The sequence below is a fragment of the Lepus europaeus genome, chromosome X, assembly GCF_033115175.1.
Source record: "Lepus europaeus isolate LE1 chromosome X, mLepTim1.pri, whole genome shotgun sequence".
Taxonomy (NCBI): Eukaryota; Metazoa; Chordata; class Mammalia; order Lagomorpha; family Leporidae; genus Lepus; species Lepus europaeus.
The window spans coordinates 134,917,380-134,978,327 of NC_084850.1; the positions used below are offsets into that span (position 1 = coordinate 134,917,380).

Genomic DNA, 60,948 nt, shown 5'->3' on the forward strand with positions numbered 1-60,948 from the left:
ACAGAGAATTAATGAAACGCAATTATGAACCTGGCTCTGATGGTCATCGGAACAACGTACGGTGGAGGGGGCTCATGTCTCAGAGTTGTACATGGCCTGACCTTGTACCCTAATTTTCCAGCAGAGATGATGGAAGGATTGTTATTATCAACCCTGTGCGGCTTCACTTCTTCTCAAATGTAAATATGGGTCTCCATTATTCATAACAGACTAGTAGGGCTTAGGTTTCACTCCTCACGCCGGTACCGCAGCGCCAGCCAGAAGCCCATGCAGAATGCATAATGGCTAAACTGGAACATGATTTGCAAGGACTGGAGACTTTTTATTTTTGATGGCGTCTGGCCAAATGTCATAAAATTTTTAACGGTTCAGAATGTTTCGAGGGCTTCCTTCTGTTATGACCTCAACCTCGTGCTTGGCCCACACAGATGGGCAGCCAAAAAATCAAGTTAATTCAGGTCAGCCAATGAAGCTAACATTTATGCTATGGGAGAAACGAAAGGGCAACATAACCCAACCCCATGGTTCGCCACGATCGTCAGTTGTTAGATATAAAAAAATCCAGGAGAAAACATACTCAGATGTTCAACTCACGTCTCAAGCTGGCCAACCTCCTGCTTCCTGCCTAGTGACCTCTCCTACAGGGCTCGCTACTGCTGCCGTTAGCCAGAGAGTAGACTGGGTGACGGAATAGAGTGAGTTATGTTTCATAATCCTAAAACGGTGTAATCTAAATTCCTAAAAATATAGGAAATGAGAAATTATAAAATAAAAAAAATTCACAGCAGAAAAAAAAATCTCAGTGTCATTCAGTCCAACTTATTCATCATTTTACAGATAAGAAAAGTAAAGTCAATGGGAGAAGAGTCACTTGCCAAAAACTAATGTTATTGCACAATAAAAAAGGAGGTAACAATTATTCCCTACCACGGTGTGCGTGGATTTCCAGGGAATTATGTTGATTCAAAGAAGCCAATCCCGAGGCCGGCGCCGCGGCTCAACAGGCTAATCCTCCGCCTTGCGGCGCCGGCACACCGGGTTCTAGTCCCGGTCGGGGCACCGATCCTGTCCCGGTTGCCCCTCTTCCAGGCCAGCTCTCTGCTGTGGCCAGGGAGTGCAGTGGAGGATGGCCCAAGTGCTTGGGCCCTGCACCCCATGGGAGACCAGGAGAAGCACCTCGCTCCTGCCATCGGAACAGCGCGGTGCGCCGGCCGCAGCGCGCTACCGCGGCGGCCATTGGAGGGTGAACCAACAGCAAAAGGAAGACCTTTCTCTCTGTCTCTCTCTCTCACTGTCTATCTCTGCTGTGTCCCGGGAGGCGGCCATCTTGGGAGTGAGATGGCGGCCATCTTGGGAGTGAGACGGAGGCCATCTTGGGAGTGAGGTGGTGGCCATCTTGGGAGTGAGGTGGAGGCCATCTTGGGAGTGAGATGGCGGCCGTCTTGGAGGGTGAACCAACGGCAAAGGAAGACCTTTCTCTCTGTCTCTCTCTCTCTCACTGTCCACTCTGCCTGTCAAAAAAAAAAAAAAAAAGAAGCCAATCCCGAAAGTTTACTTAGTGTATGATTTCATTAATGCGGTCTTCGTGAAATGACAGAATTATAGAAATGGAGAACAGGAGTGGAGGTAGGTAGGTAAGTTGTCTGTGAAAATGCAAGAGAGGGGATTTTTGTGAGAATGGAAATGATCTGTGCCTTGACTGCATCCATGTCAACATCCTAGATATCACTAGCGGGAGCAACTGAAGAATAGATAGGTAGGTAGTAGGTGAGATTTCTGTTACTTGCTAAAACGGAATGTGAGTATATAATTATTTCAAACCAAACGTTTATTTTTTTTTTTTGTCACAAAGGAGAATATAAGTGATTACTCTGTATTTTTGCTCTTGGGGCTTGAAAATTATTTCATTTGTTTTATTTTTATTTTAATTTTTTTTTAATTTTTTTTTATTTTTGACAGGCAGAGTGGACAGTGAGAGACAGAGACAGAGAGAAAGGTCTTCCTTTTGCCATTGGTTCACCCTCCAATGGCCGCCGCGGTAGCGCGCTGCGGCCGGCGCACCACGCTGATCCGATGGCAGGAGCCAGGTGCTTCTCCTGGTCTCCCATGGGGTGCAGGGCCCAAGGGCTTGGGCCATCCTCCTCTGCACTCCCTGGCCACACCTCATGTATTTCATATACAGAGATTTAGGAGCTTAGTAATTCCTCCCACCATACCCTCCCCCCACCCAGGCTCCCACCTTCTCTCATCATTCCTTTCTTATTTTTTCTTTTAACCTTTAAAATGATCTACTTTCAGTTGATTTTAGACCCATAAGATTAACCTTACACTTAGCAAACAATTCAACAAATTGTCCAAAAAAAAAAAAAAAAAGCAATGTACCTCAACAGTAGAGACAAGGACATTAAACAATCATCAAATCTCAAAATGTCAATTTCAATCATTTACATTACAATTTTTTGATACTCTATTAGTTACCACAGATCAAGGAAAACCTATGATATTTGTCTTTGGAGGACTGGCTTATTTCACTAAGTATAATAATTTCCAGTTGTGGGTCTTATGGTGTATCTATCTTCAGATTTCTGAGTTATCTCTGTGCTGTCTTCCACCATGGCTGTACCAGTTTACATTCACACCGGCAGTGGATCAGGGTACCTTTTCCCCACATCCTCTCCAGCATTTGTTGTTTGTTGATTTCTGTGTGAGAGCCATCCTCACGGAGGTGAAGTGAAACCTCCTTGTGGTTTTAATTTGAATTTCCATGATGGCTAGTGATCTGAGCATTTTTTTCATGTGTCCATTGGCCATTTGGATTTCCTCTTTTGAATAATGCCTGTTCAAGTCCTTCGCCCGTTCTTTTATTATTTTTTAAGGATTTATTTCTTTATTTGAAAGTCAGAGTTACACAGAAAGATAAGGAAAGGCAGAGAGAGAGAGAGAGAGAGAGAGTGAGCGAGCAAGCGTCTATCTGCTGGTTCACTCCCCGATTGGCCACACTGGCTGGAGCTGTGCCGATCTGAAGCCAGGAGCTTCCTCCGGGTCTTCCCACGTGGGTGCAGGGGCCCAAGGACTTGGGCCATCTTCTGCTTTCCCAGGCTATGGCAGAGAGCTGGATCCGAAGTGAAGCAACTGGGACCTGATTTGGCACCCATATGTGATGCCAACACTGCAGGCAGCGGCTTTACCTGCTATGCCACAGCACAGCCCCCCCCTTTGCCCGTTTAACTGGATTGTTTATCATTGTTGAGTTTCTTTTTTTTTTTTTTTTTTTTTGACAGGCAGAGTGGACAGTGAGAGAGAGAGAGAGACAGAGAGAAAGGTCTTCCTTTTGCCGTTGGTTCACCCTCCAATGGCCGCCGCGGTAGCACGCTGCGGCCGGCGCATCACGCTGATCCGATGGCAGGAGCCAGGTGCTTCTCCTGGTCTCCCATGGGGTGCAGGGCCCAAGCACTTGGGCCATCCTCCACTGCACTCCCTGGCCACAGCAGAGAGCTGGCCTGGAAGAGGGGCAACCGGGACAGGATCGGTGCCCCGACCGGGACTAGAACCCGGTGTGCCGGCGCCGCAAGGCGGAGGATTAGCCTAGTGAGCCACGGCGCCGGCCATTGTTGAGTTTCTTGAATTCTTTATAGAGTCTGAATATTAATCTTTTATCAGCTGCATAGTCTGAAAATATTTTGTTCCATTCAGTCAGTTGCCTCTTACTTTGCTGAGTGTTTCCTATGTGGTCCAGAATCTTATCTTGATGTCATCTCATTTGTCTGTTTTTGCTCTGATTGTGTGTGCTTCTGGGGTCTTCCCTCAGACGTCTTTTATTTCACCAGTGTCTTGCGGAATTTCCCTGATGTTCTCCTCTGATAATCTGATGGTATCAGATCATAAATTTAAATCCCTTGATTCATTTTGAGTTGATTTTTATACAAGGTGTGAGGTAGGGATCTTGTTTCGTGCTTCTGCACATGGAGATCCAATTTTCCTAGTAACCATTTGGTGAAAAGACTGTCCTTCCCCAGGGATTGATTTTAGCACTATTGTCAAAGATGAGTTGGTCGTAGATTCATGCATTGATTTCTGGAGTTACTATTATTTTCCATTGGTCTACATGTCTATTTTTTCTGCCAGGACTAAGCTGTTTCGATTATAACTTCCATGCAATATGTCTTCAAATCTGGCATTGTGATTTCTCCAGCTTTGTTTTTTTTTTGTTTAATGTTTCTTTAGTTATTCGGGGGTCTCTTGTGATTCCACATGAATTGTAGCATCTTTTTTTTCTAGTTCTGACAAGAATGTCATTGGTATTTTGGTTGGAATTGCATTGAATCTATAAATTCCTTTCAGTAGTATGAACATTTGATGATATCATTTCTTCCAAACCATGAACATGGAAGATTTTTCCATTTTTTTGTCTTCTATTTTCTTCAATGTTTTATAATTTTTACCGTATATATCTTTGACCTCCTTGTTTAATTTTTTTTTGACAGGCAGAGTGGACAGTGAGAGAGAGACAGAGAGAAAGGTCTTCCTTTTTGCCGTTGGTTCACCCTCCAATGGCCACCACAGCCTGCGCTGCAGCCGGCCCACCACGCTGATCTGAAGCCAGGAGCCAGGTGCTTCTCCTGGTCTCCCATGCGGGTGCAGGGCCCAAGCACTTGGGCCATCCTCCACTGCACTCCCTGGCCACAGCAGAGAGCTGGCCTGGAAGAGGGGCAACCGGGACAGAATCCAGTGCCCCGACCGGGACTAGAACCCAGTGTGCCGGCGCCGCAAGGTGGAGGATTAGCCTAGTGAGCCGCGGCACCGGCCCCCTTGTTTAAATTTATTCCAAGCTATTTAAAATTTTTTGTAGCTATTATGAATGGGACTGATCTAACAAGTTATTTCTCGGCCATGGTATTGTCTGTGTATACAAGGCTATTGGTTTTCATGTTTCATTTTATGTCCTGCAGCTTTACCACCAAATTCTTATGGGTTCCAATAGTCTCTTAGCGGAGTCTTTTGGTTCTCCTATATATATAGACTCATGCCATCTGCAAATAGGGATAATTTGGCATGCCCCTTTCCGATTTGTATCCCTTCGATTTATTTTTCTTGCCTAATGGCTCTGGCTAAAACTTCCAGGACTATATTGAATATCAATGGTGGAAGTGTGCAACCTTGTCTGGTTCTGGATCTCAGTGGAAACGCTTCCAACTTTTCCCCATTCAATATGATGCTGGCTGTGGGTTTGTCATATATTGCCTTGATCGTGTTGAGGGATGTTCCTTCTATACTCGATTTGCTTATGGTTTTTATCATGAAACGATGTATCTTATCCAATGCTTTCTCTGCATCTATTGAGATAATCGTGATTTTTATTCTTGAATTTGTTAATGTTATATATACAGAACTGATTGTTATATGTATGACCAGCCATGAAAATGTCTTCTATCTTGACTATCTCTTGAGTCGTTGTTATTTATAAGTTTGCATACATTTTTTCAGTCATCAGATGATATAGAGCACTTAGGATATACACATTTTTTTCTCAATGTAAAATTATCTTTGAATAATTTTGCCTGTGAAACAACTGTCTGCAGCAAATTGTTACTATACCACTTGGGCTTGAAAGGAAGCAGACATAAACATTTATTTGTTAAAAGAAATTTCCCTCTGACTTAACTTTGAATCATGATCAATGACTATCTTGCTTGTAGCCATCACTACCACCACCCAAAAAGTGGATTAGAGACAGAGAAGGATCTACAACCTATACAATGAGATTCTTAGTGGAGAGCTTGCTCCAGGGTTACAATGAGCTCTCTCACAACGGCCTCAACCCATGAGTAAAAGGACGACCAAGTAGCCCTGGAATAAAACTATAAAAGGGTGAAACAACCTACGCATACCACCGAATGAGAGTACCCTTTGGCAGTGGCTACAGAAATCGATTTCTGGTGGCCCTGAAGGTTGAGATTACTAAGGGGACCATTGGGTCATGAAACTGACTTGGAGATTGACCATGAATTCTTGTAGACCTGCCACAGCCTCAGTATGTTGAGTTGCATTACCAATTCTTTGCATCGATGCTTAGGCAGATACGTTATTAGCGGCTCAATTGATTGATCTTCTTGGGAATCTGTAGGGCACAGGAACTCGCTCCTTTGCCCGTGCAGCTGCTAGTGACCGTGTTCTGTGTGCCTATCTGTGTAAATAAGGGTTTCCTTTCCCCTTACGCCCTTCACATCACTACCCCTTTGTGATCCTTGTGTCAGAATCCCTGCTGAAGCTCAAGTGTAGACATCCTGCGGGGTGAACAGTTCATCCGGGTTTTGCCCGAGACTGTCTTGGTGTTATTACCGAGTACCTTGTGTTTTAGGAACCGCTCTAAGTCGCAGTCCTATCTGGGCTAGTTGATCATCGTAGGTGCTGGCCAAGGTCAGAAGTCATCAGAGAAGACCGTGGGTCACTACAAGGTTCCCTACAGCGTCACTGAAGCCGACGAGTTCACCTCTGTCCAAGGGTTAGAAGGGGGGTTTTTATTCTCTATACTGAAATCAGATCCATCTCAAGGGAAGACTCACATCACCCCTGTGTATTGAAACGGACACATAAAGCCAAATACCACTGTCAGTAATTTCCACATAAAGCCAAATCCCACTGGAGGGCTGGCTCGGGCAGATTAGGGAATTCTGTCCTCACAGGGAAGCTTCATGCCAAAAACAAACAATTGGCAGGAATTTGGCAAGTGAGCATGGAATCGGAACAAATTGCTTAAATTTGATGATCTGCGACAGAGTCAACCGAAGCAGAGAAAAAAAGTGCTGGAGTCCAGTAGTGTGCATGTATATATACACACACACTTATACACACACACACAGTAGATTTTTTCTCACCTCACCTTGAAAGATTTCCCAGGCAGTTCTTATCTTTGCAAAGTAGGATGCCCTTGGATTTTTTTTTTTATTATATTCTGTTTTATTTTTTTTTTAAAAAATGATCATTTAAAAATGTTTGAGATGTTTTGGAAACGCTATGGTCAAGCGTAACAATCATGTGTTGAAAGACTTTCTCCAAATAGGTTCAGTGCTAACAAGTTTCTGTTACCTAAATCGCACTCACTTCCCTGCTCAGTCTCCCTGTATAGCAAGGTTCCTGTGATTGCACTGGCATGTGGGAACTCTGAAAGTTCACATTTCTGATGCACGTCTACACCTGGCTTTTTTTTTTTTTTTGGTCTAAATATCAAAGTTTATTGAAATAAAATATAATCTATAATAAAAAATACTACAGGTGTTATTCACTGGTTAACAGTTTTTTTTTTTTGACAGGCAGAGTGGACAGTAGAGGGAGACAGAGAGAAAGGTCTTCCTTTTTGACGTTGGTTCACCCTCCAATGGCCGCCGCGGTAGCGCGCTGCGGCCTGCGCACCGTGCTGTTCCGATGGCAGGAGCCAGGTGCTTCTCCTGGTCTCCCATGGGGTGCAGGGCCCAAACACTTGGGCCATCCTCCACTGCACTCCCTGGCCACAGCAGAGAGCTGGCCTGGAAGAGGGGCAACCGGGACAGGATCGGTGCCCCGACCGGGACTAGAACCCGGTGTGCCGGCGCCGCAAGGCGGAGGATTAGCCTGTTGAGCCACGGCGCCGGCTGGTTAACAGTTTTAAGTGTATTAACAAACATCCAACAATTTAATCCAACAATGACACTATCCTTGTGGTACAATAACAAACATGAAATTAAATGTTGAGTAATACTGAGTAACTGTTACAAATATTTTATACATTCCCATCTATGTTCAAAATGCCTTTTTAGGAACATCCTCCAAAAATGATGCTTTTAAACTCGCTTAAGATACAGTTTTTAATTACTTTTAGCATGATTAGCATTTAAAGCAATACATTTATTTCATAGAAATTCAGTTCAACCCTAAGCTGGGTAGGTGCTTTCAGGTGTCTTTGTTAATTAAAAAAAAAAGGGGGGGGGGTCAATGCAAAAGAGATGCATTACTTCATAGGTAGACAGGATATTAAGAAGAAAAGAGTAGAAAAAATGTAGGCGCTCACACACACAATCTATATATCTAAATTCTTTGAAAACTCAGTTGACCAATCTCGGTCTGGCACAGAGATCTGTAACATATCGTAGCACATTCTTGACCCAATTAGTTCGGATAGTAAAGTGGAGGAAGAAAATGTGTCTTTTTCTTGCTATGTTTCAGTTACTTCTTGCAGCCATATACCACCCTACTTGTGAAAAATTCAAGGAAAAAGATTTACATGCATTAGCTTTAGACAATGACTTTCAGGGTGCTTTCGAAGTGTCACGGGTAGAGCTTATACATCGAGCTTTATTACATTGTCCTATTGTGACTTTACACCTGGCTTTAACTTTGCATGTCCCCTGAGTGTGATGGTGCATCTGTGTGTGGTTTTTTCCCTAGATAAATGTCAATAAGAGACACATTCATTTCATGTTCTCAGGACCATGTCAATCTTGTCCCCAAGCAACATCCTACCATCTTTAATGAATTACTCACTCTCTAGAACGGACAGATAGCCAAGGACTCATGTATCATCTCAGTCTATTTGTGCTGCTGTAACAAAATATCATAGATTGGATAACTTACAAATTATAGATACTTACTTCTCACAGCTCGGAAGGTTGGAACGTCTAAGATCAAGGTGCTGATGGATGTGGTATCTGGTAAGGGGATGCTCTCTGCTTTCAAGATGGTGTCTTCCAAAGAGGTTGAGTGCTGTATCCTGACAAGGCAGGAAAGAGAGAACAGTCAGGTGGCTCTCTGAATCCTCTTTTATAAAGGGATTCATCCCATTCACAAAGGAGGAGCCCTCATGACATAGTCACTTCCCCAAGGGCTCCACATCTTACCGTCACTGTAATGGGGCGTGAGTTCCAACATGAATATTGGAGGGACACACACACATTCAAACCATAGAGCCATGAAACAGACCAAGCAAGTAATACCGTCTTCAAATTTTATGGATCTAAAAACTAAGGATCCTGAAGCTTAAATGATTTACCCAAATCGCGTATCAAATGCTGATGGCAGACATTCTGTCTAATTATACAATCAGGACCGAGGTAGCAGCCGAAGAATTATCTACCTCAGGATCTCTCTGGTCTGCTTTCCTCACCTTTCTCTAAAGAATGCGTCCAAGCCGGCACCACAGCTCACTAGGCTAATCCTCCGCCTTGTGGCGCTGGCACACCTGGTTCTAGTCCCGGTCAGGGCTCCGGATTCTGTCCTGGTTGCCTCTCTTCCAGGCCAGCTCTCTGCTGTGGCCAGGGAGTGCATTGAGGATGGCCCAAGTCCTTGGGTCCTGCACCCCATGGGAGACCAGGAGAAGCACCTGGCTCCTGCCATCAGAACAGCGCGGTGCGCCGGCCGCAGCGCGTCTACCATGGCGGCCATTGGAGGGTGAACCAACGGCAAAAAGGAAGACCTTTCTCTCTGTCTCTCTCTCTCACTGTCTATCTCTGCTGTGTCCCTGGAGGTGGCCATCTTGGGAGTGAGAGGGTGGCCATCTTGGGAGTGAGGTGGCGGCCATCTTGCGATTGAGACGGTGGCCATCTTGGAGGGTGAACCAACAGCAAAGGAAGACCTTTCTCTCTGTCTCTCTCTCACTGTCTACTCTGCCTGTCAAAAAAAAAAATGTTTCCTTTTTCATCAACATCTTGTTCTGAAGAACAGGAGTATTATACACGAATTCTCTCCCTTTACTCTCTCATCTATCTCTTCCTTTCCACTTTCTGATTCTGTTCTCATCAGCCTGCTTTATTTCCAGTGTCATGGTTGAGGACAAAACTTTCTAGTGCCGAAGCTGGTTCAAATTCGCTGACAACCATCATTGGCTTATAATTGAAGAATCGGAGGCCTCTTGGAATTTTCCAGATGTCCCAAAAGTAAGAAGTGCTATATATTCTGTTGGATTGGTTCATTAAAAGGCCAGACAAGATAGCGGGGACCCATTGAATATATTATCCCAAGCCACCCTTTTCCCAGTCCCCTGTTCATGTCTGTGATACCTGGTCATGCTTACTGCTTCCCAACATAGCTCAGCTATGAGTTCAAATTTCCAGTTTTCTCCATAAGAAGGGCTTTATACTGGGGAGAGTTTATTAATGTCATCTCATCTTTACCTCCAGGACAAAGGCTGATGTTCAACTCCATGCAATTACTCTTGTTTACTTTTTTTCTTTCTGTCTCCAAGTCATAGTTTCTCAGTATTTATAATAGAGGTGATTTCACTCACAGAGATCTTTGATTTAGGTCATTTTTTTAACCACAGTGTCTTGGCGTTCCATGCCTATGAAACACTCATGGGCTTTTCAGCCAGGTCCAAATGCCTTAAGGGCTGATTCTGAGGCCAGAGTGCTGTTGAGGACATTTGCCATTCTATGAGTCTGCTGTATATCCTGCTTCCCATGTAGCATCATTCTCTCCTTTTAATTCTATCAATTATTATTTGCAGACATTGGTCTTATTTATGTGATCCCTTTGACACTTAATCCTATTTTTTGATCAATTATGAACTTAAACTGATCACTTTAACTTTTATTTAATAAATATAAATTTCCAAAGTACAGCTTTTGGATTCAGTGGCTTTTTCCCCCCCCATAACCTCCCTCCCACCCACAACCATCCCATCTACTGCTCCCTCTCCCATCCTATTCCCATCATGATTCATTTTCAATTATCTTTATATACAGAAGATCAATATAGTATATACTAAGTAAAGATTTCAACAGTTTGCACCCACACAGAAACACAAAGTATAAAGTACTGTTTGAGTACTAGTTATACCGTTAATTCACATAATACAACACATTAAGGACAGAGATCCTACATGGGGAGTAAGTGCACAGTGACTCCTGTTGTTGATTTAACAATTCACACTCTTGTTTATGACCTCAGTAATCACCCAAGGCTCTTGCCATGAGTTGCCAAAGCTATGGAAGCCTTTTGAGGTCACCAACTCCAATCTTACTTAGACAAGGCCATAGTCAAAAACAAGTTCAGATTTGGTGAACTCAAGGGGCTTCCATAGCCTAGACAGCTCATAGCAAGAGTCTCGGGTGATTGCTGATGTCATAAATAAGAGTGCCAATTGTTAAATCAACAACGGGAGTCACTGGGCGCATGCTCCCCACGTAGGACCTCTGTCCTTAATGTGTTTTACTATGAAACTTAAAGACAACACTACTAGTCGTACAATACCCTATACCTTGTGCGGTTGTGTGAGTGCAGCCTGTTGAAATCCTTGCTTAGTATATACTAAGTTGATCTTCTGTATATGAAGGTAATTGAAAATGAAACTGGATGAAGGACCGTGATGGGAGAGAGAGTGGGAGAGGGGAGGGCCGTGGGAGGGAGGGAGGTTGTGGGGGGGGGGGAAGCCACAACAATACAAAAGTTGCACTTTGTAAATTCACATTTATTAAATAAAAAAAGGCCATAGTCAAAGTGGAAGTTCTCTCCTCCCTTCAGAGAAAGGTACCTCCTCCTTTGATGGCCCATTCTTTCTGCTGGGATCTCACTCGCAGAGATCTTTCATTTTGGTCTTTTTTTTTTTTTTTTTGGCAGAGTGTCTTGGCTTTCCATGCCTACAATACTCTCATGGGCTCTTCAGCCGGATCTGAATGCCTTAAGGGCTGATTCTGAGGACAGAGTGCTGTTTAGGACATCTGCCATTCTATGAGTCTGCTGTGTATCCCGCTTCCCATGTTGGATCATTCTCTCATTTTTAATTCTATCAGTTAGTATTAGCAGACACTAGTCTTGTTAATGTGATCCCTTTGACTCTTAATCCTATCATTATGATCAATTGTGAACAGAAATTGATCTGGCATTGGTACATGCCACCTTATGGGATTGAATTGGAATCCCCTGGCATGTTTCTAGCTCTACCATTTGGGGCAAGTCCGAGTGAGCATGTGCTGAACTGTACATCTCCCCCCCCTCTCTTATTCCCACTCTTATATTTAACAGGGATCATTTTTCAGTTAATTTTAAACACCTAAGAATAATTGTGTGTTTAATTGAAGAGTTCAGCCAATGGTATTAAGTAGAACAAAAACATACTAAAAGGAATAAAATAGTAAGTTGTTCTTCAACAGGACAAGGGCTGATCAGGTCATTGGTTCTCACAGTGTCCATTTCACTTCAACAGGTTTCCTTTTTAGTTGCTCAGTGAGTTGTCACCGATCAGGGAGAACATATGATATTTGTCCCTTTGGGACTGGCTTATTTCACTCAGCATGATGTTTTCCAGATTCCTCCATTTTGTTGCAAATGACTGGATTTCATTGTTTTTTTTTTTACTGCTGTATAGTATTCTATAGAGTATATATCCCATAATTTCTTTATCCAGTCTTCTGTTGATGGGCATTTAGGTTGATTCCATGCCTTAGCTATTGTGAATTGAGCTTCAATAAACATTGAGGTGCAGACAGCTCTTTTATTTGCCAATTTAATTTCCTTTGGGTAAATTCCAAGGAGTGGGATGGCTGGGTTGTATGGTAGGGTTATGTTCAGGTTTCTGAGGAATCTCCAGACTGACTTCCATAGTGGCTTTACCAGTTTGCATTCCCACCAACAGTGGGTGAGTGTCCCTTTTTCCCCACATCCTCGCCAGCATCTGCTGTTGGTAGATTTCTGAATGTGAGCCATTCTCACCGGGGTGAGGTGGAACCTCATTGTGGTTTTGATCTGCATTTCCCTGATGGCTAGGGATCCTGAACATTTTTCCATGTGTCAGTTGGCCATTTGGATTTCCTCTTTCGAAAAATGTCTATTGAGGTCCTTGGCCCATCTCTTAAGTGGGTTATCTGTTTTGTTATTGTGGAGTTTCTTGATCTCTTTGTAGATTCTGATTATTAAACCTTTATCCGTTGCATAGTTTGCAAATATGTTTCCCATTCTGTCGGTTGCCTCTTCACTTTCCTGACGGTTTCTTTTGCTGTACAGAATCTTCTCAATGATGCTGAAATTCATATGGAGCCACAGGAGACCTTGAATAGGCAAAGCAATCTTGTACAACAAAAACAAAGCCGGAGGCATCACAATACCTGATTTCAAAACATATTACAGTGCAGTTATAATCAAAACAGCATGGTACTGGTACAGAAACAGGTGGCTAGACCAATGGAACAGAATAGAAACACCAGAAATCAATCCAAACATCTACAGCCAACTTATATTTGATCAAGGATCTAAAACCAATTCCTGGAGCAAGGACAGTCTATTCAACAAATGGTGCTGGGAAAACTGGATTTCCACGTGCAGAAGCATGAAGTGAGATCCCTACCTCACACCTTACACAAAAATCCACTCAACATGGCTTAAAGATCTAAATCTACAACCCGGCACCATCAAATTATTAGAGAACATCCAAGAAACGCTGCAAGATATAGGCACAGGCAAAGACTTCTTGGAAAAAAAAAAAAAAACCCAGAGGCAAAGGCGGTCAAAGCCAAAATTAACAATTGGGATTACGTCAAATTGAACACAACCTTAATTCATGTGTGCTAACACTAGAATGTATCAGTCATCCTGCATTCTATAATGTTAGGTTTTTTCTTTAGTTCTCTCCAGACAAGACATGTTTGGTTCCTTTCGTCTTTCCCATACAGTTTACATCCTTTTTTAATTCTTTTAGGTATACTTATTCCTGATCCTGGTATGTGGAAACTTTGTAGTTTACGGAAGTTCCATCCTGGATTCCTCATCAGAGGCTTTAGGCAAGTGTCTCTCTAACTCTTGCTACGCTTTCACCGTGTGTCCCAAAGTTCACATGCTGGGAGCTTAATTGCCAGAGCTAAAATATTGGGTGGTGGGCCCTTTAACAGAGTGATTATGTCATGAGGATTCAGTCCTAAGGAGTTGAGAGTTGGGTTAGTTACCTTGAGAGTGGCTCCTGATTAAAAGATTTGTTTAGTCCCCTTCTTCTCTGTCCTGCTCGTTTTCACTTTCTTGCCTTTCTGGCTTCTGTCATGGGATGATGCAGTGCAAAGGCCATCGACAGATGTGAACCCCTCAGTCTCGAACGTCCCAGCCTTTAGAAAAATAAGAAATTTCTGTTCATTCTAAATTTACCCAGTCTCAGATATTGTGTTATAGGAGCACAAAACATAGTAAGATCTCTAACCTTTTTTTTCTTGTCTATAAAAAACATGAGTAATTGTAGAGGAAAATAAAATGGGAAGGCATATAAAAGTGATTTGTTTACCAACAAATGGTTCTTTAATTATTGGTAGAGATTGATGGTGTATAGTAACTGATTTAGGAGAATTTTCAACTCTAGGAATATATTATATATATATATAATATATATATATATAATATGTATATAATAATGCTTTCTTGAAACCGTTTGCAATCTTACTTGTAAGCCTTTTTCAGAAAAAAAAGTAATAATTGAGAATTGTGCAAACTTTTGTGGGAAATTTTTTTGTAGGACTTTTTTTAAATCATAAGTTTTTCCTGGTAGGGGTAAAGAACTTGTTTTAAGAAAAAAATATGCACGTATGCTTTATTTAATATCGTTATACTGTTAAATAATTTAACAAAATTTAAGATATAATTCATAAAGACAAATTTTACTTTTTGCCATTGAAGCGCAATCTAGGCATTTGATTTTATTTAAATTAATCATTTAAGAAACGTTTGTGATTTATCAATAAATGAGATTCAGAAGTTAAATAAATATTCTATTTGGTGATTGAATAGACAAACTATGAATTAAAATTGAATAATAATATATTATGGTGTTTAAAATTGGTAAGAACTGGGGCTGGTGTTACGGTGCCGTGCGTTAAGCCGCTACCTGCAACGCTGGCATCCCATACCCCAGTGCCAGTTCAAGTCCTGGCTGCTCTGCTTCCAATCCTGTTACCTGCTGATGCACCTGGGAACACAGTAGATGGTGGCCCGTGTACTTGGACCCTTGCCACCCACGTGGGCACCCAGGTGGAGCTCCTGCCTTCTGGGTTTGTACTGCCTCAGCCCCCGGTCATGGGTCCATTTGGGGAGTGAACCAGCAGATGGAAGATATGTCTCTGTCTCTCTCTCTCTGTAGCTCTGACTTTGAAATAAATAAATAAATAAATCTTTTTTTAAAAAAAACCTCATTTGCTTATTTGTAGAATTTGGAGATTTGTTGCTAAGTGCTGTTCTTTGCAACTGTGGGTATGCGAACAGCAACGCGCAGGTGTCGTCGGTCCTCATTGTCAATGAATGAAAACTCATATTTATGTAATTTTCACCACTTCATTTGTTCCCACTGTCTTTCAGAATCCTAGAATAATATAAATTGAGAAATTTGGACCAAATGGATGCAATCCGTGGCTCTGATGAGGTTTTGAACTATTTTCATTTCTACGCTTCTAGCCAACTGAAGTTTCAACAACTGTGCGCTTTACCCATTAGTACACTGTAAAACACAATATTTGCCTCAAAGAGAAATAAGCTGGGCCGGCGCCGCGGCTCAACAGGCTAATCCTCCGCCTTGCGGCGCCGGCACACCGGGTTCTAGTCCTGGTCGGGGCACCGATCCTGTCCCGGTTGCCCCTCTTCCAGGCCAGCTCTCTGCTGTGGCCAGGGAGTGCAGTGGAGGATGGCCCAAGTGCTTGGGCTCTGCACCCCATGGGAGACCAGGAGAAACACCTGGCTCCTGCCATCGGATCAGCGCGGTGCGCCGGCCGCAGAGCGCCTACCACGGCGGCCATTGGAGGGTGAACCAACGGCAAAAGGAAGACCTTTCTCTCTGTCTCTCTCTCACTGTCCACTCTGCCTGTCAAAAAAATAAATAAATAAAATAAAAAAAAAAATAAAAAAAAGAAATAAGCTTGAACTTTGTAATACTGAAGAATTATCGAAGATTTGATGGATAAGCGATCATTTGGGTGAATAGAACGTGTTCATGGTTTTTCAATACTTGTTATAAATATCACGCATATAAATATTGTGAACACAGGTAATCCTAAGAGCTTCTCTTACAAAGGAAAAGCAGTTTTATAATGATTTCATCTTTGAATCATCTCAAAGAAGATGTGGAAACGAACGCTCGTTGGTAAGGCTGAGCTAGGTTCTGCTGCTGTGACAAACAGCCTCCAACTCCCAGCGATGTAATGCCCATAAAAATTATTCTCAACTCACACTGTATGAGCAACACAGATTAGCAGAATAATCACTACAGCAGAGGGATAAGAGTATGGAAAATCACTCACTGGCTTTTAATTTTTTTTTGAGAGGCAAAGAGATAGAAACAGAGATAGAGACAGAAAGGAAGGGAGAGAGATCACATCTACTTCACTCCCTAAATTCCTGCGACAGCCAAGATGAGCTGGATCTAGAGCCATGAGCCAGAAACATAATTCAGTCTCCAACATGAGTGGCACCGAACCCAATTACTTCATCGATCACCTGCTGCCTCCCAGGGCCTGGGGTCAGGAGCCAGAGCCATGACCGCAACCCAGGTACTCAGATGTGGGATCCGGTCATCATAAGTACCAGGCTAAACACCCTTATCCCAGTCCCTGGCTTTTAAAACTGGTAACTGGCCGGCGCCGTGGCTCAACAGGCTAATCCTCCGCCTAGCGGCGCCGGCACACCGGGTTCTAGTCCCGGTCGGGGCACCGATCCTGTCCCGGTTGCCCCTCTTCCAGGCCAGCTCTCTGCTGTGACCCGGGAAGGCAGTGGAGGATGGCCCAAGTGCTTGGGCCCTGCACCCCATGGGAGACCAGGCTCACCTACTGAGCCATATTGGATAGCCACCATATTGGATAGCTCAGTAGCCACATGTAGTAGGTGGCCACCATACTGGATAGCTCAGTAGCCACATGTAGTAGGTGGCCACCATACTGGATAGCTCAGTAGCCACATGTAGTAGGTGGCCACCATACTGGATAGCTCAGTAGCCACATGTAGTAGGTGGCCACCATATTGGATAGCTCAGTAGCCATATTGGATAGCCACCATATTGGATAGCTCAGTAGCCACATGTAGTAGGTGGCCACCATACTGGATAGCTCAGTAGCCACATGTAGTAGGTGGCCACCATATTGGATAGCTCAGTAGCCACATGTAGTAGGTGGCCACCATACTGGATAGCTCAGTAGCCACATGTAGTAGGTGGCCACCATATTGGATAGCTCAGTAGCCACATGTAGTAGGTGGCCACCATATTGGATGGCTCAGTAGCCACATGTAGTAGGTGGCCACCATATTGGATAGCTCAGTAGCCACATGTAGTAGGTGGCCACCATATTGGATAGCTCAGTAGCCACATGTAGTAGGTGGCCACCATACTGGATAGCTCAGTAGCCATATTGGATAGCCACCATATTGGATAGCTCAGTAGCCATATTGGATAGCCACCATATTGGATAGCTCAGTAGCCATATTGGATAGCCACCATATTGGATAGCTCAGTAGCCACATGTAGTAGGTGGCCACCATATTGGATAGCTCAGTAGCCACATGTAGTAGGTGGCCACCATATTGGATAGCTCAGTAGCCACATGTAGTAGGTGGCCACCATATTGGATAGCTCAGTAGCCACATGTAGTAGGTGGCCACCATATTGGATAGCACACATAATAGAATAGTTCCATCACTTATCAGAAAATTCTAACAGTGCTATAGAAGGAAATTGCACAAAGTGATCTGATACCGTCCTCTGGAATATTTAGATCCTTTTAAATAATTTTTTATCAAGTATGTAATAGGTTGCATTATCTGTGACAGCCAGCATTTAAAAGCAGAATTTAAATTCCTTTAATCCAATAAGAAATATTCGTTTTTACCAAACTCTAGATTGCGAGATATTGCGGTAACAACTCTCTTCTCACTTGATTCTTTCCCAAAATCCTTTAAATTTCCCTTCCAGTTCTAACGTCTATCAATGCCATAATGAAACTATGCTTGCATTTTATTCTTTTCCTTCAAAACATACTTAAAATCCTGACGTTTGCAGCAACACGGATGGACCTGGAGAGCATTATGTTACGTGAGATGAGCCAGATGCGGGGAAAGACAAAAACTGCATGTTCTCTCTCATATGTGGAAGTGAAGTGGAAAAAAAAAAAAACCTTAACATAATGATGGCTAGAGGCTGTGGAGTGTGGGAAAAGGGAGGATGATGGGAGATCGGATCATCGGTACCAAAGCAAAATCCAATGGAGGCCACAGCTTCTGTTGTCCCGCGACACAGCGGGGTGACTCCAATCCACACGATGTGGTGTGATCCAAGCAAAGGCTAATGGCCTCATAGGATTGGTGTATGCTGTTCCATAATACCCCGGACCTCATAACGATGTACAAATAGTACATGTTATTGGAGGGTGAACCAACGGCAAAGGAAGACCTTTCTCTCTGTCTCTCTCTCACTGTCTATCTCTGCTGTGGCCCAGGAGGTGGCCATCTTGGGAGTGAGAGAGTGGCCATCTTGGGAGTGAGACGGTGGCCATCTTGGGGGGTGAACCAACGGCAAAGGAAGACCTTTCTCTCTGTCTCTCTCTCTCTCTCACTGTCTATCTCTGCTGTGGCCCAGGAGGTGGCCATCTTGGGAGTGAGAGAGTGGCCATCTTGGGAGTGAGAGAGTGGCCATCTTGGGAGTGAGGTGGCGGCCATCTTGGGAGTGAGAGGGTGGCCATCTTGGGAGTGAGACGGTGGCCATCTTGGGGGGTGAACCAACGGCAAAAGGAAGACCTTTCTCTCTGTCTCTCTCTCTCACTGTCCACTCTGCCTGTCAAAAATAAATAAATAAATAAATAAATAAATAAAAAAATTTTAAAAAATAATAAAAAAAAAATAACCATGTAAGGAAAAGAAGATCCACTCTTCCTCTGGTCAAAAACATGAACATTTCTCTTTCCTTTCTTCCTTGTTTTCCGTAGGATATCAGCCCACAGACGTCTGACCTGTGTCCTGTACACACTCGGAAGGTTCTCCCGCTTGTTAGTCAAACTTGAAGGACTTGGAGCTGTACTTTTCCTTGTCTATAATATGAAAATGCTATAATTTCCCTACTTTCCTTGTCTATAATATGAAAATGCTATAATTTCCCTGATCCTTAACGTGAAAAGGTAATGGGAAGGCTAATACCCAGGTATGATCAGTTTACTCTGTGTATGTGTTTAAATACTGCATTGTACCCCATATAAAATGTACAAGTACTCCATGTTAACAAAAAAATTTTATTTTACAATAACTTTTTGAGGTTTATTTATTCAAAAGGTAGAATAACAGAGGTTGGGGGAGGGGGAGATGGTCCATCTTCTGGTTCACTCCTCGTAGAACGGCGACAGCCTGGGCTGTGCCAGGACAAAGCCAAGAGCCTGGAACTTCACCCGGGTCTCCCTCGCGGATGATAGGGCGGCTTGAACCATCACCTGCCGCCTGTCGAGGTAACACAATAGCCGAATCGGAAGTGGAAGAAGTGGGGCTCGATCCCAAGCGACTCTGATTTGGGGCGGGGGAACATCCCACAGTGATGGATGCACCTGCGGCACCGCAGCGTCAATTCTGCCCCCAAGAGAAGAGAAGAGACTTTACAACCGGTAAACCTCTCCTTGACATCTTGTTTCCCAAAGACCTGGGTGTAGGGCGATTCGCTCATTCTTATTAAGCCAGGAAAAAAAAATATTAGCTCACAACAAATCATTTCATTTTATATATATATATATATAAATATATGCATATATATATTTAATATATATTATATATTAATAATATATATTAATTTATAATTATATATAATTATAATTATATATAATTATATATATAAATATATATAAATATATATTATATATATTATATATAAATATATATAATATATTATAAATATATATAAAAATATATAAATATATAATTATATATAATTATAATATAATTATATATAATTATATATTATAATTATAATTATATATTATAATATATTAATATATATGCATATATATTTAATATATATTTTTATATGCATATATATTTAAATATATAAAAATATATATTTAAATATATATGCATATATATTTAAATCATCCAGTGTTAGTGTGGGAAAGTTATTTTATTTGTGAACGTTGTCACTCGGGAAAAGTGAGAGAGATTCAGAAGTGGAGGACGTCTACTGAAAATGAGTATTCATGTAATGATTTGAACTAAATTAAGTTTCTAGAAAAAATTGTTGTTTTTTTTTTTTTTGAAAAGATATCATATGATTGGAGTCTCTTCTGGCGTCAGCGTTGGAAGCTGCTGCCATGAGAAGGGTCCGGTGTAATCTCCTTCATCTACCAGAAATTATTTATTAAGATTAGAACAATCATTCAAAATACAATAAAAAGCCCCGAAAGGATCAGCTACCTGCCTGTTCTCCATGAGGCCATTATGAGCCTTGGGTCCTGCTCCGAATTCTGAAGCCACGAATTTCCCTTTCCTCACACCAGTTACCAGCAGAAACATATGGCAGACCTCTACCTTCAAGGAACTTCAGTGTTATAAAAATATATAGTTCCCCCAAAGCTGAACTTACAAAGCTCTCAAAATCCGGAAAAAATCCAAGTTGGTTTTTTTTTCTACACATTTTCCCTCCCAGGATAGTACTCACATATACCCCAACAGAATCTAAATTTATCTGCCTCTCCCGGCGAAGCCATCGGTTGCATGTAGACATCGAAGACGCCTGTATCTAGTGAATTATGGTTCTAAAAAAAATGTGACAACCAAGCGACATTAAAGTGTTAGGTGGTGATGCTGACATTACAGTGCAAAAATGAGAAGATCTAAGGGTCAGAATGTCCACAAGGACAGAAAATTAGCAAATAGGAGGAAAATACAGGTCTTGAGAAAGGAGGAAGGTCCATCAACGCAGGTGCAATGGATGCAACTTTGTGCCGTTCGTGTAACACGAGAAAATCACTCTACAATCGTTCAAGGTAAAACATGAGAAGCAAAACAGAATTATCCAAAATTATAAATTCACATACAGAAATCTTGTCTGTGAGCCCCTCAGGCCAAACACATGTCCATAGTGAACTCATGGAGGTAGATGAGTCTCCAACGACGGGCCAATCGAATGTGTGTTGATGGTGCGCATTCGTTCAACAAACACTATTGATTGCCCTAAGTTACTATCCCAACAAAACAACAAATTGCAAATTACGGCAACAGGGAAACTGACATAGGTCTAAGGTAAAGGTATTGCCCATTAATTTTAGTGAATTTTCTCTTTCCCTCTCCCCCCTACCATCCCAAATGAGAACTCTCTTCTACTTGAGAGACACAAAAATGACAAATATTAAATCCGTGTTCACGCACTATCGATCACAGTGTTCGTGCATTCACAAGCAATATTAAAATAAATAGAGAACATCGCTACTCCCCAATTATTCTTTTTTTTAATTTTACAGGTGGAGTTATAGACAGTGAGAGAGAGACAGAGAGAGAGAGAGAGAGAGAGAGAGAGGTCTTCCTTCCATTGGTTCACCCCCCAAATGGCCGCTACGGCCAGCGCCGCGCCGATCCGAAGCCAGGAGCCAGGTGCTCCTTCCTGGTCTCCCATGCCGGCCCCTAAACCCTAATTCTTAGAATCCAAATGGCCAACATGGCTGGAGCTGGGCCGATCCGAAGCCAGGAGCCAGGAGCTTCTCCTGGTCTCCCATGTGGGTGCAGGGAGACCAAGCACTCGGGCCATCTCCTACCGCCTTCCCAGGCCGTCAGCAGAGAGCTGGACTGGAAGTGGAGCGGCCGGGACTCGAACCGGCGCCCATGTGAAACGCTGGTGCCACAGACAGAGGCTTAACCATGTCATCGGCCCCAAACAAATATTTTTTTTTTTAATGGAGCATGCGTTTCGTCTAGTAGTTAAGACACTCACATCCCATACTGGAGTTCCTGGGTTTGAGTCCTAGCTCTGACTTCTGCCTCCAGCTTCCTGCTAGATAAGAGGGTTGCATTTCTTCTACCCACGTGAGAGCCCCGGATTGCATTCCTGACTTGGCCCTGACCCCAGCCCTGACTGTTGTGGGTCTTTGGGGGAATGAGCCAGCAGAAGACAGTATTTCTCTTTCTCTGTGCCTCCCCACCCCCCACACTGTATATGTGTGTCTTTCTGCCTCTGAAATAAACTTATATAAAATTATCAACTTATAATTATCCCCACTACAGATGTATTACATTTTGTGTCCAACCTGTGGTTGCTTTAACAGGACTAGACCAAATGATTTTTTTTTTTTTAATTTTAGTTAAGGTATACAATGTTCATTGTTCATATATACAGATTTAGGAACACAGTGATAACTTCCCACCCTAGCCACCCTCCCATCCATGTTCCCTCCTTTGCTTCTCCTTCCTGTCTTATTCCCTGTCTTCAATCTTTTTTTTTTTTTTTTTTTTTTTGGTTTGGGTAAATTCCCAGGAGTGGGATAGCTGGGTCATATGGTATATCCATTGTCAGCTAGACAAAATTATTTTTTTTTACAGATTTTATTTATTTATTTGAGAGGTAGAGTTACAGACAGCAGAGAGAGACAGAGAGAAAGGTCTTCCTTTTTGCCGTTGGTTCACCCTCCAATGGCCGCTGCGGCCAGTGCATCTCGCTGATCTGAAGCCAGGAGCCAGGTGCTTCTCCTGGTCTCCCATGGGGTGCAGGGCCCAAGCACTTGGGCCATCCTCCACTGCACTCCCTGGCCACAGCAGAGAGCTGGCCTGGAAGAGGGGCAACCGGGACAGGATCGGTGCCCCGACTGGGACTAGAACCCGGTGTGCCGGCGCCGCGAGGCGGAGGATTAGCCTAGTGAGCCACGGCGCCGGCCTACATTATTGAATATCAGCTGTGCAGTTACGCTTACCTACATGAAATGATTGGCAGGTCCCTAGAGCGCATGACCCAGGATCACACAGTTCTGACTACAAGTCCGTCTCCATCGACAACTCGGTGTCCGTGTGCCCTCTGGTGGCCGAGCGCGGGCGCTGTCTTGTTTTGTTGTTTTTTGTTTTTTTTTTATTAAACTTTTATTTAATGAATATAAATTTCCAGTGTACAGCTTATGGGTTACAATGGCTTCCCCCCTCCCCCATAACTTCCCTCCCACCCACAACCCTCCCCTTTCCCGCTCCCTCTCCCCTTCCAATCACATCAAGATTCATTTTCAATTCTCTTTATATACAGAAGATCAGTTTAGTATAAATTAGGTAACGATTTCAACAGTTTGCCCCCATATAGCAACACAAAGTGAAAAAACTACCGTTGGAGTACTAGTTATAGCATTAAATAACAGTGTACAGCACATTAAAGACAGCGATCCTACATAATATTTTTTAAAAAATTAATTTTCTATGCCATTTCCAATTTAACACCATTTTTTTTCATTTCCAATTATCTTTATATACAGAAGATCGATTCAGTATATAATTAGTAAAGATCTCATCAGTTTGTACCCACACAGAAACACAAAGTGTAAAAATACTGTTTCAGTGCTAGTTATAGCATCACTGTACATTAGACAACACATTAAGGACAGATCTCACATGGGATGTAAGTACACAGTGACACCTGTTGCTGACTTAACAATTTGACACTCCTGTTCATGGCGTCAGTAATCTCCCTAGGCTCTAGTCATGAGTTGCCAGGGCTATGGAAGCCTTTAGGGTTCGCTGACTTTGATCTTATTCCGGTAGGGTCATAGTCAAAGTGGAAGTTCTCTCCTCCCTTCAGAGAAAGGTACCTCCTTCTTTGATGGCCCCGTTCTTTCCACTGGGATCTCACTCACAGAGATCTTTCATTTAGGTCTTTTTTTTTCCCCATGGTATCTTGGCTTTCCATGCCTACAATACTCTCATGGGCTCTTCAGCCAGATCCGAATGCCTTAAGGGCTGATTCTGAGGCCAGAGTGCTGTGTAGGACATCTGCCATCCTATGAGTCTGCTGTGTATCCCACTTCCCATGTTGGATCTTTCTCTCCCTTTTTGATTCTATCAGTTAGTATTAGCAGACACTTGTCTGGTTTGTGTGATCCCTTTGACTCTTAGACCTATCAGAGCCATCGGTTGTGAACTGAAATTGATATCTTGGGCTAGTGAGATGGCATTGGTACATGCCACCTTGATGGGATTGTATTGGAATCCCCTGGCACGTTTCTACCTCCACCCTCAGCACAGTTCTAACTAAAACTCCGTCTCCATCGACAACTCGGTGTCCGTGTGCCCTCTGGTGGCCGAGCGCGGGCGCTGTTCTGTGAGCCGACAGACACAGCGCAGTACGGTGCTTTCCAATCAACTACTCAACGCTCTCAATATTTGAATTCTGAGCAAAATTTCAGAATTCGGCTGCTTCTCGCTCACACCAACCTCCTGGTCTTATTTTTTTTAAATGAATGACATCATCATTCAATTAATCTCTTCCCCAAAAGATTCGAGACATCGTTCGAGATTAGAGCAGGACCGTCCAGTGTTACCAACCGAGGGAAACGTCCACGCTCGGTCCTTCTCTCTGCCCCGGGGGCTTCCACCGCGGCGGCTTTCTACGTCTCCAATCTGGATATGTTTGGTCATGTCTAGAGACGTCGTCATGACAACCAGAAGGGAGTGTGTGTTTGTGTTTGTGTGTGTGTTTGTGTGTGTGTTTGTGTGTGTGTGTTTGTGTGTGTCTATGTGTGTGTGTTTGTGTGTGTGTTTGTGTGTGTTTGTGTGTGTGTTAGTGTGTATGTGTTTGTGTGTTTGTGTTTGTGTGTGTCTGTGTGTGTTTGTGTGTGTGTGTTTGTGTGTTTGTGTGTGTGTGTCTGTGTGTGTTTGTGTGTGTGTTTGTTTGTGTGTGTGTGTTTGTGTGTGTCTGTGTTTGTGTGTGTGTGTTTGTGTGTGTGTTTGTGTTCTATGTGTGTTCACACACACACATTACTGGTACTCCGAGGGTTAGAGCCCGGGGATGCCGCTCACCATCCCACAAACGCACAGGCTAATCCACCCCAAACCTGTTCCCCGGTGGAAGACGTCCGGACGCCACAGTCTAGTACCCTGTCCTCCCCAAGCCCATGTTGGCATCCACAGACTTCCTGATGGCCATATTGAAGCTGTAAATTATGCACAGGAAGACAGTAACACCACTAGGAAGAAAAGTGACCGATTATAACAGATCAGATTAAATACAACACAGATACAATGACCGTGCCAGCATCACTATGTTTGGGAGCCATTGTGGGTTTTTTTGTTTTGTTTTGTTTTGTTTTTTTGACAGGCAGAGTGGACAGTGAGAGAGAGAGAGAGAGAAAGGTCTTCCTTTGCCATTGGTTCACCCTCCAAGATGGCCGCCATCTCACTCCCAAGATGGCCTCCGTCTCACACCCAAGATGGCCGCCATCTCACTCCCAAGATGGCCACTCTCTGACTCCCAAGATGGCCACCTCCCGGGCCACAGCAGAGATAGACAGTGAGAGAGAGAGACAGAGAGAAAGGTCTTCCTTTTGCCGTTGGTTCACCCTCCAGTGGCCGCTGCGGCCGGCGCACCGCGCTGATCCGAAGCCAGGAGCCAGGTGCTTCTCCTGGTCTCCCATGGGGTGCAGGGCCCAAGCACTTGGGCCATCCTCCACTGCACTCCCTGGCCACAGCAGAGAGCTGGCCTGGAAGAGGGGCAACCGGGACAGGATCGGTGCCCCGACCGGGACTAGAACCCGGTGTGCCGGCGCCGCAAGGCGGAGGATCAGCCTGTTGAGCCGCGGCGCCGGCCTGGAGCCATTGTTAAGTAAAACAAGGGGTCTGGAACAGAAGCACTTGAGGCCCCACCGCGGTTCACGTGACAACCGACATGGCTCTTCGGTCGCTGGCATCAAATATTGCAGAGGCCAAATCGTAGGAGATAGAGGATCAGAGAAACCTTGAACACCGGTCCCCGGGGGGAGACAGGTTGTGCTGGAATGGGCGCGCGCAAAGAGAAATGGCGGTGAGGAGAGCGGCAACGAGCTAACGACATCGACAGTCCAATTTTTTTTTTATAGAAGCGTGATAAAAAAAAAAAAGAGGTTGATACACTAGAGTGTCAATTTGATCATAACAATCCCAAAAATAATCCAATAATCCGATAATCATAATAATCCCAAAAATAAACCAATAATCCGATAATCATAATAATCCCAAAAATAATCCAATAATCCGATAATCATAATCCCAAAAATAAACCAGTAATCCGATAATCATAATAATCCCAAAAATAATCCAATAATCCGATAATCATAATAATCCCAAAAATAATCCGATAATAATAATCCCAAAAATAATCCAATAATCCAATAATCATAATAATCCCAAAAATAATCCAATAATCCGATAATCATAATAATCCAATAATCCAATAATAATCCCAATTACATTTTCTTCATATGACTTATCTTTACATATAAAGATTGCTGTGTGTTTTTTTTTATATTTTGGTTTTTGTCTATGTCCTACCAACGGGTGATGAGGTCAACAAGTGTCTTGTGGACGACTGTATACCCAGCAAACAGAATAGCGCCGGCCAATGCTCCTCTCGTTCACCATTAATGTTCACCCGGGCGGTGGGGGCTCGGATGACTGATACAGTCGGCGCAAACTAAGTAGACCCCATCCTGTCTGGGGCCGGCTTGGCCAGCTGTATACAGTTGGCACCCACTAGGTAAGCGAGCGTACACAGCCGGCGCCCACGAGACAGGGCGAGCGTATACAGCCGGCGCCTGCTAGATACAGGTTTCACAGAACGCATGCAGTCAGCGCCTACTAGATACAAAAGCCTTGGCGCAACCCTCAGGGTGGGGGCGGCAGGGATGACTGTATACAGTCAGCGCATACTAAGCAGACTCCATCTTTTCTGGGGCGGGCTTGGCTGGCTGTATACAGTCGGCGCCCACTAGACAGGGCCACTGTATACAGTCAGCGCCCACCAGATAGAGTGTATACAGTTGGCGCCCACTAGATAGGGCGAGTGTATACAGTCGGTGCCCTCTAGATAGAGTGAGCATATACAGCCCGCGCCCAGTAGACAGAGCGAGTGCATGCAGTCGGCACCCACGAGACAGGGCGAGTGTATACAGTTGGCGCCCACTACATAGGGTGAGTGTATACGGTCAGCGCCCACTAGATAAGAGTGAGCGTATACAGTCAGAGCCCGCCAGACAGGGTGAATGTATACAGTCGGCGCCCACTAGATAGGGCGAGTGTATACAGTCGGTGCCCTCTAGATAGAGTGAGCATATACAGCCCGCGCCCAGTAGACAGAGCGAGTGCATGCAGTTGGCACCCACGAGACAGGGCGAGCGTATACAGTTGGCGCCCAGTAGATAGGGCAAGTGTATACGGTCGGCGCCCCCTAGATAAGAGTGAGCGTATACAGTCAGAGCCCGCCAGACAGGGTGAATGTATACAGTCGGCGCCCACTAGATGGAGTGAGTGTATACAGTCGGCGCCCACTAGATGGAGTGAGTGTGTACAGTCGGCGCCCGCAAAACGGGGTGAGCGTATACAGAAGGCGCCCACTAGATAGAGTGAGCGTATACAGTCGGCGCCCACTAGATGGAGTGAGTGTATACAGTCGGCGCCCCCCACAGCCCCGGGAGCAGCAGCTGAGTGACGAGGACCTGGCGCGGGATCCCCCGGGAGAACGTGGAGCGCGCGTGGCCGGCACGGGTGAGCCGGGGGCGGGGCCGGGGTTGGGGGCGGGGCCGGGATGGGGGCGTGGCCAGGTGGGGGCGTTCCCCGGGGTCCCAGGAAACATCTAGAACGACCCGCCCGCGCCCACGGTCGTCCCTGTCCCGTCCCCAGGGCCGCAGCTGCCACCGCACGCAAATCAGCATAGCCACGCCCCTCGCCAGCGAGGACCCGCCCACGCGGCGCCCGCCTTCCGGCACCACGTAAGCCCGCGGCGAGACGGACGCTTGCGGCTAGGGCGGGACTTCCTGCGCGCCGCGGTCACGTGGACGCGCACCGGAAGCGCGCTCTTAGTCGTCCCGGTAACTGTCCCCTCCCCCTTCCGCCTTCGATTACTCCCGCGCGGCGCCCGCCTTCCGGCACCACGAAAGCCCGCGGCGAGACTGACGCTTGCGGCCAGGGCGGGACTTCCTGCGCGCCACGGTCTTGCGGCTATGGCGGGACTTCCTGCGCGCCACGGTCTTGCGGCTAGGGCGGGACTTCCTGCGCGCCACGGTCTTGCGGCTAGGGCGGGACTTCCTGCGCGCCACGGTCTTGCGGCTAGGGCGGGACTTCCTGCGCGCCACGGTCTTGCGGCTAGGGCGGGACTTCCTGTGCGCTACGGTCTTGCGGCTAGGGCGGGACTTCCTGCGCGCCACGGTCACGTGGACGCGCACCGGAAGCGCGCTCTTAGTCGTCCCGGCAACTGGGGCTGGACTTCCTGCGCGCCGCGGTCACGTGGACGCGCACCGGAAGCGCGCTCTTGGTCGTCCCGGCAACAGTGCCCTCCCCCTTCCGCCTTCGGTTACTCGAACGAGGCGCCCGCCTTCCGGCACCACGTAAGCCCGCGGCGAGATTGACGCTTGCGGCTAGGGCGGGACTTCCTGCGCGCCGCGGTCACGTGGACGCGCACCGGAAGCGCGCTCTTAGTCGTCCCGGCAACTGGGGCTGGACTTCCTGCGCGCCACCGGAAGCGCGCTCTTGGTCGTCCCGGCAACAGTGCCCTCCCCTCCGCCTTCGGTTGCCCACGGAGAAGCAGGCCTGTCCGCTCGCTGTCCACGCGGGACCGGCAGGCGGCGCGCCCACGCGGTGAGTCCGGGGCCGCTGGGTGTCTGTGCGGGGCGTCGTCCTCGGGGCTGCGGGGCCATTCGTGTTTTGCCTCGTTAAGGCCAGAATCGGGAGAGAACACGGCCTCCGCGGGTGTCTGGGGTGTGTGTGTTTATGTTTTATTTTATTTTATTTATTATTTTATTTTTATTTTTTATCTATATTTTATTTTATATATTTATATTTAATACATATTTTATATATTTATATTACATATTTATATTTCTATATTTTATTTTTATTTTATTTTTATTTTTTATCTATATTTTATATATAATATATATTTATATATTTACATTATATATATTTATATATTTATTAATATTTTATTTTTTATTTTATTTTTTTTTATTTTTATTTTTATCTATATTTTATTTTATATATTTATATATAATATATATTTTATATATTTACATTATATATATTTCTATATTTATATTTTATTTTTATTTTTATTTTATTCATTTTATTTTTTATTTTTATTTTTATCTATATTTTATTTTATATATTTATATGTAATATACATTTTATATGTTTATGTTATATATATTTGTATGTTTATATTTTATTTTTATTATTTTATTTTTTATTTGTATTTTATTTTATATATTTATATATAATATTTATTTTATATGTTTATATTATATATATTTATATTTATATATTTATATTTTATTTTATTTTATATTTTTTATCTATATTTTATTTTATATATTTATATGTAATATATATTTTTATGTTTATGTTATATATATTTATATGTTTATATTTTATTTTTATTTATTATTTTATTTTTATTTATATTTAATTTTATATATTTATATATAATATATATTTTATACGTTTATATTATATATATTTATATTTATATATTTATATTTTATTTTTATTATTTTATTTTTATTTTATTATTGTATTTATTATTATCTATTATTATTTTGTCATTTGCCCTCTGTGTGTTCCCATGAACTGGGGGGTGGGGACGCCCTTTAACCTCGTACCCTAGCAAAGTTCATCAGAGAAGCCGCCTGGGGCGGCACTGGGTGGTCCGCGACCTCAGGCCGGCAGAGCAGAAGCCAAGCTCACAGCAAAGTGAACTGTGTGCTCACTGCATGGTGTGTTTGTACACTGAGTCCCAGACAGGAAAATTCACTCTACAATGTCACAGATGCTGAACGATTATTCTGTTTATTGTTTTTTGAAGACTCCCAACATTGACGGACAGGACACAGGGAGAAGGATCGTGGGGGACACGGAACAGTCCGGGCCGGGTCGTAAAATGGGAGCAGTTGGCGTGGAATTCCCATGAATGAAGAATTAAAACTTATCTCAAGACTCCCAGAACGTACTAGCGGTCTGCGCCACCTTGAACGAGCCGTGGTTGTTGCTGATAGGCTCTTAATTTGCAATCCCTGCCAATTCGGTCGGTAATCCTTTATGGTCACGCCAGGTAGAGCTATATATATATATATATATATTTTTTTTTTTTTTTAATTTTTGACAGGCAGAGTGGACAGTGAGAGAGAGAGACAGAGAGAAAGGTCTTCCTTTTGCCGTTGGTTCACCCTCCAAGATGGCCGCCGTCTCGCTCCCAAGATGGCCGCCTCTTGGTGTCTCTCTATCCACTCTGCCTGTCAAAAAAAAAAAAAGGATTAGTAAATAAGGTAATATTTTGTAAATGAAGTCTACTAACTATTTGATTATTTTCATAAACTGCGCCGTGAGCAGGGACACAAGTGATGGAGCGCAGGCCGTGCGGGGTCCTTGGAGCCGCTCAGTCATCGTAGCTGAGGGTCTCCGTCCTGTCTAGACTTCGAGTTGTGAGCCAGGGGCCGGTGTCTGAAGGCGTGCGACGTGGAGAGGTGTGGAGAGATGGCCTGTGCTGGGCCACGTTGCAGACCTTGAGTGTCACGCCCTGGCCATCTGACCGGGTACGTGCACTGTCTGTGTTTCCCCCCTAGTGTCTGCGCCCACCTGGACTTGGACAATCAGAGATGGCAGAGACGGTGAGTTGTTGTTTTTTTTTTTAACTCATAAGAACAAAAAGATAAACCATAAGGCCGGCGCCATGGCTCAACAGGCTAATCCTCCGCCTTGCGGCGCCGGCACACTGGGTTCTAGTCCCGGTCGGGGCACCGATCCTGTCCGGGTTGCCCCTCTTCCAGGCCAGCTCTCTGCTGTGGCCAGGGAGTGCAGTGGAGGATGGTCCAAGTGCTTGGGCCCTGCACCCCATGGGAGACCAGGAGAAGCACCTGGCTCCTGCCATCAGATCAGCGCGGTGCACCGGCCGCAGTGGCCATTGGAGGGTGAACCAATGAAAAGGAAGACCTTTCTCTCTGTCTCTCTCTCTCACTGTCTAACTCTGCTGCATCCCGGGAGGTGGGCCATGTTGGGAGATGGCAGCCATCTTGGGAGTGAGATGGCGGCCATCTTGGAGGGTGAACCAACGACAAAAAGGAAGACCTTTCTCTCTGTCTCTCACTGTCCACTCTGCCTGTCAAAAATTTAAAAAAAAAGAAAAAAAAATTATAAAAAAAATTATAAAAAAAAAAGATCATTGTCAAACTCTGCCCCTATGTTATAATGTTCCGTAGCCTTCAGCTAATTGTCTTGTGTGTGTCCCTCGTGTACCTATATATAAAGATAAGCCAGTGTGTTTCCCATTTGATGTTTGTGTGTGTGTGTTTGTGTGTGTGTGTTTGTGTGTGTGTTTGTGTGTATGTGTTTGTGTGTGTGTGTTTGTGTGTGTGTGTTTGTGTGTGTTTGTGTGTGTGTTTGTGTGTATGTGTTTGTGTGTGTGTTTGTGTGTGTATGTGTTTGTGTGTGTGTGTTTGTGTGTGTGTTTGTGTGTGTGTGTGTTTGTGTGTGTGACCTGCCTTTGTATCTCACCCGGCCCGGTAGGAAAGATCTGCCCCACCCTTCCTTTGTTGTAGGCGCCAGCACCGACCGCCGGCAGCCCGTGGTATTCTCACCCTGTGTATTCGAGGTACTGGCAACATTACCACCAAGCCATGGCCTGGATGCGAAGCCACCGCGACGCCTACCGGAAGGCCGTGGAGTCCTATTTCCGTCCCCTGTGTCACTTGGCTCCCGGGGTTCAGCCCCGAAGTGCGTACGACGGTGAGGCCGGGCGCCCTCGGCTCCGCTCCGGCCGTCCGGTGGTCTCGGGGGACGTCCCCTGCACGCGGCTTCCACCTGACGGCGGTAGGACGATGGGGGTTTCCGTAAGAGAAGACCAGACTGTGTCCGAGGAGGAGCAGGACGGGGAGGAGCTGGCGTCTGAGTCGGACGGGGAGGTCGAATGCGACCTGAGCAACATGGAGATCACCGAGGAGCTGCGCCAGTACTTCGCGACGACCGAGCGGCACCGCGAAGAGCGACGTAAGTGCACGCCTGCGTCTCCTCGCGCGTCCCCTCTGCCCCGACGCGTGCAGTCTTTGTTCCCTACCGTGGAGAGCTCGCTGGGGGCGCAGGTCACGTCCCAGAGCTGGGCCTAAGACTGGGAGAGGCGATGGGACGTCTCCGTTGTGTTAGCTCCCAGGCTTGGTTTGAGTTCAAGGGACCTTCAAAAAAATGTATGGAAGAAGGGTTGTGAGAAAACTTACACGTGGACGTCAATCTTTTTTTTTTTGCACCAAAGTAAACTTATTTTAAAATTCCATTTTCTAGGAATTTTTTAAATTATTTTTTGACAGGCAGAGTGGACAGGGAGAGAGAGAGACAGAGAGAAAGGTCTTCCTTTGCCATTGGTTCACCCTCCAAGATGGCCGCCATCTCACTCCCAAGATGGCCGCCACCTCACTCCCAAGATGGCCACCTCCCAGCCCACAGCAGAGTTAGACACTGAGAGAGAGAGACAGAGAGAAAGGTCTTCCTTTTTGCCGTTGGTTCACCCTCCAAGATGGCCGCCGTATCACTCCCAAGATGGCCGCCACCTCACTCCCAAGAAGCTCCTGGCTTCGGATCAGCAAGATGCGCTGGCTGCAGCGGCCATTGGAGAGTGAACCAACGGCAAAGGAAGACCTTTCTCTCTGTCTCTCTCTCTCACTGTCTATCTCTGCTGTGGCCCGGGAGGTGGCCATCTTGAGATGGCAGCCATCTTGGGAGTGAGAGGGTGGCCATCTTGGGAGTGAGGTGGCGGCCATCTTGGGAGTGAGAGGGCGGCCATCTTGGAGGGTGAACCAACGGCAAAAAGGAAGACCTTTCTCTCTGTCTCTCTCTCTCTCTAACTCTGCCTGTCAAAATGAATAAATAAGTACAGAACGTAGCTGTATCCCTTGCCGTGTGACTGAGGGTGCCCTGTGAGGTCACGTGGAACGCAAACCCCGCAGCGAGAGAAGCGAGCCGCTGTCGCAGATCTGTCAGTCGGCAGGACGACGCGCAGTCCGAGGTGTTAAGTCCGCACGCAGAATCGCCTTGTCTTTGCCCTTTGCCTTTGTATAAAGATTTCCACAGTGTGCACCCACATAGCAACACACAGTGAAAAACATCCTGTGTGAGTACTGGTTATAGTGTTAAATCACAACGGATAGCACGTTACGGACAGAGATCCCACAGGAGGAGCAAGTGCACAGTGGCTCCTGTCGTTGACCCAACAAATGGACGCTCTACTTCGCTGTTTGTACCAGTGCTCTGTGACCCCCACATAAACGAGCAGTGAGCTTGGTGACTACGTGGAGGGGAGCGTGCAGCCCGCGGGGCCGCGTCAGGCCCGTGAGACCCTCTGGTCTGGCCGTCCCGAGGCAAACCACGGCGGGACTCGAGATTCGGTCGCTGTCATATAAACACCCACACGGCCCTCGGCAGAGACCGAGGTGCCCGCGAGCCTGACCGCGGGCTGGGAAGGGTCGGGAACGCGGGGGGACGTCCGGGGGCTGATCTGGTCTTGGCGGCTTCGCTCCCGCGCGGCTGTGCGGCTCACGTTCGCCTCTGTCCCCAGGGCGGCAGCAGCAGCTGGACGCGGCGCGCCTGGACGACTACGTGGACGCCGACCACGACCTGTACCGCGACACCCGGCGCTCAGCGGAGCCGCCCACGGAGAGGCCGGGCGAGCGGCGCCGGGCCGAGATGGAGCTGCTCTACGGGGAGGGCGCGGCCAAGATCCAGGCCATGGAGGCCGCCCTGCAGCTGGCCTTCGACCGGCGCTGCGACCGGAGGCTGCCCAAGTACTGGCCGGTCATCCCCCTGCGGTTCTGAGCGCCCCGGCCTGACGCTTTGGGGTTCATGTTTCCTTCTGTCCAGCCCGGCCGAAGTATACAAACGTCTTCCGTGTGCGCACGCTGTGTCCGCGACCCCACGTCCTCTGGACGCCGGTCAGCGGTGAAAGGTGTCCGGCTTCGCGGCCCACGTGGTCTGCGTCTTGGCCAGGCAGACCTTTCTCTCTGTCTCTCTCTCTCACTGTCTATCTCTGCTGTGGCCCAGGAGGTGGCTATCTTGGGAGTCAGAGAGTGGCCATCATGGGAGTGAGACGGCGGCCATCTTGGGAGTGAGAGGGTGGCCATCTTGGGAGTGAGACGGCGGCCATCTTGGCAGTGAGACGGCGGCCATCTTGGGAGTGAGACGGTGGCCATCTTGGAGGGTGAACCAACGGCAAAAGGAAGACCTTTCTCTCTGTCTCTCTCTCTCTCTCACTGTCTAACTCTGCTGTGGCCCGGGAGGCAGCCATGTTGGGAGATGGCAGCCATCTTGGGAGTGAGGTGGCGGCCATCTTGGGAGTGAGAGGGTGGCCATCTTGGCAGTGAGACGGCGGCCATCTTGGGAGTGAGATGGCGGCCATCTTGGAGGGTGAACCAATGGCAAAAAGGAAGACCTTTCTCTCTCTCTCTCACTGTCCACTCTCCCTGTCAAAAATAAAAAAAAAAAGACAGGCCATGGGCCAGATTTGCCCTACGGCTGGTAGTCGGCCATCGGCTACTCTAACGGGATGAACATCGACTCTCTGACGTCATTATTGTCACCTCCTCATCTCTGCAGAGCTTGAGTGTCACCCAGAATCGAGGCGAAGAACTGTGGTTCCCAAATCTGGCCACGGGTGCAGTCTCCTCTGTTGTCGAAAAGGCACCGTTGAGTTCCTACTAAATGTTTAACAAATATTATTTTGATAAAGGTACATTGCTCTTTTTTTTTTAAATTGACAGAATTCGACAGAGAGAGAGACAGAGAGAAAGGTCTTCCTTTTTGCCGTTGGTTCACCCTCCAAGATGGCCGCCGTCTTGCTCCCAAGATGGCCGCCACCTCACTCCCAAGATGGCTGCTGTCTCCCTCCCAAGATGGCTGCCGTCTCACTCCCAAGATGGCCACCTCCTGGGCCACAGCAGAGAGAGACAGTGAGAGAGAGACAGAGAGAAAGGTCTTCCTTTTTGCCGTTGGTTCACCCTCCAATGGCCGCTGTGGCCGGCGCATCTCGCTGATCCGAAGCCAGGACGGGGCCCAGACGTCCCTGGCTTCGGTTCGGCGCAGCGCCGGCCGTAGTGGCTATCGGAGGGGGTGAACCGACGGGAGGAAGACCTCTGTGTCTCTCACTCTCTCAGTGTCTATAACTCTACCTGTGAAATTAAAAAAAAAAAAGATTTATTTATTTATTTGAAAGTCAGAGTTAACACAGAGGGAGAAATAGAAGCAGAGGCAGAGGGAGGGAAGTGGAGCCAAGGAGCTCAGAGACAGAAGCTGCAGCCCCCGGGGAGCCGGGCCTGCAGGCAGCGCGGCCCACGCTTGGGGGGTCGGAGTGCGGCTGCTGCCGTCGGTCCCGGGGTCCCTCCTCTGCCTCTGAGCGCCCCCGGCCTTGGCCTCAGAGACCCGGGGCTCGGTGCCAGGGACAGGATGTGCTCAGCCCGTCAAGCAACAAGGGGCCCATTGTGGAGGCTCTGGGGAGGGCGCCGGCGGGGAGAGGGGCCGCCTGGCCGGGATGCGAAGGGGAGGGCAGCGAGGGCCCCATCCGATGGCCCACTTCCCAGATGCTGCCCCCGAAGGGCGCGCGGGGGGGGGGCAGCCGGGAGCTCAGAGCCCCGTGTGTGAAGACCTCCTCCTGCAGTGGGGCTCACCAGGCTCTGGGGGCGGACTCCGCCTCTCCCATTGGGGGGTCACAATGTCCATGCATGATGGGCCGACTGAAATGTGACTCGTGGGGCCGGTGCCGGCATCCCCATACGGGCACCGGTTCAAGTCCCGGCTACTCCAGCACCTGCCCACGCTCAGTTGTCTGCCCAGGGCCACGTTGGTTGACCCAGCAACCCTCGCGGCTCGAAGGATTCTTGGGAGAGACCGCTAGTTCGATCCTCGCGAAGGGCCTGGAACTCATTCGAGGGGACCCACCCCCCTCCAGAGATTCCTCCGACTCAGCTTTGGGGTGGCGTGGGTTAACAGGACGAGGACGGCCAAGACCTTCAGGGACCACAGCGCGGGGTCACAGGGCCCTTCCTGACCCAGGTCCCCACCTACACACACACACACACACCAGACGTGTCCATCTCCGAATCCCAAAGCCACGTGGGACTACGTTAAGCACCTTGCGCTGGAAGACACTTCTGGGTGACCCCAGCGGCCCCGCCGCCATGGCAAGACGCCATAGAAGACAAGGCACTGTCCACTCTGCCTGTCAAAAAAAATAAATAAATAAAATAAAAAACCTAGAATTTTGTGTGTGCTAAACACAAGGTAGCCTTTTTCCACACCGGAAAAGCCGGGATTTCGCGGTGGGCCAGGTGCAGACACGCGTGCTGTCGGCGTGAGCAAGGGTCAGCCAGCCGGCTGCAACCAGTCACGTTGATTGATGAAGGGAGGGCTCCCTGGAGGAGGAGAGAGGTCGTCGGGATCGATGACTTCATGGGGTACAGGGGCCCCAAGCACTTGGGCCATCCTCCCCTGCCCTCCCGGGCCACAGCAGAGAGCTGGCCTGGAAGAGGGGCCACCGGGACTCGAACCCGCGCCCCGACCGGGACTAGAACCCGGGGGTGCCGGCGCCGCCAGCCGGAGGACCAGCCCCATGAGCCGCGGCGCCGGCCCACACAGCCCATTTGTGCACAAAGAAGGACCCCGCACTGACGGCCGAGGCCAACGCTGCTCAACACCGGGCGCGCGCGGGTCCCGGGCCTCAGTTTCCCGATCTGTGCAATGGGCGGCCGGCCACGACCTTCACACGTCCTCCAGCTGGGATTGGCGTCTGGGGCGCTGAGGGGCTCCTCTGAGACCCCCCGCCCCCCCCCCGTCTCCGGTCCCTGGGGGGGGGGTCTCTGAGACCCCTCTGCCCCCCCAGCCCCTCCCCCCAGCGGAGTCCGGTGCCTGGGGGGGGATGGGCGGGGCCCCCCAGTGGAGTCTTCCGGTCCCTGGGGGGGGATGGGGTGGGGGGGTCCCCAGAGGAGGCCCCCCGCCCGTCCGCCGCCCCCACTCCGGGCGCACAAAGCCCCCCCCCCCCCCCCGGCCGCGGCGCTGACGTCACGGCCCCTCTCGCGCGGCCGCCCCCGGTGCAGGCGGAGCCGCCGCTCCCACCCCGGCCTGGGGGGGGGGAGAGCGAGGAGCCGAGCGGCCGGCGCAGCCCAGCGCAGCCCCCGCCCCTGCCCGCCAGACCCGCGAGCTCGGCCGCCGCCGCCGGCTGTGCGCGTCCCCGGGGGGGCCACGGCGACCGCAGCCCGCGCCCCTCGCCGGTGTCCAGCCATGGGTAAGAGCGCGCGGCCCCGCGGCCCCGGCCACCGCCCGGGGGACAGGCAGGGGGGAGGCGGGGAGGGCGGGGGACGGAGAGGGGCTGGAGGTGGGCGGGGGAGAGCGCGCCGGCCCGGAGAGGGCCCCCCGGGTGCACCTGCACCGCCCAGGGGACCGGGCAGGGGGGAGGCGGGGAGGGAGGGGGACGGAGAGGGGCTGCAGGTGGGCGGGGCGCGGCACAGGTGTCCGCAGCGCCCCAGGTGCCGTCGGCCCTGCCCCCCGTGCCTGGGGGGGGCGTCCGCGCTCTGCGCCCCGGGTGCACCTGCTGGCCACCAGCAGCGCCTTGGCCTTGGCCGGGGCCTCCCCCTCCGGGCCTGGGAGCCCTTATCTCCCCTTGGTGACGGGCAGACCAGGGCCTGGGGGCCGCCAAGGCCCGGTGAGGACGCCGGGGGCTTGGTCTGTGGCGAGAGCTGGGGGGACCCCTGGCCGGTGCCGCCCCCCGCCCATCCCCCATCCCTGCCCATCCCCCATCCCTCTCTGCCATTATCTGTGTGGCTCTGGGTGTGTGTGGGGGCGACAGTGAGGGTGGCAATGGCGTCCGGATGTAAAATTGGGGGAGGGGGACTAAGGGAGGCGGATACCGAATCGGTCTTGTGTATATAAAGAGAATTGCAGATTAGACTTGGCAACTCATGACGACAGCCTGGGGTGGTTCCTGGCGCCATAAACTAGAGTGTCAATTTGTTGGGTCAACAACAGGAGCCACTGTGCACTTGCTCCTCATGTGGGATCTCTGTCCTTAATGTGCTGTACATTGTGATTTAATGCTATAACTAGTACTCAAACAGTATGTTTCACTTTGTGTTTCTATGTGGGTGCAAACTGTTGAAATCTTTATACTAAACTGATCTTCTGTATATAAAGAGAATTGAAAATGAATCTTGATGTGATTGGAAGGGGAGAGGGAGCGGGAGGGGGGAGGGTTGCGGGCGGGAGGGAAGTTATGGGAGGGGGAAGCCATTGTAATCCATAAGCTGCACATTGGAAATTTATATTGATTAAATAAAAGTTTAATTAAAAAGGAAAAAAAAAAGGAAGCTCAAGGAATTTTATAGTTTTTTTTATTATTATTATTATTTTATTTTTTGACAGGCAGAGTGGACAGTGGAAATTTTAACGTTTTTATCGATGTATCGGTGACCAAAATATGAAAGGGAAAAAAAAAAAGACCAAATCAATAGGGAAATTTGCGACCATGAAGTGAGGCTAAAGATCCTTCTAGAAAGGGCAGAACGGAATGGCCTGGAATTCTCCTTCCTGCTTCTCTGAGTGCCCCCCCACCCTGTGGGTAGTGGGGTTCATCCCCACCCCACCCCCCCACGGCCGATGCCGGCGGCTGCGGCTCAGCCCGTGGCGGCTTTGGCCACGCTGGCTGTGAAGGACATTGATGAGGACCTTCAGCACAACGGCCTGCTCGATACGCCCCCCCCCACCACAGAATAAATATTAAATAAATATTATTCTCAGTAGGTGTGGCGTCCGATGCGGTTCTCGCGAACCAACGTCCACGCCGGAGGCCTGCTCTCGCGCGGCGATGCTCCGCGTCTCGGACAATGGTTGCTTCTGCCGTTCCGGCCTCACCGACTCTCACGCTATCGCTCCTTGGTTTTCCTAACTCAGAAAGGAAATATACCGATTTGACTCACTTCCTTTGGTAGATTCTTAGTAAATACACCTACAGGGCCATGAACCGGTTTTATTTTTCAGATGTATGATCAAACATACTGTTATGAATTTTTTTTTTTTTGGACAGGCAGAGTGGACAGTGAGAGAGAGAGAGACAGAGAGGAAGGTCTTCCTTTTTGCTGTTGGTTCACCCCCCAAGATGGCTGCCGTCTCGCTCCCAAGATGGCTGCCACCTCACTCCCAAGATGGCTGCCATCCATAAGGATACAAGTCCTATTGTTCAATTAAGGTGGTGTGCAACATTGTATCACTCCAAATAGAAACTTTGTATCCCAGAGCAATCGCTGCTCATTCTGTCTTTGCCCCCCCCCCAGCCCCCGGCAACCACTAACCTACTTTGTTTTCTGCCTATGGATTTGACGAACGACGTTCTCGCACCCTCGGTGTCACCTCTGGTTTTATCTGACAGGCACTGGCTGTGGCCCACCAGAATTCTGAGGCCGTCAACGTGTTCATAGGCCGTGTTGGGAGATGGCAGCCATCTTGGGAGTGAGGTGGCGGCCATCTTGGGAGCGAGACGGCGGCCATCTTGGTGTGTGAACCAACGGCAAAAAGGAAGACCTTTCTCTCTGTCTCTCTCTCTCACTGTCTATCTCTGCTGTGGCCCGGGAGGCGGCCATCTTGGGAGTGAGAGGGTGGCCATCTTGGGAGATGGCAGCCATCTTGGGAGTGAGGTGGCGGCCATCTTGGGAGCGAGACGGCGGCCATCTTGGTGTGTGAACCAACGGCAAAAAGGAAGACCTTTCTCTCTGTCTCCCTCTACTGTCCACTCTGCCTGTCCAAAAAAAAAAAAAAAAGAAAGAAAAATGTGCAGTTCACAATATGAGAGTATTTTTAAAAAGATCTGAAGAGTGTATATTATGGAAAAAAAAAACTATACATGGATTTCAAAAAAAATTTTTTTTGCACCAACAAATGAACTCACCTTTTAATTATTTCTTTGAGGTTCTTTGTTTTCCCATTTTATTGGAGAGGCAGAGAGAGAGAGAGAGAGAGGGAGACAGAGGGCGAGAGGCGGGCCTTCCACGTGCGAGATCGCTCCCCGGATCCCGACCGCGAACCCCGGGCGGCGTCTTCTGCTCGCGGACGTTGGCCTCATCGTCTTTCGGTCATCACGTGGGAAGCCGTGAAGGATCCGGTTGCCCCCTGAATCGGCTCGATGGCCTTTTCCAAATTTAGAATTCATCGCCTTAGCCGTAATCCAATCTAATCTACGCAGACTAAGCCGCTCGGGCAGCCGTCCTGTGCCCTCTGTCTGCAGGGTCCGAGCTCACGCCCTCGTTGCCTCCTCCGGGGGTTCGGGAGAGGCAGGGGTTGGGGGAGAACTGATCGACTTCTCGTGTCTTCGAGCCGTTGATCTGCTTGCCCTGGGTACCGCCCCGGCTCCCTCGTCCTTCTCCCCCCCCAGTGCAGACCCGAGGTCAAGGGGTTCTTTGGAGAGAGCTGACCACACCTGCAAAATACTTGCAGTGTGGCCGGCGCCGCGGCTCAACAGGCTAATCCTCCGCCTTGCGGCGCCGGCACACCGGGTTCTAGTCCCGGTCGGGGCACCGATCCTGTCCCGGTTGCCCCTCTTCCAGGCCAGCTCTCTGCTGTGACCCAGGGAGAGCATTGAGGATGACCCAAGTGCTTGGGCCCTGCACCCCATGGGAGACCAGGAGAAGCACCTGGCTCCTGCCATCGGAACAGCGCGGTGCGCCGGCCGCAGTGCGCCTACCGCGGCGGCCATTGGAGGGTGAACCAACGGCAAAAGGAAGACCTTTCTCTCTGTCTCTCTCTCTCACTGTCTCTCTCTGCTGTGGCCCGGGAGGTGGCCATCTTGGGAGTCAGAGAGTGGCCATCTTGGGAGTGAGACGGTGGCCATCTTGGAGGGTGAACCAACGGCAAAAGGAAGACCTTTCTCTCTGTCTCTCTCTCTCACTGTCTCTCTCTGCTGTGGCCCGGGAGGTGGCCATCTTGGGAGTGAGATCGAGGCCATCTTGGGAGTGAGACGGCGGCCATCTTGGGAGTGAGACGGTGGCCATCTTGGAGGGTGAACCAACGGCAAAAGGAAGACCTTTCTCTCTGTCTCTCTCACTGTCTCTCTCTGCTGTGGCCCGGGAGGTGGCCATCTTGGGAGTGAGAGGGTGGCCATCTTGGGAGTGAGGTGGCGGCCATCTTGGGAGTGAGACGGCGGCCATCTTGGAGGGTGAACCAACGGGCAAAAGGAAGACCTTTCTCTCTGTCTCTCTCTCTCACTGTCCACTCTGCCTGTATGTTGTCTGGTCTGATAGCACAGACCAGGTAAATATCGTCCCCACATTTACCCACGGCAAAGCTCTGTCCCTCCTCCTCAGGTGAACGTCCTTAGATTAAAAGAAAACACACACAGCGCTGGGAAGGAAACAAAAGACCGCGAACATGGAAGACACGCGTGAGTCACACATGTCGTCACGGACGCCTGCATGTACGTCCTCGCACATAAACTAGAGCGCACACGTGGAGGGCGCAAGCGCCGCTGTCACGCACAACGTGGACGTCACGGCGAGGGTGTGAGGCAGCCGCCATCACCCAGGGTTTGTTAAGACGACATTTTCGTTCCTCAGGGTTTTTCTCGAACTCAGTACCCGGCACGGAACACGTTCCCAGAGGCTACGATAAGATTCCCTTTCCGAGTGGGCCACCTCGCGCAATGCAGAGCTCGCCCATGGTGCTAAAAAATGCAATGATAAAAAAAATATTGCATATACATAAGCCATCTGGACAACGCGGAAATGAGCGCCTGCCAAACCAGCGTCTCCTAGCCCGGTCCTGCCTCTGTCACGTTGCCTGGGTGACTGTGACATTTCAGGCCCGCAAGACATACAACGTGCGACTGTGCGAGCTCCCCACCACAGAGCTCGAGGTTCCACCAGCTTGTCCAGCTTTTACAGGCAGAGTAGACAGTGAGAGAGAGACAGAGAGAAAGGTCTTCCTTTTTGCCGTTGGTTCACCCCCCAAGATGGCTGCCTTCTCCCTCCCAAGATGGCCGCCATCTCACTCCCAAGATGGCCACCTCCCGGGCCACAGCAGAGAGAGACAGTGAGAGAGAGAGACAGAGAGAAAGGTCTTCCTTTTTGCCATTGGTTCACCCTCCAATGGCCGCTGCGGCCGGCGCACCGCGCTGATCCGATGGCAGGAGCCAGGTGCTTCTCCTGGTCTCCCATGGGGTGCAGGGCCCAAACACTTGGGCCATCCTCCACTGCACTCCCTGGCCACAGCAGAGAGCTGGACTGGAAGAGGGGCAACCGGGACAGGATCGGTGCCCCGACCGGGACTAGAACCCGGTGTGCCGGTGCCGCAAGGCGGAGGATCAGCCCGGTGAGCCGCGGCGCCGACCTGGAGTCAACACAACTTTAACATTGAGCAGCAAAATGGATCCAGATCAGTTCCCTTTGCGCGCGGACGAACCCACTGCCTTCACCGACTTCGCAGGAGCCAATGGGAAGGCCGGGGGCCGGGGTTCTCTCCCCAGCATTTTTTTTTTGTTGTTCCCCGGCCTCCTCCCCCTTCCCCTCCCCTCCCCAGCTACCACGTTGGGGACCTGGGGGTGGGGGAGGGGTGGACGCTGACATACAAAGCCGCGCTTGTTCCAAATCTGAGCCAATCTGGGCCGATGGCCAAACGCCGTCCCGGAGGCTCAGCATCGAACGGAATCTGGGCCAGGCCTGGCTGCGTCTAGCACAGCGTGGTCCCCACGGCGGGAGGCGGCCGGGGAGGGCGGCTGGGCTGGGAGCTGCTGGCCACTGTGGGGGCACCGATCACCCCCCAAGATGGCCGCTCTGAAGCCAGGAGCCAGGTGCTTCCTCCTGGTCTCCCATGGGGTGCAGGGCCCAAGCACCTGGGTCATCCTCCACTGCACTCCCTGGCCACAGCAGAGAGGGAGTGGAAGAGGGGCAGCTGGGACTCGAACCGGTGCCCTATCTGATCCTGGCACTGCAGGTGGTGGCTTTACGCACTACGCCACAGCGCCGGCCCCTATGATTCCGTGATGACAGACAGGGCCATAAGCAGACCCTGCGCTTGTCTGGTTCCAGCGTGACCCCTACGCCCTTCTCCCCGGCTCTCAGTACAGGCAACCCTTTCCCCCCGTGCCACGTGTCATGGCTGGCAACCACGTGGACGTGTGTGGGATTATCTAACTCGGGCTCCAGGGCAGCCGCGTGTGTGGCCGAGTCCGAGCGAGCCCGCGGGTCTCTCTCTGGTCAGCGGTCCGGCGTTGAGGTGGCCTGGAAGGGTGGTGTGTGTGTCGCTACCCCGGAATCGGCCCATCGGGCCAGAGACGCCTTCCCTCCTGGACTTCTGGTCTTGGTTCTCAAAAACTACAAAGCAAAAACAGGAAAAAGGGGGAACGGGGAGAGGGGCAGGGGAGCAGACGGACAGGAGAGTGTAGCCTCACCCCGTGTGGAGGGAGACAGAGGGCCCACAGTTGCGTCTTGCAGAGAGAAGAATGTGCTTCCTGTTTGCCGGAGCCGGCCGCCCCCCCAGAGCACAAAGCGTCAGTGTGTGCGGCCGAACAAAGGGACCACAGCACCTCCACGGCCACGTCCTGGCTGCGGCGGGGCCCGTGTGACCGGCGCGGCCCTGACTGCGCTTACTGGGGCGGAAGAGAACCCGGGGTGGCTCTGTGGCCCCTGGGGCGCCCGTCAAAGCCAACCAGAGGCCGTTAGACTTCCCTTCCAGAGGTGTTTGTGTGTGTGTGTGTTTGTGTGTGTTTGTGTGTGTGTTTGTGTGTGTGTTTGTGTGTGTGTGTTTGTGTGTGTCTGTGTGTCTGTGTGTGTTTGTGTGTGTGTTTGTGTGTGTGTTTGTGTGTGTGCCTTGGGCGATCCGTGGCAGTGGCTGTGGGCACGGGCGATGGGCACGGGCGTTGCGGAACCCCACAGTCTCAGGCCTCCTGGGACCAGAGGCGGCCATCGAACTCGGGCTTCAGGTCAGCCGCGTGCGTGGCTGAGTCCGAGTGAGCTCCAAGCTGACCAGTCGGATCTCTAGAGGCCGTGGGTCAAACTGATCACCGACGAAATGGGAGACGTCAGGCTGGGATCTCGGCTCTCCGATCCATTAGCTTCAATGGCTGCATAGGTAGAGAATAGTAGAAGCAGAGAAGGTTTTTTTTATAGCCGGACCAACAAAACCAAGAAAGGATTTATGCTTAGGACGTATCGGATCTGTACGTTTGAACTTTTTTTTTTTTTTTTTTTTGGACAGGCAAAGTGGACAGTGAGAGAGAGACAGAGAGAAAGGTCTTCCTTTTTGCCATTGGTTCACCCCCCAAGATGGCCGCCGTCTCACTCCCAAGATGGCCGCCGTCTCACTCCCAAGATGGCCGCCTCCCGGGCCACAGCAGAGTTAGACAGTGAGAGAGAGAGACAGAGAGAAAGGTCTTCCTTTTTGCCGTTGGTTCACCCTCCAATGGCCACTGCGGCCGGCACACCGCGCTGATCCGAAGCCGGGAGCCAGGGGCTTCTCCTGGTCTCCCATGGGGTGCAGGGCCCAAGCACTTGGGCCATCCTCCACTGCCTTCCCGGGCCTACCGCGGCGGCCATTGGAGGGTGAACCAACGGCAAAAAGGAAGACCTTTCTCTGTGTGTCTCTCTCTCACTGTCTAACTCTGCTGTGTCCCGGGAGGCGGCCATGTTGGGAGATGGCAGCCATCTTGGCAGTGAGGTGGCGGCCATTTTGGGAGTGACATGGCGGCCATCTTGGGGGGTGAACCAACGGCAAAAAGGAAGACCTTTCTCTCTGTCTCTCTCTCTCTCACTGTCCACTCTGCCCGTCAAAAAATAATTAAAAAAAAAAAAAGAGATATACAGCAGGAAATTGTATGACCGAGCCAGTAGCCGTGTCTGTGCGCTCCTGTGAGCTCCAGCCCTCCCCTGACTTGGGAGTCGAAGTCGTGCTCCCATCGCTTCCGCCTGCAGCGTCAGCGTCGGCCATCTTTACACGGAGTAGATTGTTCCCACAGCTCCCCTGCCTGGCCGGCTGGTGCCGGCCCACACCCTCTGCTCCGCATAACGGCGCGTTACTCCGTGATGTCGGATGACGTCACGGGGAGCTTGGAGTTGTTTATGTGTCGGCCCCGCGTGCCTTTTCCTGTGGCTGACCGCTGTTTCGTCGTATGGAGAGACGAGGCTAGACCTGTGGGCGGTACGTCCCTGTGGCCATCAAGATGGCCGCTAGGGGCTTGTAGAGTGGCAGTCGTCCTAAACGGCACTCTGGCCTCAGGATCAGCCCTTAAGGCATTCGGAAGTTGTACTTTATTAGAGTTTAAATTTCCAAATATAAAAAAAATTGCTACTATGGCCGTGCCTGTACAAATGTTTGCATACCTGTTGGTGGTTCTGTTGAGTGTCTATAGGAATGGAATTGCTGGTCATTTGGTAATTAGGCCAGTCTTTGCCCGTCTTCCACCCCTCATGGCCCCTGCAGAAGGTATAGCCAGGATGGCGCACGGGTTAGTCTTCCAAGGCCAAATCTAATACAGTTCCCGCGAAGTCTTAGCCGTCGGCCATCTGTCGTGCGGCGGGGAGGTCGGAGGAGTCCCAGGCCGGACTGGCTCTGCCGCACGGGTGGGAGGGGGAGCGCAGCCCCTCGGAGCAGCGGTGCTGCCGGCGGTCTTTGGCGTTCTTGGCTCATCGTTCTCATGGTTTCTGCTTCGGTCTCCCACACATTCCCCCCCACCCAGTCCACCCTGGTAACATCTTAACTTGATTATATTTGCAAAGACCAGGAGGCGGCCATCTTGGGAGTGAGAGGGTGGCCATCTTGGGAGTGAGGTGGTGGCCATCTTGGGAGTGAGATGGCGGCCATCTTGGGGGGGGTGAACCAACGGCAAAGGAAGACCTTTCTCTCTGTCTCTCTCTCTCACTGTCTATCTCTGCTGTGGCCCGGGAGGCGGCCATCTTGGGAGTGAGAGGGTGGCCATCTTGGGAGTGAGGTGGTGGCCATCTTGGGAGCGAGATGGTGGCCATCTTGGGGGGTGAACCAATGGCAAAAAGGAAGACCTTTCTCTCTGTCTCTCTCTCACTGTCCACTCTGCCTGTCCAAAAAAAAAAGAAATGTGTCTGAAGGTTGCATGAATGACAAATTCTCGAGCTCGGAACCATGATCACGGGGGCTCCTTCTCTACGCCTTGGCGGGGTCCCGGTGGGGGAGGGGGATAAATACACCCCCACTGCACCATGGGAGGGACAGGCTTGCTCCTCGCGAGCGTCTGCCCGCGTGGTGGCCGGCCGGCTCGGTGACGGCGGCCCGGCTCTCTGTGCCCCGCGCGCCCTCCTCCGAGGTCCCCAATCTGTTTTGTGCTGGGAGAACTCGTTAGCATTCGCAGTCGTCGGGGAGCCAGACGGGCACGGGGGAGGGGGAGAGAGAGGGCGCGGGGGAGGGGGAGAGAGAGGGGCGCGGGGGAGGGGGAGAGAGAGGGCACGGGCAGTGCTGGCCGCCGGGAGGCTCCTGAGCGCCAGCCCGGTGGTGCTGGTGGGGGGGGGGGAACAGGCCCTTCCCTTCCCCACCCCCCGGAGCCGCGTTGAGCCTGGGGGGAGGGGGGAGTGGGCAGAGCTTTTTTTTTTTTTTTTTTTTTTTTTTTGGTGGATGGTAACGAAGCAGCCATGGCGACGGCCGCCGAGGACAAGGCTGGACAAAGCCGAGGAACAAAAGGTAGCCGGGTGTTCTGTGTCTTTGCAGACGGCCTGGTCCTGGCTCCGGGGGTGGGGGAGGGGCAGGGGGGTGCCTTTGTCCCCGTGGGCTCGGGTGGAATTCCTGGGGCGGCCTCCCGTGCCCCTCGGTCCATTCCTGGCCGGAACGCGGTGTCACATTGGAGAGATGTTCCCGGGGTTGTCGCCTCGGGCAGCTGGGCTGGCCGGGGGAGGGGGCTGTCTTTTTTTTTTTTTTTTTTTTGGACAGGCAGAGTGGACAGGGTAAGGGGTGTACAAGGCACAGGTTTGCCCTGCTCCCCTCGGTCTCCCAGCCATTGCCGTGTGCCCGGCTCTGGCTGACCGCTCACAGTCGTGTGTGTCTCCATAACGAGGTCGCTGTCCTCACTTGCCTCTTCTCTAGAGGGGGACAGAGAGCGTCTTGGAGATTTCCGGACCAGTGTGGCCAGGCAGGGAAGCCTGGGGGTGGGGTTCTGGCCGCAGACGGACAGGTTCACTGTCCAGTCAGGGGCAGGCAGGGAAGCCTGGGGGTGGGGTTCTGGCCGCAGACGGACAGGTTCACTGTCCAGTCAGGGGCAGGCAGGGGAGCTAATGATGTGGGTGGGGTTCTGGCTGCAGACTGACAGGTTCCTGGTCCTCTCATGGGCTCTCAGGGGTCCCCAGAGTCCTCCATCGCTGCCAATGAAGTCTTTATTCAGCAGACATTAGTAGGCACCTACTGTGTGCCGGGTACACAGAGAAAGTGTTTCCAGGAAGACGAACGTTCTCAGGTTGAGAGCGACCCGGGCAGGTAGAGCCTCGTCCTCGGGTCGGTGTGGAGAGCGGACGGCCCCTGACCCAGTGAGAGTGGCCATCTTGGGAGTGAAGTGGCGGCCATCTTGGGAGTGAGGTGGCGGCCATCTTGGGAGTGAGACGGCGGCCATTGGAGGGCGAACCAACGGCAAAAGGAAGACCTTTCTCTCTGTCTCTCTCTACTGTCTAACTCTGCTGTGTCCCGGGAGGCGGCCATCTTGGGAGTGAGAGGGTGGCCATCTTGGGAGTGAGGTGGCGGCCATCTTGGGAGTGAGACGGCGGCCATCTTGGAGGGCGAACCAACGGCAAAAGGAAGACCTTTCTCTCTGTCTCTCTCTCTCACTGTCCACTCTGCCTATCCAAAAAAAAAAAAAAATCCGTGAGGAGGCCAGACTTCGCGACCAGCAGTGCCTCCCCCAGACGATCACCTTAAGGGGCGGGGGATGGGCAAAAAAAAAAAACGAGGGAAGAAAGACGACGTGGAGGATTTCTGTGAACCCCCCCGACGGAGGGGAGACTCCCGGCGTCCTCGGCGTCGTCACGCCGAGCCGATCCGCTGGTGCCGAAGGGTTTGGCGTCCGGACAGCAGGTGTTCTGAACTCCGCATTCCCTCGCACTGTTTGCTGATCGAATAATAAAAATGCTGCTCTAGATCTTTGCCGGACGTAGAGACACTGACTCTTTGCCACCTGCACTTGGCAGTGAACGGCAGAGCCGCCATGGAAATTGGCAGGTACCACTGGATGTGCCCCGGCTCCCAGGACCACCAGTACCACCCCGTGCCGACCCCGGGGGCCAGGGCCGGCCCCTGGAGCGGTCCAGGTAAATGCAGCCCCGGGGCGACTCCTGACGGCAAATCGATTCGGGTCAGCCACGCCTCGGTGTTGGGAAAACTCCCCATGGCTGGACCAGTGCTGGGGAGGGGCCGGCCACGTCCACCGTGGCGCCGAGGGAACCGGGCGCGCCCCCAGGAGCGTCGGCAGGTGCACCGGTCCCACCACCGGCGTGGGGGCCCAGGAGGGAGAAGAAGGCCGAGCGCTGTGGCCGTCTCCCCTCCCCCAGCCACCTGGGCAACGTCGACACGGCCCCGCGATCGCGCCGAGGCAGAACCCGCACTCGGGACTTTGTCCGGCGTTGACCTAAAAGAGCCGCCCTTGGGTCCGGCAAACACGGGAGCAGCCAACGGCCGTGTTGTCGCGCGTACGACGCCAGAGAGAGCCGTCCTGAGGATTAACGAGAATTAAAAACGTTGAACTACAAAGTTAGGAAACTCGGGATTAGGTTAGCGTAATCAAAGTTCTTTCTGGTTTGTTGTTTTTTTTGACAGGCAGAGTGGACAGAGAGAGAGAGACAGAGAGAAAGGTCTTCCTTTGCCGTTGGTTCACCCTCCAAGATGGCCGCCATCTCACTCCCAAGATGGCCGCCACCTCACTCCCAAGATGGCCGCCGTCTCACTCCCAAGATGGCCGCCACCTCACTCCCAAGATGGCTGCCATCTCCCAAGATGGCCACCCTCTCACTCCCAAGATGGCCGCCATCTCCCAAGATGGCCACCGTCTCACTCCCAAGATGGCCACCTCCCAGGCCACAGCAGAGATAGACAGTGAGAGAGAGAGACAGAGAGAAAGGTCTTCCTTTGCCGTTGGTTCACCCTCCAATGGCCGCTGCGGCCGGCGCACCGCGCTGATCCGATGGCAGGAGCCAGGTGCTTCTCCTGGTCTCCCATGGGGTGCAGGGCCCAAGGACTTGGGCCATCCTCAATGCACTCCCTGGGTCACAGCAGAGAGCTGGCCTGGAAGAGGGGCAACCGGGACAGGATCGGTGCCCCGACCGGGACTAGAACCCGGTGTGCCGGCGCCGCAGGGCGGAGGATTAGCCTAGTGAGCCGCGGCGCCGGCCACAGATAAGTCTTTGGTACGAGGCCCTCTGCACCGGAGCTTCGGCAGCCAGTGGGGCTCGCCCCCTCCCCCAGATGTTGCCAGTCGCCCCTCCCACCCCCGAGGGGCCCCATGACCCCAGCCCCCGGCCCCTGGCGTCACTTCCGCTCCTCTCCTGGAAGATTCCGTCGCCGGGCGTTGGACAGTTGGCAACGCTCGGCTTCTGCCGTTGTGTGGCTCATCGGCGATCGGCAGAGTAGCGAGGACGGCCCCTGGTGGCGGGTGTGAGGGGTGTGGGGCTGAGGGCTGTGTGTGTGTGTTTGTGTGTGTGTTTGTGTGTGTGTGTTTGTGTGTGTGTGTGTGTGTGTGTGTGAATCAAAACCTAGAATTCATTTGAGGCTGAACCAACGGCAAAAAGGAAGACCTTTCTCTCAGTCTCTCTCTCTCACTGTCTATCTCTGCTGTGGCCTGGGAGGCGGCCATCTTGGGAGTGAGATGGCGGCCATCTTGGGGGGTGACCCAACGGCAAAAAGAAAGACCTTTCTCTCTGTCTCCCTCCCCGTGGTCTGTAATGAGACGTCTCGTTCTGGAGCCCCGTCATCCAATATGGCCGCCCCTGGCACACGCAGCCACGGAGCATGGACAACCTGGCTGGTGCAACCGAGGACCTGGATTTTTTGTTCCCGACGTCCAATAACCTATGTTCAAAGAACCCCGCGTCGGTGCCAGCCCACATCGGACGGTGCCGTCCTGCGGCCACGGGTCTCCATCCAGAGCAGACCCAACCTCATTGAGCCGGAGAGGCAGGCTTCCATCTTGTTCTTCAACGTCATCATGGGGTCTTGAGCGTAGAGGAAGGGTTGAGGCATACGGCCTGAGACACAGGTCCATGTTCTCTTCTACGGGCACATTGTGCGCTGGGCGCCATTTTTTTTTTTTTTTTTGTAGTTGGACAACCACGGACAGACTGGTCTTCCCGGAGACCGGTGGTCCATCTCTCTCTCTCTCTCTCGAAACCCCCGCCACTCTCTCTCTTCTCCAATGAACTCGAGAGAAAACGTTAAAAACGAGGAAAAAGGCTCATTTTTCTCAAGTTTGAATTATGATGGTTCTCTCCCCTTCGTTTCACTTCATGGATGCCCATTTTGTCTTTTTTTTTTCTGTTCTTTTTTGTTTTTTCCTGTTCTTTTTTTTTTCTGTTCTTTTTTTTTCCTGTTCTTTTTTTTCTGTTCTTTTTTTCTGTTCTTTTTTATTTCCTGTTCTTTTTTGTTTTTTCCTGTTCTTTTTTGTTTTTTTTTTTCCTGTTCTTTTTTGGTTTTTTTTTCTGTTCTTTTTTTTCCTGTTCTTTTTTGTTTTTTTTTCTGTTCTTTTTTTTCCTGTTCTTTTTTTTCTGTTCTTTTTTTCCTGTTCTTTTTTGTTTTTTTCTGTTCTTTTTTTTCCTGTTCTTTTTTGTTTTTTCCTGTTCTTTTTTTTTTTTGCTAAGTACTTTAATGTCACCCACTCGTTGTAGGTTCTCTCCACGTGCGGTCGGGGAGACACATGGCGGCGTGGCGGGGGACGGGGACCATGAACGAACTGTCTGTGCTGCTCGGGCTGGTGGAATATTTTTTTTTTAGTAAAAAGTTGAGATCATTTCCGACGTTCACTTCTTGACTAAGTAGTTCACTGCGTTAGAACCCCCAAAACACCCTATGACCTCTCCAAAAACGAACACGTTTGAGATTTTTGCCGGATACACCAACGGTCTAATCTCTTCTCTAATCTCTAATCTCTTCTCTAATCTCTTCTCTAATCTCTAATCTCTTCTCTAATCTCTAATCTCTTCTCTAATCTCTTCTCTAATCTCTTCTCTAATCTCTAATCTCTTCTCTAATCTCTAATCTCTTCTCTAATCTCTTCTCTAATCTCTAATCTCTTCTCTAATCTCTAATCTCTTCTCCAATCTCTAATCTCTTCTCTAATCTCTAATCTCTTCTCTAATCTCTAATCTCTTCTCTAATCTCTTCTCTAATCTCTACTCTAATCTCTAATCTCTTCTCTAATCTCTAATCTCTTCTCTAATCTCTAATCTCTAATCTCTTCTCTAATCTCTAATCTCTTCTCTAATCTCTTCTCTAATCTCTAATCTCTTCTCTAATCTCTAATCTCTTCTCTAATCTCTAATCTCTTCTCTAATCTCTTCTCTAATCTCTAATCAGCAGGAGGGCGGACAGACAGGGGTAGACCCTTCTCGGCTGGCGTGGACCTTGCTCGCGAGGACCCGGCCCAGTCACAGCTCTTCTTTCTTCTCTCTCTTCTGCGTCCAGGCTGCTTCGAGTGCTGCATCAAGTGTCTGGGCGGCGTCCCCTACGCCTCCCTGGTGGCCACCATCCTCTGCTTCTCGGGCGTCGCCTTGTTCTGCGGCTGCGGGCACGTGGCCCTCGCGGGCACCGTGGCGATTCTCGAACAGCACTTCTCCACCAACACCAGCGACCACGCCCTGCTGAGCGAGGTGTACGTATCGGCCGCCCCGGGGCGGTTCCGGACGTCTGTGGTGGGCTAGAGGCTTTGAACGCAAGCTCGCCGTGTGCACGGTGTGTGTGCCGGACGGCGTCGAGGGGACGGACAGGCAGAGCGGACAGTGAGAGAGAGACAGAGAGAAAGGTCTTCCTTTGTGCCGTTGGTTCACCCTCCAAGATGGCCGCCGGCTCGCTCCCAAGATGGCCGCCGTCTCACTCCCAAGATGGCTGCCATCTGCCAAGATGGCCGCCGTCTCCCAAGATGGCTGCCATCTGCCAAGATGGCCACCGTCTCACTCCCAAGACGGCCACCCTCTCACTCCCAAGATGGCCACCTCCCAGGCCACAGCAGAGATAGTGCGAGAGAGAGACAGAGAGGTCTTCCTTTCCCATTGGTTCACCCCCCAAGATGGCCGCCGTCTCACTCCCAAGATGGCTGCCATCTGCCAAGATGGCCACCGTCTCACTCCCAAGATGGCTGCCATCTGCCAAGATGGCCGCCGTCTCACTCCCAAGATGGCCGCCGTCTCACTCCCAAGATGGCTGCCATCTGCCAAGATGGCCGCCGTCTCACTCCCAAGATGGCAGGATCTGGGAAAGGGTCCACCGGCTTCCCGAGCCGACCATCTCACGCCGTGGCTGGCGACCGTCTCCGTGCCTCCCCCCCCCCCACGGCAGTGAATCCCGAGTGGGCGGCCGAGGGCCGAGGACCGGTCACGCCGAGGGCCGGCTTCTCTGGGACCAAGTTCACGTGTGAGTTAGCTCTGTGGCCGAGGTTCGCCCGGGTCCACGGTCCCCCTGGTGCGAGGACGATCGCGATCCAGAGAACCCACATGACCGCGCGGCTCCCGGGGGACCCGAGTCCGTCTCCCGTGGCTGGACCAGAGGGTCACCAGCTGCCGGGCGTGGGCGGGGAGGCGCCGGTGGAGTGACCCGGGCTCTGCCCTCTCTCTCCCCAGGGTCCAGCTCATGCAGTACGTCATCTACGGCATCGCCTCCTTCTTCTTCCTCTACGGCATCGTCCTGCTGGCCGAGGGCTTCTACACCACGAGCGCCGTGAAGGAGCTGCACGGCGAGTTCAAGACCACGGCCTGCGGCCGGTGCATCAGCGGGATGGTGAGGCCCTGCCCCACGCTGGGCGTGGCTCCGCCCCATTGGGAGAGGAGGTCGAGGGCCCCCGGGGCCGGCCACGCCGGGTCTCCCCAGGCTGGAGCCAGGGGTCCGAGGACCTGGCGTGACGGATCAAGCCTGAGGCAGGGGTGAGGTCCCCGTGGTGGAAGGAGCCAAGGTCAACCCAAGGTCATGGCCTCGTGATGCCCCCTCGTCCCTCGTCGTGGCAGGGCGTGGTCCTGGGGACAACATGGCCGTCGGGGAAGGACCTAGCGGCCCCGTCACGCACTCGGCCTCTCACCGGAGGGTCGAAGGCGAAACCGTGGGCTCCTCCCCAAGGCGGTGCGTGGTCCGATCAGCAAACTCGAGCCTCTGAGCTAGATGTGGGCTATCAGAGGATTTCTTTTTAAATTTTTGACAGAGTGGACAGTGAGAGAGAGAGAGACAGAGGGAAAGGTCTTCCTTTTTGCCGTTGGTTCACCACCCAAGATGGCCGCCGTCTCACTCCCAAGATGGCCGCCGTCTCACTCCCAAGATGGCCGCCTCCCAGGACACAGCAGAGATAGACAGTGAGAGAGAGAGACAGAGAGAAAGGTCTTCCTTTTTGCCGTTGGTTCACCCTCCAATGGCCGCCACGGTAGGCGCACTCTGCTGTGTCCCGGGAGGCGGCCATCTTGGGAGTGAGAGAGTGGCCATTGGAGGGTGAACCAACAGTAAAAGGAAGACCCTTCTCTCTGTCTCTCTCACTGTCTATCTCTACTGTGGCCCAGGAGGCGGCCATCTTGGGAGTGAGGTGGCGGCCATCTTGGGAGTGAGATGGCGGCCATCTTGGGGGGTGAACCCACGGCAAAAAGGAAGACCTTTCTCTCTGTCTCGCTCTCTCACCATCCACTCTGTCTAAATAAATAAATAAATAAATAATTTAAAAAAACAAACAGAGAGAAATAGCCTTTCAGAGCTCACAAAAAAATCGGCAGCCCCGGCAGGTCACGAACCCGGTCACAACGGCCGGAGGACGTCCTCCCTGGCCCACGGCGAGGGTGTGGGCGCACACCGCACAGCGTTTCCCGAACCCACCACCTCGCTTGCCAAGCTGCTGTGACTGCGTGTGGGGCGGGGGGTGGGGCGGCCGCCAATCCCAGCCGATTCCCGCGGACGCGCCTGTTCCATTGTTTCTCCTGCTTTGTGTTTGTTGGTTTTTTTTTGTTTGTTTGTTTGTTTTTTGTGTGCAGTTCGTTTTCCTCACCTACGTGCTCGGCGTGGCCTGGCTGGGCGTCTTCGGCGTCTCGGCGGTGCCCGTGTTCATGTTCTACAACGTGTGGTCGACGTGCGAAGCCATCAAGGCGCCGCAGACCAACGGCACCGTGGCCGTGGACCAGATCTGCGTGGACGTCCGACAGTACGGTGCGGCCTGGGCCTCTGCTCCCGCCGGACCTCGCACCTCCTCGTTCTTCTGAGTTGTGCAATGCGACCCCATTAGAAAACGTAGCTCAGGCCGGCGCCGCGGCTCACCGGGCCGATCCTCCGCCTGGCGGCGCCGGCACACCGGGTTCTAGTCCCAGTCGGGGCACCGATCCTGTCCCGGTCGCCCCTCTTCCAGGCCAGCTCTCTGCTGTGGCCCGGGAGGTGGCCATCTTGGGGAGAGGGTGGCCATCTTGGGAGTGAGAGGGTGGCGGCCATCTTGGGAGTGAGGTGGCGGCCATCTTGGGAGTGAGGTGGCGGCCATCTTGGAGGGTGAACCAACAGTAAAGGAAGACCTTTCTCTCTCTCTCTCTCTCACTGTCTAACTCTGCTGTGGCCCGGGAGGTGGCCATCTTGGGAGGGAGAGGGTGGCCATCTTGGGAGTGAGGTGGCGGCCATCTTGGGAGTGAGACGGCGGCCAGGGCGGGGCGGTCCGTGGCGCACACACAGGGTCCCGTAGTCCCCGAGGCGGTCGGTGACCTTCTGTTGGGATTCCCCGTTCCAGGAATCGTCCCTTGGAACGCCTTTCCCGGAAGGATATGCGGCCCGGCCCTGGAGAACATCTGCAACACGAACGAGGTAACCCCGCCCCCACGCCACGGGCTCATAGCCAATCGGCTCACAGAGGATGAAAACGGGTCCCCATGGCCGCCACGAGCCAGCAAGATGGCCGCCACGAGCCAGCAAGATGGCCGCCAAGAGCAAGCAAGATGGCCGCCACGCTGCAGGGGAAGGCTCGGGTTTTTAGACCCCGCCGTCCATGCCTCCGGCCGTTTTTTGACTCAAACCAACGGCTATGGAGTAGAGATTCTCTTTTTCGGGCGCTAATTTAGAAATGACCTCATCGGCCGGCGCCGCGGCTCAACAGGCTAATCCTCCGCCTAGCGGCGCCGGCACGCCGGGTTCTAGTCCCGGTCAGGGAGCCGGATTCTGTCCGGGTCGCCCCTCTTCCAGGCCAGCTCTCTGATGTGGCCCGGGAGGTGACCATCTTGGGAGGGAGAGGGTGGCGGCCATCTTGGGAGTGAGGCGGTGGCCATCTTGGGAGTGAGATAGCGGCCATCTTGGGAGGTGGCGGCCATCTTGGGAGCGAGACGGTGGCCATCTTGGAGGGTGAACCAACGGCAAAAAGGAAGACCTTTCTCTCTGTCTCTCTCTCTCACTGTCTATCTGTGCTGTGTCCCGGGAGGTGGCCATCTTGGGAATGAGACGGCGGCCATCTTGGGAGGTGGCGGCCATCTTGGGAGCGAGACGGTGGCCATCTTGGAGGGTGAACCAACGGCAAAAAGGAAGACCTTTCTCTCTGTCTCTCTCTCTCACTGTCTATCTGTGCTGTGTCCCGGGAGGTGGCCATCTTGGGAATGAGACGGCGGCCATCTTGGGAGTGAGGTGGCGGCCATCTTGGGAGTGAAATGGCGGGCATCTTGGAGGGTGAACCAACGGCAAAGGAAGACCTCTCTCTCTGTCTCCCTCTACTACGCGCTTTTCTATCCCAACAATTCGGTTGAAACCCTCCGGCCCTAGAATATCCTTCGAGTCATTGGTTTGCAAATATTATTTTGAAAAAAAAAATTCGCTCTATAATCTTTTATACTCCGATGACGTTCAGTCGTTGGCTTCCAACCGTGTATAAAGCAAAAAAATTTTTTTTAAAAAAACAATATATAGAATCTTTAAGAAAAGTGAACTATTACGGTCCGGATCCTAGATTCTAACGCTAGAAATCCCTACAATGGGACCTATTTTTTTTAATGGATTTTTTTAAAACGGGAAAATTGGCGAATTTTTTTTTTTTTTTTTTTTTTTTTTTTTGCCGAATCTCGCTCTCGTGTCTCTTCCCCGTGGACGACGACGCTGGGAGTCGATCGGCTTGGGGTTCCGACGCCCCCAGCAGCTGCCCCCTGCGGCCAGGGCTGGAGGGAGCCAGACCGGACGCCTCCTCCGGCGGGCGCGGGGCGGCCATCTTTATTAGAGCGAACACTCACGCGGCGCCCTGTCTCCCCAGTTCCACGTCTCCTACCACCTGTTCGTCGTGGCCTGCGCCGGGGCCGGCGCCACCGTCATTGCCCTGGTGAGTAGCGGCCCCTGTCCGCCCCTCGCCCGCCCAGACCACAGATGTCCCCTCTGTCGGCCGACCGGCGCCGACCCTGACCTCGGCCGGGACCGGTGTCCACTCAGCGCCGGGCCCGTCGGCGGGAAACACGGCCTTGGCACCGGTCGGCGGCCATTGGAGGGTGAACCGACGGCAAAGGAAGACCTTTCTCTCTGTCTCTCTCTCTCTCACTGTCCACTCTGCTGTGGCCAGGGAGGCGGCCATGTTGGGAGTGAGACGGTGGCCATCTTGGGAGATGGCAGCCATCTTGTGAGTGAGGTGGCGGCCATCTTGGGAGCAAGACGGTGGCCATCTTGGAGGGTGAACCAACGGCAAAAAGGAAGACCTTTCTCTCTGTCTCTCTCTCTCACTGTCTATCTCTGCTGTGGCCCGGGAGGCGGCCATCTTGGGAGTGAGACGGTGGCCATCTTGGGAGATGGCAGCCATCTTGGGAGTGAGACGACGGCCATCTTGGGAGTGAGACGGTGGCCATCTTGTGGGGTGAACCAACGGCAAAGGAAGACCTTTCTCTCTGTCTCTCTCTCTCACTGTCCACTCTGCTGTGGCCCGGGAGGCGGCCATTTTGGGAGTGTGACGGCGGCCATCTTTTTATTTTTGACAGGCAGAGTGGAGAGTAGAGGGAGACAGAGAAAGGTCTTCCTTTTTGCTGTTGGTTCACATTCCAAGATGGCCGCCGTCTCACTCCCAAGATGGCCGCCACCTCACTCACAAGATGGCCGCTGTCTCACACCCAAAATGGCCGCCACCTCCCAAGATGGCCGTCACCTCACTCCCAAGATGGCCGCCTCCCGGGCCACAGCAGAGAGCTGGCCTGGAAGAGGGGCAGCCGGGACAGAACCCAGCGCCCGCGTGAGACGCCGGGGCTCTCCCCGGCTGCACCACGGCCCCACGCGGGTTCCCCTCGCGCACGTAACCGCGCCGTTCTGTTCTCTCCCCCAGCTGATCTACATGATGGCCACCACCTATAACTTTGCGGTGTTGAAGTTTAAGAGCCGGGACGACTGCTGCACGCGGTTCTGAGCCGCCGGGAGGCCAGGCCGGGGCCCCGGGGAGCCGAGCCGGCAGCGCCGACGCCGCGGACGCGCTCGCTCTGGGCCGGCTGGGCACGGCCGTCCGTGCATGGCGCTAGGAACGGCTCGCGGTGCATGGACGGCTCCGCCCGAACCCCAAGATCCGACGGTCACGCGGCCTCTACAAAAATAATCCAATCTCTAGAAAAATAATCTAATTTCTAGAAAAATAATCTAATTTCTAAAAAAAAATCTAATTTCTAAAAAAATAAAAATCTAATTTTTAGAAAATAATCTAATTTTTAGAAAAATAATCTAATTTTTAGAAAAATAATCTAATTTTTAGAAAAATAATCTAATTTCTAGAAAATAATCTAATTTTTAGAAAAATAATCTAATTTTTAGAAAAAATTCTAATTTTTAGAAAAAAATCTAATTTTTAGAAAAATAATCTAATTTTTAGAAAAGTAATCTAATTTAAATAATCTAATTCTTACCAGACGACACCGTGGCGCCTCCCCACAGGACGTACTAACACGTTGGCGTACCGGCATTTCCCCATCCCCTCCGCTTGCTCGACCATAACCCGTTGCGGGGCCGAGAACGAGTCCCGCAGAGAACGGTCTTCAGTCCGCACTGTTGGGCGGGTTTTCCCGGAAGATGATACGAGTCACAAATATCACGTTCGATTTAAAGAATGTAGTTCCATTGGCCGGCGCCGCGGCTCAACAGGCTAATCCTCCGCCTTGCGGCGCCGGCACACCGGGTTCTGGTCCCGGTCAGGGCGCCGGATTCTGTCCCGGTTGCCCCTCTTCCAGGCCAGCTCTCTGCTGTGGCCATGGAGGTGGCCATCTTGGGAGTGAGAGGGTGGCCATCTTGGCTGATGGCGGCCATCTTGGGAGTGAGACGGCGGCCATCTTGGGAGTGAGGTGGCGGCCATCTTGGCTGATGGCGGCCATCTTGGGAGTGAGACGGCGGCCATCTTGGGGGGTGAACCAACGGCCAAAAGGAAGACCTTTCTCTCTGTCTCCCTCTACTGTCCACTCTGCCTGTCAAAAAAAAGCAAAAAAATGCAGTTTCCGATAACCAGCCCGGCGTGGTTTCCCAACACCCGCGGCTCAAGTCTTTTAAATTCTCAACACGGCGCAACGCACCGTCTACTTCATTTTTTTTTTTTTTTTTTTGCTTTTTCCTAACAGCCGTGGCCGTCCGCCGGGTCCGCCGTCCGTGTGCTAACTCTTCTCCTTTGGCCTTTTTAACCCGAAGCCGCCTAGCGCGTGTCCGTCCGCGGTGACCTCTGACCCTCGCAGTCCCGGGCGCTCACCGGACTCGCAGGCCGGCTTTGCTCGCTCGCTCGCTCTCTCTCGCTCTCACCGGCCGCCGCGCTCGCCCCTGTCTTGCAGATCCACTTCCTCATGATCCTGTCCTCTAACTGGGCCTACCTCGCCGACGCCGGCCACATGCAGGCTCGCCGGGACATCGGCGCCAAGGAGGACCAGGAGCTGCGCGACGTCCCGCGCCGGCCCCCGGAGCAGCTCAACTCCTACACGTAGACGCGCGCGCCCGAGTCCCGGCCCCGACCGACCGCCGGGCCGCAGCTGGAGCCCCGCCGGACGAACCGATGAAGGCGCGCCAACACGTCGCCGGCCGTCTCCGAGCTGCTGGGGGTGCACTGCTGTGGGGAGAACCTTCCAGTGGGTCCATCTTGTTTTTTTTTTTTTTTCTTATAACAAACATTAGTGGTTTCACGGGAGCCATTTTAAAAGGCAACACTTCGGACACGATACGGTCTCGTTCATGGTCCCGAAACCCATGGCGCGCTTGGGACGCGTCTACGCAGACGACCGGTCGTGGGGGTGCGCCCACGTTCCGGGAGAGGGGCCTGCGGCACGCCAGCAGCGTGATCGTAAACACGCAAATGAGACGCTGAATTGGCGTACCGTAAGACACTGAATTGGCGTACCGTAGGACACTGAATTGCCGTACCGTAGGACACTGAATTGGCGTACCGTAGGACACTGAATTGGCGTACCGTAAGACATTGAATTGGCGTACCGTAGGACACTGATATTCTACCCGGAGACCCGAAAACACAAAGAATTTCATTCCATAAATAATGTTTTTTTTTCTTAATCAGTGTAAGAAGTGTTCCCTTATTAAAATGGCCGCTCTGAACCATTTTCCCGTGGTCTGGACGGCGCGTGGTCCGTCCCACACCAACTCTGGAATAATCGTTTTTGAGCTCGAGCCTCAGCCATTTTTCAGAAGAAATTTGCCTTCCACGTCATCGCGGTCCGGAACATTGACGCTGGGTGCTGGGGGTTCGAGACCCGGGTGTCCAAGATGGCAGCCCGCCGCGTGCTGTTCTTTCCGGAACGATCCGTGTGGCCGCCGGGTGCACCTGCGCCTTCCCCAGGGGGCCCGCGTCCCACAGGGTCCACCGTGTCCGTCCGTGTGCACAGCTCACGTGTGGTTGTCCAACATACGTGTGCAGAGACGTGTCCACACGGGAGGCAGCCTAGCTCTACCGAGAGGTCATGAACACGGACCATCACGTTGTTCGTTTGACGCCCAGAAACGCCCGTGTGGACGTTGGTGTTGACCCGGGGGACGCCCTCCTCCGTGTGGAGCCGTGGCAGCCCGGCGGCTCGGTGTCCCGTGTCCCCCCGCTGCATGGCGGACGTCCGTGTCGGCCGGAGTCCCGTGTGCGAGATCAGCCGGAGCCGGAAGCCTACATTGTCCTTCGCCGACCTCCGGCAGCCACGACCAGGAAACCTTCGGAAGTTTTCAGTCTCAATATTTTTTACGTAAAAAGCGTTCGATTTTTTGCTACGTCTGCGTTTTTTTTTGTAACCTAACAGCGAGTCAGTATTTTCTATCCGTGCCAAGGGCTTCCTGTCGCTCTCCGAGAGTCTCAATAAAATATTTGTAGATAATCGTCCACACCCGTGTGCGCTCCTTCGGAAGGTGTAGACGGAAACAGCTGGGAGAGGGTGGCCATCTTGGGAGTGAGGTGGCGGCCATCTTGGTAGAGAGAGGGTGGCCATCTTAGGAGTGAGGTGGCGGCCATCTTGGGAGTGAGACGGTGGCCATCTTGGGCAAGGGCGGCCATCTTGGGAGTGAGAGGGTGGCCATCTTGGGAGTGAGGTGGTGGCCATCTTGGGAGAGGGTGGCCATCTTGGAGGGTGAACCAACGGCAAAAGGAAGACCTTTCTCAATGTCTCTCTCACTGTCTATCTCTGCTGTGGCCCAGGAGGTGGCCATCTTGGGAGTGAGAGGGTGGCCATC

The 60,948-nt window shown here is 51.1% G+C and overlaps 2 protein-coding genes across 9 annotated transcripts; both read left to right on the forward strand.

Moving 5' to 3' along the window:
- The first annotated feature begins 28,646 nt into the window (after positions 1–28,646).
- On the forward strand, positions 28,647–35,330 carry GEMIN8 (gem nuclear organelle associated protein 8). Of its 7 annotated transcripts, XM_062182981.1 has the most exons (6): positions 28,747–28,857; positions 29,960–30,205; positions 30,484–30,617; positions 30,717–30,761; positions 31,689–32,136; positions 33,695–35,330. In XM_062182981.1, the coding sequence occupies exons 4-6, from the start codon at positions 30,750–30,752 to the stop codon at positions 33,949–33,951; spliced, it is 717 nt and encodes a 238-aa protein (XP_062038965.1). In that variant the 5' UTR covers positions 28,747–28,857; positions 29,960–30,205; positions 30,484–30,617; positions 30,717–30,749; the 3' UTR covers positions 33,952–35,330. The 7 variants fall into 7 exon arrangements, with proteins under 7 accessions (XP_062038962.1, XP_062038966.1, XP_062038965.1 ...); XM_062182978.1 differs by lacking the exon at positions 28,747–28,857 and adding an exon at positions 28,647–28,737 and having other exon boundaries at positions 30,484–30,761; XM_062182977.1 differs by having other exon boundaries at positions 30,484–30,761.
- Positions 35,331–37,324: 1,994 nt separating this feature from the next.
- On the forward strand, positions 37,325–60,601 carry GPM6B (glycoprotein M6B). 2 transcript variants are annotated; one of them, XM_062182975.1, is made up of 8 exons: positions 37,325–37,408; positions 48,297–48,416; positions 51,778–51,964; positions 52,929–53,085; positions 54,312–54,483; positions 55,046–55,119; positions 56,543–56,608; positions 59,064–60,601. In XM_062182975.1, exons 1-8 carry the CDS (start codon positions 37,405–37,407, stop codon positions 59,211–59,213), a joined length of 930 nt encoding a protein of 309 aa, XP_062038959.1. In that variant the 5' UTR covers positions 37,325–37,404; the 3' UTR covers positions 59,214–60,601. The 2 variants fall into 2 exon arrangements, with proteins under 2 accessions (XP_062038959.1, XP_062038960.1); XM_062182976.1 differs by lacking the exon at positions 48,297–48,416 and having other exon boundaries at positions 37,356–37,408.
- Positions 60,602–60,948: the final 347 nt, after the last annotated feature.

Coding starts and splice junctions, on each gene's coding strand:
- GEMIN8 (XM_062182978.1), top strand. Junction 32,137..33,694: donor GCGGCACCGCGAAGAGCGAC/GTAAGTGCACGC, acceptor CTCTGTCCCCAG/GGCGGCAGCAGCAGCTGGAC.
- GPM6B (XM_062182975.1), top strand. Junction 53,086..54,311: donor GCCGGTGCATCAGCGGGATG/GTGAGGCCCTGC, acceptor TTTTGTGTGCAG/TTCGTTTTCCTCACCTACGT. Junction 56,609..59,063: donor GCGCCACCGTCATTGCCCTG/GTGAGTAGCGGC, acceptor CCTGTCTTGCAG/ATCCACTTCCTCATGATCCT.